Consider the following 71,670-nt stretch of genomic DNA (forward strand, 5'->3'; position numbering starts at 1 on the left):
AGATCCTTATGCTCCCAAGAGGTTAACGGACATTCTAGCTAAATCATGTTTTACTTTTGTTAAACCAATGAGGTCACTTAAGAAGTGTTGTCTCGCCTGTCGGCGTTTCGAGACAGGGGGGTCCCTAAGCCGACGAGTGAGTGTGCTGCGTGCCCCAGCCCAGATGGGTCGAGCGCGTGGGCGAGCGCGGAGGGGGGAGAGGCGAGGCGGCCGGAGCCGAGCGTGAGAGAGGTGGAAGTCCCGCGGCCTTCGTGTTCGTCCCGCGCCCAGGTCAGGTGCGCTTGCAGTAGGGGGGTTACAAGCGTCCACGCGGGTGAGGGAAGCGAGCGGCCCCAAGAGAGCGCCTGTCCCGTCCTCGGTCCCGCGCGGCCAACCTCCTCTGAGAAGGCCCTGGTCCTTCCTTTTATAGTCGTAAGGAGAGGACCCAGGTGTACAATGGGGATGTAGCAGAGTGCTACGTGTCTAGCGGAGGGAGAGCTAGTGCCCTAGGTACATGCCGATGTGGCAGCCGGAGAGATCTGGGCATCCTGCTGGCGTGATGTCGTGGCTATCGGAGGTGCGGCGGGGCCTGATGGAGGGACAGCTGTTGGAGCGGTCGAGTCCCTGCTGACGTTGTCCTGCTGCCGTAAGAGAGCTGGGGGCCGCCGTCGTCATAGAGCTCGTGGAGCGCCATCATTGCCCCTCTGGCGGAGCTGGCCGGACGAGACGCCGGTCTTGTTCTCCGTGACCCGAGTCGATTCGGGGTAGGGTGATGATGACGTTTCCTGTTGACGTGGCGGTCTGTGCTCTAGGCAGGGCGACGTGGGGTTTCCTCCGAAGCCGAGGTTGAGTCTTGCCTTCAGTTGCCGTGGCCGAGCCCGAGCCAGGGGGTCGGGCGAGGCGGAAGTCGTCCGGCCGAGGCCAGGGCGGAGTCCGAGCCCTGGGGTCGGGCGAGGCGGAGTTTCGTCGTCTTCCGGGTCTTAGCCTGAGTCCGAGCCCTGGGGTCGGGTGGAGCGGAGTTCGCCGTCTTCCGGGTCTTAGCCCGAGTCCGAGCCCTGGGGTCGGGCGGAGCGGAGTTCGCCGTCTTCCGGGTCTTAGCCTGAGTCCGAGCCCTGGGGTCGGGCGGAGCGGAGTTCGCCGTCTTCCGGGTCTTAGCCCGAGTCCGAGCCCTGGGGTCGGGCGGAGCGGAGTTCGCCGTCTTCCGGGTCTTAGCCCGAGTCCGAGCCCTGGGGTCGGGCGGAGCGGAGTTCGCCGTCTTCCGGGTCTTAGCCCGAGTCCGAGCCCTGGGGTCGGGCGGAGCGGAGTTCGCCGTCTTTCGGGTCTTAGCCCGAGTCCGAGCCCTGGGGTCGGGCGGAGCGGAGTTCGCCGTCTTCCGGGTCTTAGCCCGAGTCCGAGCCCTGGGGTCGGGCGGAGCGGAGTTCGCCGTCTTCCGGGTCTTAGCCCGAGTCCGAGCCCTGGGGTCGGGCGGAGCGGAGTTCGCCGTGGCGCCTTTGGCAAGGCCTAATTACCTGTCAGACTCACTCTGTCGAGTGGCACTGCAGTCGGAGTGGCGCAGGCGGCGCTGTCCTTCTGTCAGACTGGCCAGTGGAGCGGTGGAGTGACGGCGGTCACCTCGGCTCTGCCGGGGGCGCGTGTCAGGATAGAGGTGTCAGGCCACCTTTGCGTTAAATGCCCCTGCAATTTGGTCAGTCGGTGTGGTGATTTAGTCAAGGTTGCTTCTGAGCGAAGCCAAGGCCTTGGGCAAGCCGGTGATGTGTCCGCCATAAAAAGGGGGCCTCGGGCGAGACGGAAGTCTCTCGAGGTCGGCTGCCTTCGGCCGAGGCTAGGCTCGGGTGAAGCGTGATCGAGTCACTCGTGTGGACTGATCCCTGACTTAATCGTGCCCATCAGGCCTTTGCAGCTTTATGCTGATGGGGGTTACCAGCTGAGAATTAGGCGTCTTGAGGGTACCCCTAATTATGGTCCCCGACAGTAGCCCCCGAGCCTCGAAGGGAGTGTTAGCACTCGCTTGGAGGCTTTCGTCGCACTTTTTTGCAAGGGGACCAGCCTTTCTCGGTTGCATTTCGTTCCGGTGGGTGCGCGCGAGCGCACCCGCCGGGTGTAGCCCCCGAGGCCTCGGAGGAGTGGTTACACTCCTTCGAGGTCTTAATACTTCGCTTAACGCTTCGGCTGGTCTGGTCGTTCCCTCATGCGAACTGGCCGTAGCCCGGGTGCACGGTCGGGGCCCAAGCTCTCGGGCTGGTATGTTGACGCTGTCAACGATTTGGCCGGAGCCGGTTTTTGCGAGAGCAGCCCCCGAGCCTCTGCACAGGGCGAGAGGACGATCAGGGACAGACTCGGCTTTTTACATACGCCCCTTCGTCGCCTTTCCGCAAGGAGGAGGGGGGGAGTGCGCCATGTTACCCTCGATGGGCACCGAACATGGTGTCTCCGGTGAGCTGCAAGCGGGTAATCCGAGTGGACGTCCGTGCCCCGTTCGTTGGGGGTCGGCTAGGGGCCCAGAGGCACGCCCAAAAGTACCTGCGGGTGACTTGCCGGACCCGGTCCCCTAGCGACGGGGTCCGAGGGCTCGATGCCTCCCTCCGATGGGATTCCGTTACAAGATCGTTCCCGCTGGTCTCGGATATGTCCTAGGGTACCTCGGGAGCGCAGCCCGAGCCTCGGTTATGTATCGAACGTACCCCTGGTCATCCCTCGCTCGGTGTCTGAGGCGACTGTGAACCCTTCGGGGGCCAGCCTTCGAACCCCTGATCAGTAATGGGCGCGGAGCCCGAGTAGCCTGAGGCGGCCATGGAGCCCTTCGGGGGGCTGGCCTTCGAACCCCTGACCAGTAGTGGGTGTCGGGCCCACGCGATCTGAGGCGGCTGTTGAACCCTCGGGGGGCCAGCCTTCGAACCCCTGATTAGTAATGGGGGGCGCGGAGCCCGGTTCCTTCGCGGAGAAGGATCCCTCTCGGGGTATCCCCCTTCCCCGGTCCCTGTTGCAAGAGATAGAGAAAGAGGAAAACGGAAAAGGATACGAAATCAGACGACGTGGCGTACCTTTTCTGACGCGGTTATTAAGGCGAAGGTGAAGCGTCGCGCGCTCCTCCCGCCAGAAGCGCCGCGTGTCCCGCCGCGGAGTTAATGCGACGGGGCGAGTGGTTGGCGGGGCGGCCGTTGCGCGCAGGTGATCCGTTCGAGGAACGGGTCACGGGTGCACCGTCTTCACGCCGTGAGAGGAGGCTCTCTTGCTGTCTCAGGATGGGACGTGAGCCTGGCTGACGACGTGACCGCTGCGCCCGCCCGCCTGCCACCGCTATTACTGCCGGCCCACTTTCGGTCGCTTTGACCGACGCGCCAGTCTGGCGCTGTTGGGTCGCCTCGAGTCGTGGCATAGGCTTCGCAACCGAAGAGGCGCGATGGTGGCACAAGTGGCGGTGCGGTTGCTTGCATGCAGCAACTGGCGTGCCGGTTGCTCGACGCGTGGGCCTGGGTTCCAAGCTGGCGTGTCAGAAATCGGAGAAGCGCGTCCATCTGGCGCGGTTGCATGCCGCCTGCATGGCTGCCCGCCCCTTCTGCCCGTTGGTCTGGGCGAAAATGGGGGGTCGCCTGTAACCGCTGGACGGTCGTGCGCACCATGCGCGGCGGTTTGGCTTCTTCTGCCCTGAGCCGGCTTGCATGACATGCGGGACCCAGCCCCCGAGTCGCAGGGGAGGGCCTTGGAGCGTGTTGGAGAAGACTCGGCCCGCGGCGCCTGGGGGCGCACGTAGGGGGAGTCGCCTTTAAAAGGAGGGAGGCTCCTTTCGTAAGGCGACCATGTCTTCTTCCTCCCTTAAGCGCCGGGTCTTCCCGTCTTCCAAGCCCCCGGATGGGGGATATCCGCCGCCTTTCCGCCTCCTCGTTGGAGGAACGCAACTCCATGGGAGTTGGTACCTCTCAGCCATCGTTCGGCTTCAAGGATTTTCATCATGCTGCCCGGCTGCTCCCCTCCACCGGCGGTCACCTGAGATGGCGACCTCCGACTTGATGGTGAGGGAAAGCGAGCCGGGCCGCGGCCTCTTCCTCTCCCTCAGCCTCAAGGATTTTCATCGCCAGGGCTGGGGAGGGGAGTGCGCCGAGTTGAGGTCGGCCCCCGCGTGGGCGGCAGCCCGCTCCTTCACTCAGTGATCGGAGGGAAAGGCGGCCGTCGCCCGTGGCGCTGGCAGCTGCAGCGTGCCTAGCCTTCAGGCGTGAGTGGCTTCGGAGCCACTCGCGGCGCCGGCATCCGCCGCGGCAGCTTGAAGAAGTTCTCCCGCCGGCGAGATGGCCGGGGCCGACCGCGGGCTGACCTCCGACTCTATGGCCTTCTGCCCGTCCTTGCCTCCCAAGTTTTGGCATGGGCGGGGGCTTCCTGGCAGCGGCATCGAGCCCGAGGCTGGCGCTGCCGCTGCTTGGTCCCTCGGAGCAGAAGGCGTTGTCGTCGCTGCTGCTGGAGCGGGCGACGGCGCACCACTCGTCGGCCTTCCGTTGCTCCGCAGGCCTTCCCCCTCGGAGTGGGGTTGTCTGTACCTGCGGAGGGGGAACCGGAGTTCCGTTTGTAATGGCACTTCGAATGCCAGTGAGTTCGTTCATTGTGGCTGTCGAGGCCTGAACGTGTATGTAATTTTGGCACGGAGCCGTGTTTTTTCCTCATTTCCGAGCACTAAGTCTCGCCTGTTTTATTATCTAAACCGCTTTACCAAGCATGAGTTGCCCCGTGTCAAGGTGACGGGTGAGGTATCCGTATCCCGGAGGCGTAGGAATCCCTCGGCCCGTTCGGCCTTGTTACGTGAGGCTCTTCTAGCTTAGTTGAAGGGACCCCTCGGCCGCCCTTTGGTGGATCGAGGCTGGGGGTAGCGATATCAGTATGAACAGAGGCGGAGTTGGCTCGAGAATAGGGAACCTGGTCGGCCGGAGCCTAGCCGTGTCGCCCGTCAGCGGTGCCGACGCCCAAGTCGGTCAGTCGAGGCCTCGGATCGGGCTAGCGCCCTTGGAAGCCGGTTGCCCGAGGCCCCAGGGGTAACCGGTTGAGCCGCCTGCTCGGGCCGGATTCCCGGAGGTGCCCCTGGACCTCGGCGCCGCCCGAGGCTGGGTCGGGCTTTGTTGTAGACGTCGTCGATGCCGAGGGTGCTACGGCTCCCCTCGGCGTGAAGACCCGAGCTGTTTGATGTTCCAAGCGTTGCCGTAGATCTCGCCTTGACTGTTGGCCAGCTTGTATGTTCCGGGCTTCAGAACTTTGGCGATGACGAACGGCCCTTCCCAGGGGGGCGTGAGCTTGTGCCTCCCTCGGGCGTCTTGTCGCAGCCGAAGCACCAGGTCGCCCACCTGGAGTTCTCGGGACCGGACCCCTCGGGCGTGGTAACGTCGCAGGGACTGTTGGTACCGCGCCGAGTGTAGTAAGGCCCTGTCCCGAGCTTCCTCCAACTGGTCCAGCGATTCCTCTCGGCTGGCTTGGTTGCTTTGCTCGGTGTAGGCCCTCGCCCTTGGGGAGCCGTATTCCAGGTCAGTGGGCAGGATAGCTTCAGCCCCGTAGACCAGGAAAAACGGCGTGAAGCCCGTGGCACGACTCGGCGTCGTCCTTAGGCTCCAGACCACCGAGGGGAGTTCCTTCATCCATCGCCTGCCGAACTGGTTGAGGTCGTTGTAGATCCGAGGCTTGAGCCCTTGTAGAATCATGCCGTTGGCACGCTCTACTTGCCCATTCGACATGGGATGAGCCACGGCGGCCCAGTCCACCCGGATATGGTGATCCTCGCAAAAATCCAAGAATTTTTTGCCGGTGAACTGGGTGCCATTGTCGGTGATGATGGAGTTCGGGACCCCGAAGCGATGGATGATGTTGGTGAAGAATGCCACCGCCTGCTCGGACCTGATGCTGTTCAGAGGTCGGACCTCGATCCACTTGGAGAATTTGTCGATGGCGACCAGCAGGTGCGTGTAGCCCCCGGGCGCCTTTTGCAAGGGACCGACGAGGTCCAGACCCCATACAGCGAAGGGCCAGGTGATGGGTATTGTCTGCAGAGCCTGAGCGGGCAGGTGTGTCCGCTTCGCATAGAATTGGCACCCTTCGCAGGTGCGGACAATTCTAGTGGCGTCAGCCACCGCCGTTGGCCAGTAGAAGCCTTGCCGGAAAGCATTTCCAACAAGGGCTCGGGGTGCTGCGTGGTGGCCGCAAGCCCCCGAGTGTACTTCTTGCAGCAGTTCCCGACCTTCGGCGATGGAGATGCATCGCTGGAGGATGCCCGAGGGGCTGCGATGGTAGAGCTCCTCTTCGTCGCCCAGCAAGACGAATGACTTGGCGCGTCGCGCTACCCGCCGAGCCTCGACTTGGTCGAGGGGTAGCTCTCCTCGACGGAGATATTGCAGGTACGGGGCCTGCCAATCCTGGTCTGGCGTGGCCCCGCTCTGCCCTTCCTCGACGTTCAATGCCCCGCCCTCGGGGGCCGAGAGTACCTCGGGCTGGGCCGAGGGTGCCTCGGGCTGAACCGAGGGTACCTCGGGCTGAGCCGAGGGTACCTCGGGCTGAGCCGAGGGTACCTCGGGCTGAGCCGAGGATACCTCGGGCTCGGGCGCGTCGTCGAGCTTGACGGAGGGTTGATGCAGATCCCGGGAGAAGACGTCCAGGGGGACTGTCGTTCGCCCCGAGGCTATCTTCGCCAGCTCGTCTGCGGTTTCGTTGTAGCGCCGAGCGATATGGTTGAGCTCGAGCCCGAAGAACTTGTCTTCCAGGCGCCGAACCTCGTCGCAGTAGGCCTCCATCTTCGGGTCGCGGCAGTGGGAGTTCTTCATGACTTGGTCGATGACGAGCTGCGAATCACCGCGGGCGTCGAGGCGTCTGACCCCTAGCTCGATGGCGATCCGCAATCCGTTGACCAAAGCTTCGTACTCGGCCACATTGTTGGACGCCGGGAAGTGGAGGCGCAGCACGTAGCGCAAGTGCTTTCCGAGGGGCGAGATGAAGAGCAGGCCCGCACCGGCCCCCGTCTTCATCAGCGACCCGTCGAAAAACATGGTCCAGAGCTCCGGTTGGATCGGAGTCGTTGGTAGTTGGGTGTCGACCCATTCAGCCACGAAATCCGCCAACACTTGGGACTTGATGGCCTTCCGAGGGGCGAACGAGATCGTTTCGCCCATGATCTCCACTGCCCACTTTGCGATCCTGCCCGAGGCCTCTCGGCACTGGATGATCTCCCCCAGGGGGAAGGATGACACCACAGTCACCGGATGGGACTCGAAGTAGTGTCGTAGCTTCCGCCTCGTCAGGATCACAGCATACAGCAGCTTTTGAACTTGTGGGTAGCGGATCTTAGTCTCGGACAGCACTTCGCTGATGAAGTAAACCGGCCTCTGAACGGGCAATGTATGCCCTTCCTCCTGCCTTTCGACCACAATCGCGGCGCTAACCACCTGAGTGGTCGCGGCGACGTAGACCAAGAGGGTTTCTCCGTCCGCCGGCGGCACCAAGACTGGCGCCTTTGTAAGGAGCGCCTTTAGGTTGCCGAGGGCTTCCTCGGCCTCAGGGGTCCAAACGAAACACTCGGCTTTCCTTAAAAGGCGGTACAGGGGCAGACCTCTTTCGCCGAGGCGTGAGATGAAGCGGCTCAGGGCCGCGAGGCATCCCATGACCCTCTGTACCCCTTTTAAGTCCTTGATGGGCCCCATGCTGGTGATGGCCGCGATCTTCTCCGGGTTGGCCTCGATGCCTCGCTCAGAGACGATGAACCCTAGGAGCATGCCTCGGGGCACCCCGAAGACACACTTCTCAGGATTAAGCTTGACTCCTTTCGCCTTGAGACACCGGAATGTCACTTCAAGGTCGGAGAGGAGGTTGGGAGCCTTCCGTGTCTTGACTACGATGTCATCGACGTAGGCCTCGACTGTGCGACCGATGTGTTCGCCGAACACATGGTTCATGCACCGCTGGTACGTCGCGCCTGCATTCCTCAGGCCGAACGGCATGGTGACGTAGCAGTACATGCCGAACGGCGTGATGAAAGAAGTCGCGAGCTGGTCGGACTCTTTCATCCGGATCTGGTGATACCCCGAGTAGGCATCGAGGAAGGACAGGGTTTCGCACCCAGCAGTGGAATCCACGATTTGGTCGATGCGAGGCAGAGGGTAGGGAACCTTCGGACATGCTTTGTTGAGACCAGTGTAGTCTACACACATCCGCCATTTCCCCCCTTTCTTCCTCACAAGCACAGGGTTGGCAAGCCATTCGGGATGGAATACCTCTTTGATGAACCCTGCCGCCATTAGCTTGTGGATCTCTTCGCCAATCGCTCTGCGCTTCTCCTCGTCGAATCGGCGCAGAGGCTGTCTGACGGGTCGGGCTCCGGCCCGAATATCCAGCGAGTGCTCGGCGACATCCCTCGGTATGCCGGGCATGTCCGAGGGACTCCACGCAAAGACGTCGGCGTTTGCGCGGAGAAAGTCGACGAGCACTGCTTCCTATTTGGGGTCGAGCCCGGAACCGATCCGGATCTGCTTGGTGGTGTCGCCGCTGGGGTCGAGGGGGACGGCCTTGACCGTCTCCGCTGGCTCGAAGTTGCCGGCATGGCGCTTCACGTCTGGGACCTCCTTGGAGAGGTTCTCCAGGTCGGCGATGAGGGCCTCGGACTCGGCGAGGGCCTCGGCGTACTCCACGCACTCCACGTCGCATTCGAACGCGTGTTTGTACGTGGGGCCGACGGTGATGACCCCGTTGGGGCCCGGCATCTTGAGCTTCAGGTAGGTGTAGTTGGGGACGGCCATGAACTTCGCGTAGCATGGCCTCCCTAACACGGCGTGGTAGGTTCCTCGGAACCCGACCACTTCGAACGTCAGGGTCCCCCTTCGGAAGTTGGAGGGTGTCCCGAAGCAGACTGGGAGGTCGAGTCGCCCGAGGGGCTGGACGCGCTTCCCAGGGATGATCCCGTGGAAGGGCGCAGCGCCTGCTCGGACGGTGGACGGATCGACGCGCAGGAGCTTGAGGGTCTCGGCGTAGATGATGTTGAGGCAGCTGCCCCCGTCCATCAGGACCTTGGTGAGCCTGACATCGCCGACAACGGGGTCGACGACGAGCGGGTATTTCCCCGGGCTCGGCACATGGTCGGGGTGGTCGGCTCGGTCGAAAGTGATGGGCTTGTCAGACCAGTCTAGGTAGACTGGCGCCGCCACCTTCATCGAGCAGACCTCCCGGCGCTCTTGCTTGCGGTGCCGAGCCGAGGCATTCGCCGCATGCCCTCCGTAGATCATGAAGCAGTCGCGGACCTCGGGGAATTCTCCTGCTTGGTGATCTTCGTTCTTGTCGTCGTCGCGGGCCCTGCCACCCTCGGCGGGTGGCCCGGCCCTGTGGAAATGACGCCGAAGCATAACACACTCCTCGAGGGTGTGCTTGACGGGCCCCTGATGGTAGGGGCACGGCTCCTTGAGCATCTTGTCGAAGAGGTTTGCACCTCCGGGGGGCTTCCGAGGGTTCTTATACTCGGCGGCGGCGACAAGGTCCGCGTCTGCGGCGTCACGTTTCGATTGCGACTTCTTCTTGCCTTTCTTCTTGGCGCCGCGCGGAGCAGACGTCTCGGGAGCTTCTTCCGACGGGCGGCCCTGGGGCTGCTTGTCCTTTCGGAAGATAGCCTCGACCGCCTCCTGGCCGGAGGCGAACTTGGTGGCGATGTCCATCAGCTCGCTCGCCCTGGTGGGGGTTTTGCGACCCAGCTTGCTCACCAGGTCGCGGCAAGTGGTGCCGGCGAGGAACGCGCCGATGACATCCGAGTCGGTGATGTTGGGCAGCTCGGTGCGCTGCTTCGAGAATCGCCGGATGTAGTCCCGGAGCGACTCCCCCGGCTGTTGCCGGCAGCTTCGAAGGTCCCAGGAATTCCCGGGGCGCACGTATGTGCCCTGGAAATTGCCAGCGAAGGCTTGGACCAAGTCGTCCCAGTTGGAAATCTGCCCCGGAGGCAGGTGCTCCAACCAGGCACGAGCAGTGTCGGAGAGGAACAGGGGGAGGTTGCGGATGATGAGGTTGTCGTCGTCCGTTCCACCCAGTTGGCAGGCAAGGCGGTAGTCCGCGAGCCACAGCTCCGGTCTCGTTTCCCCCGAGTACTTTACGATAGTAGTCGGGGGTCGGAACCGGGTCGGGAATGGCGCCCGTCGGATGGCCCGACTGAAAGCCTGCGGACCGGGTGGTTCGGGCGAAGGACTCCGATCCTCCCCGCTGTCGTGACGTCCCCCACGCCTGGGGTGATAGCCTCGGCGCACCCTTTCGTCGAGGTGAGCCCGACGGTCGCGTCGATGGTGCTCGTTGCCGAGGTGGCCCGGGGCCGCAGGCGCGGTGTTGCGCGTGCGCCCGGTGTAGACCGAGGCTTCCCGCATGAATCGGGAAGTCGCGGCATGAGGTTCCGAGGGATATCCTTGCCTTCGGGATGCAGTGCTCTCGGCCCGCCGGGCCGCGGCGCCTTCCAGGAGATTCTTGAGTTCTCCCTGGATCCGCCGACCCTCGGTGGTTGACGGCTCCGGCATCGCGCGGATGAGCATTGCTGCGGTTGCCAGGTTCTGACCGACCCCGCTGGATGCGGGCGGCGGCCTGATCCTGACGTCGTTGGCGACGCGGTGCTGGGGACCTTGGGGCAGATGACGTATTTCCCCGGCCAGGGGTTGGCCCACCCATGCCTGTCCGACGTCCCGACGGATCGGCTCAAGCGCTCCTGTTCCCTCGTTGAGCCTGGCCTGCGCCTCGCGGACTCGCTCGAGTTGTGGGTCGTAACCCCCCGCCGGAGCGGGGACCACAGCTAGCTCCCGTGGGATGTCGGCGCGAGGCACCGGCCTAGGGAGATCACCATCCTCCGGCATGCCAAGATGGTTGCCTTCGGTGGGATTCCCTAGCTCGATGTGGAAACATTCGCAGCTTGGGCCGCAGCTCTCGTCGCCAAGGCTGCGGCTTCCATCGGAACAGTCGGACAGACAGTAGTCACATGCGGCCATGAAGTCCCGCACGGCACTGGGGTTGCCAAGTCCGGAGAAATCCCAACCGACGCTGGGGTCGTCATCTTCCTCGGACCCAGAGGGCCCGTAGGTCGAGACGTCCGTCAGTCGGTCCCAAGGCGATCGCATACAGAACCTCAGTGGGGTTGCACTCGCCTCAATGAGAGCGCCCGCCAAATCGAGGTCGTTTGGCGGGTGGAGGCCGAGTCGAAATGACGCAAGATGGGAGTTAGTCGTTACCTTTTGGTCGACGAGGAGCGACGTAGTCACATCGGGGACTGGTTGCGCCGTCATCTCTGGTTCGAGGGCGACGTCCTGCAGGCTTTCCGCGAGCGCGCCGGCGTCGTCTTCTTGCTCGGGGTCGTCGTGCCGCGGGGGGACGGCGCTTGCCTCCGTCTTGAACGCGAGGTCGATGTCCGGCGTGCCTTCCGTCGGGGCGTCGGGGGCGTCGATTCGCTCGACGGCCGGCGAAGCGCGGCCTCCCGTCTGGCCTTGACGGCCCCGCCTCCTCCTCCGTTGGCGGGGGAGAGAACGGAGCGAGCCCGAATATAGCTCTTCCACCATGCGGGGAAGACGTCGTCGATTCCGCCGCCGGCGGGTGGGTTGTCGGCCGCCATTGTCGTGGTCGCACGGCGGTGGAAGAAGTATCATGTCGTAGCTGCCGTCGAAGGACATGAACTCGAGAGCCCCGAAACGAAGCACCGTCCCGGGCCGGAGAGGTTGCTGGAGACTGCCCATCTGGAGCTTGACGGGGAGCTATTCGTCAGCACGCAGCAGGCCCCTACCTGGCGCGCCAACTGTCGGCGTTTCGAGACAGGGGGGTCCCTAAGCCGACGAGTGAGTGTGCTGCGTGCCCCAGCCCAGATGGGTCGAGCGCGTGGGCGAGCGCGGAGGGGGGAGAGGCGAGGCGGCCGGAGCCGAGCGTGAGAGAGGTGGAAGTCCCGCGGCCTTCGTGTTCGTCCCGCGCCCAGGTCAGGTGCGCTTGCAGTAGGGGGGTTACAAGCGTCCACGCGGGTGAGGGAAGCGAGCGGCCCCAAGAGAGCGCCTGTCCCGTCCTCGGTCCCGCGCGGCCAACCTCCTCTGAGAAGGCCCTGGTCCTTCCTTTTATAGTCGTAAGGAGAGGACCCAGGTGTACAATGGGGATGTAGCAGAGTGCTACGTGCCTAGCGGAGGGAGAGCTAGTGCCCTAGGTACATGCCGATGTGGCAGCCGGAGAGATCTGGGCATCCTGCTGGCGTGATGTCGTGGCTATCGGAGGTGCGGCGGGGCCTGATGGAGGGACAGCTGTTGGAGCGGTCGAGTCCCTGCTGACGTTGTCCTGCTGCCGTAAGAGAGCTGGGGGCCGCCGTCGTCATAGAGCTCGTGGAGCGCCATCATTGCCCCTCTGGCGGAGCTGGCCGGACGAGACGCTGGTCTTGTTCTCCGTGACCCGAGTCGATTCGGGGTAGGGTGATGATGACGTTTCCTGTTGACATGGCGGTCTGTGCTCTAGGCAGGGCGACGTGGGGTTTCCTCCGAAGCCGAGGTTGAGTCTTGCCTTCAGTTGCCGTGGCCGAGCCCGAGCCAGGGGGTCGGGCGAGGCGGAAGTCGTCCGGCCGAGGCCAGGGCGGAGTCCGAGCCCTGGGGTCGGGCGAGGCGGAGTTTCGTCGTCTTCCGGGTCTTAGCCTGAGTCCGAGCCCTGGGGTCGGGCGGAGCGGAGTTCGCCGTCTTCCGGGTCTTAGCCCGAGTCCGAGCCCTGGGGTCGGGCGGAGCGGAGTTCGCCGTCTTCCGGGTCTTAGCCTGAGTCCGAGCCCTGGGGTCGGGCGGAGCGGAGTTCGCCGTCTTCCGGGTCTTAGCCCGAGTCTGAGCCCTGGGGTCGGGCGGAGCGGAGTTCGCCGTCTTCCGGGTCTTAGCCCGAGTCCGAGCCCTGGGGTCGGGCGGAGCGGAGTTCGCCGTCTTCCGGGTCTTAGCCCGAGTCCGAGCCCTGGGGTCGGGCGGAGCGGAGTTCGCCGTCTTCCGGGTCTTAGCCCGAGTCCGAGCCCTGGGGTCGGGCGGAGCGGAGTTCGCCGTCTTCCGGGTCTTAGCCCGAGTCCGAGCCCTGGGGTCGGGCGGAGCGGAGTTCGCCGTGGCGCCTTTGGCAAGGCCTAATTACCTGTCAGACTCACTCTGTCGAGTGGCACTGCAGTCGGAGTGGCGCAGGCGGCGCTGTCCTTCTGTCAGACTGGCCAGTGGAGCGGTGGAGTGACGGCGGTCACCTCGGCTCTGCCGGGGGCGCGTGTCAGGATAGAGGTGTCAGGCCACCTTTGCGTTAAATGCCCCTGCAATTTGGTCAGTCGGTGTGGTGATTTAGTCAAGGTTGCTTCTGAGCAAAGCCAAGGCCTTGGGCAAGCCGGTGATGTGTCCGCCATAAAAAGGGGGCCTCGGGCGAGACGGAAGTCTCTCGAGGTCGGCTGCCTTCGGCCGAGGCTAGGCTCGGGTGAAGCGTGATCGAGTCACTCGTGTGGACTGATCCCTGACTTAATCGTGCCCATCAGGCCTTTGCAGCTTTATGCTGATGGGGGTTACCAGCTGAGAATTAGGCGTCTTGAGGGTACCCCTAATTATGGTCCCCGACACGCCATACTTAGAAGCTTCTCCTTTTAATCATCGATGCATATCTTTGAACACTAATATCTTCTCGAATTATATTTCTAAAGTCCTTCAAAATTATGATAGTTATTTTCCCTTATAAATCTAAACATCTATCTTGCATGCCCCAAACTAAAAGATTTAGGGTCTATTTGTTTGGGATTATAATCCAACATATTTTGTGTAAGGAAAATAGACCCCGAGCCATTTGGCTAAATAGATTTTAGTGTTTGATGATCAACGCAACCTGTGGACTAATATGTTTGCTAGTGTTTGTGTGTGTAGTTTACAGGATGCTAAAGTACCTTGGACCAAGACATTGAGGAAAGCAACACCTCAAAAGAAGATATTATAAAGATCAAGAGGAGTCCAAGAGAAGAAAGAAGTGTTGCCTGCGGACTGTCTGTGCATGGAGCACCGGACTGTTTGGTGCCACACGCCGAACTGTTCGGTGCACCAGGGAACCACAGCCCAACGGCTAGTTCCAGGTGGCACTGAGCAGAAAAGACCACCGAACTGTCCGGTGTGGAGTCCGGACTGTCCGGTGTGAAAAGCCTACGGCGCCAGCGATCACCTGCTGTGGCAGGGCAACGACTAGGCGCGCCGGACACTGAACAGTGCGCTGTCTGGTGCACCACCGGACTGTCCGGTGTGCCGCAGAGAGCAGCAGCTTTTCTCCAACGACTACAATTGTGTTGGGGGCTATAAATACACCCCCAACCGGCCATTTCAAGGTGTGGGAGCCCAAGCAACATACCAAGGCATATAGTGCACATTTCCAAGAGCTCAAACACACAAGTGCTTAAGAGAACCACTCGGTGATTAGCGTAGGTGCTTTGCGAAGTGCTTAGGTTAGTTAGATCGCTTTAGCGCTTGCTCTAGGTGAACCCTAGTTAGTTGAGTGAGTTTTGTAAAACCACACAACCCCTCGGCTCTTGCGCGAGTCGTTTTAATTGTACCGAGTGGGGCGAGAGTCTTGCGAGACCGTGACAACCGCGTTTGTGTTAGGGCCGCCACCGTGAACCGGAGGGAACGAGGCCTGCGACGTTTTCGGCCGGAAGCTCGATAGTGGAGACAGCGGGGAGCGTTCGAGAGGAGCCGAAAGTGGAGCACCACTTGCACGAGGAGAAGGCCCGCGACTCTCTACAGAGTTACTTGACTGAGGTGCTTGGCCCTCGCGTGGGCTTGCCTTTGTGTAGGGGCACCAACGAGGATTAGTCGGGACCTTGCGTGGTTCCGGATACCTCGATAAAAATACCATCGTCATCCACGAGAGTTTGTATCTCTACCTTGCTCTTTAAGCTTCCACATTTATATCAAGAATTTAAGTTTCAATCTTGTCTTCATACTTATATAGTGTAGATTGAAACTTAGTCATTGAGGTAGAGATAGCAACACTTAGACAAAACCTAGTTTGCACATTCTAGTTTGATTATTTGCATAGGTTTTGCTCTAGAGATTTATTCGTGGCCTAGCTTAGTGAAAGTTTTAGAAGTCCTAATTCACCCCCCCTCTTAGGTGTCTCCCGTTTCCTACAAGTGGTATCGAAGCCTGGTTTGGCTCATTTGAAACGCTTTAGCTTCATCGCTAAAAGAGCCGACACTTTTTAGAGGAAGGGATGGATACCCATAGGCCACCACACTTCGACGACACTAACTTCCCATATTATAGTGCTAGAATGGCTTGTTACCTAGAGGCCGTTGATCTAGGTGTTTGGAGAGTCACTCGTGATGGGATGAAACGCCCCAAAAATCCCAAGAAACCCACCACGAGTGAGGAAAAAGAAATTCATTTAAATGCTAGAGCAAAAAATTGCTTGTATGAATCTCTTAGCATGGATATTTTCAATCAAGTTTTTACTTTGAAAACTGCTAATGAGATTTGGCTAAAATTACATGAGCTCCATGATGGCACATCCAATGTCCGTGAGAAAAAACATTACCTAGTCTTAAATGGGTATAATTCTTTTGCTATGAAAGAAAATGAGCTTGTTAGAGATGTGTATTCTCATTTGAATATAATTATCAATGAGCTCAATTCTATTGGCATTAATAAGCTAGGTGATGCGGACATTGTGAGGAAGATTATCTCCCTACTACCACAACAAAGATATGGGAGAATCATCACTATTCTTCACAACATGGAGGACTTAGATACAATGACCCTGACCATCGTGATTGGAAAAATCACGGCCTTCGAGATGTCGCGAAAAATGTGTCGGGGAGAGGAGCCAACTTCTTCAAGACCATATGCTTTTGCATGTGATGAAAGGAAGGGTAAAAAGAAGGCTTCCACTACAAGTTCCTCAAGTGAAGAAGAGAAAGCAGAAGAAGAAAGTGATGATGAGGAAGATAATCAACCATCAAAATCATCCTCCAAGGGCGAAGAAACAATCCGACGCGTCGGAAAGGTAATGGGGATGATCCGTAAGAAAGAGAGGATGCTTCGCATGTGGGGAGAAGGGCCACTTCAGGGACAACTGTCCAACTATGGCCGAACCCAAAAAGGAGAGGAGCAAAGGCAAGGCGCTAACAAGTGTCAAAACTTGGGATGATTCTTCAAGCGAAGATGAACCTCCAAGGACGCGCAGCCACCGGTTCTCATCACGCTGATCACGATCATCACGCAAATGCCTTATGGTAAGAGGTAAAATGAGCATTCCATCCTCTAGTGATGAAAGTAGTAGTGATGATGAAGGTTAGGGAAAGCCCTCCGTAGATGAGCTTACGGAAGCCGTTAAATTTTTTCAGGATGTTTGCACTAAGCAAAAGGCTCAACTTAAAATCTTAAAAAACAAGTTGATTAGCTCTCAAAATGACTACAAAGGTTTGCTAGAAAAATTTGAAGCATTTTCAAATTTAAATTGTGAGCTATCAACTAAAATTGAGCAATTAGAGTCTAGTGCTCAATCCACTGCTACCGATGATGGCCTTATTAAAAAGAATGAAAAACTTAAGGCTAAGTTAGCTAGCTCCCAAGAAGCTATTGAAAATTTGCTAGGGAAAATGGAAATTCTTAGCATACACAATAATGAGCTAACTACTAAGCTAGAAAACATTGGTACCACCCCAGGGGCATCTTTAATTGAAATTCCTAAAATTATTTAAAAAGATGCTTCTACTTTTTGCTTTGATTTAATTGATGATTCTAACTCTTGCAACCAAGTTCTTGTTGAGAATATTGTTGTAGAAACATGTTCGGATGAGGTTGCAAAGGAAAATGAGCAATTAAGGCAAGAAGTGGCTCGCCTTGGCAAGGCTCTGTATGACAAGAAAGGCAAAGCCAAACAAATCCGACCTCCACAGGATAACACCACTGCGGGAGTGAACAAGCCTTTGGAGGGCGAAACCGTGATTTGTAGGTTATGAAAGGGAAATGTGCCCTTGGGCCATTTCTAAGTATTTTGGTGATTGGGTGCCAACACAAGTGCTTAAGTGAAAATCTATGCCAATTGATGGACAAAGTGCAAATCAAGTCTAAAGGTATGTTTCTAGACTTAGTATATTGTTTTGAGAACTAATGTATTGTGTCTAAGTGCTGGAAACAGGAGAAATCAATTTGGAGATGACTTGGCTCGTTCAGCCAAAGTCTGCTCAGTCTGGGTGCACCGAACTGTCCGGTGCGCCAGGCTAGCTCTAGCGAACTTGCTGTTCTCGGGACTTCGACGGCGGTGTACGGCTATAAATCATCGGACTGTCCGGTGATGCACCAGACTGTCCGGTGAGCCATTCACCGGCGAACTCGTCGCTCTCGGGAAGCGATTAACGGCGTACGACTATAAATCACCGGACTGTCCGGTGGTGCACCGGACTGTCCGGTGAGCCAACAGTCAGCCGGGCCAACGGTCGGCCGTGCGATCCGCGCGGGACACGTGGCCGAGCCAACGGCTAGAAGGGGGAACCGGACTGTCCGATGTGCACCGGACAGTGTCCGGTGCGCCAACGGCTCTGAATCTTCAACGGTCGGCTTCGCCAAATAAGGAAAGAGATCCACACCGGACAGTGTCCGGTGGTGCACCGGACTGTCCGGTGCGCCAGGCGACAGAAGGCAAGAATTGCCTTCCTGGAATGCTCTCAACGGCTCCTAGCTGCCTTGGGGCTATAAAAGGGACCCCTAGGCGCATGGAGGAGCAACACCAAGCATCCTTTGAGCATTGTTGATCACTCACACTTCATTCTTGCGCACTTGTTCGACATTCTTAGTGATTTGAGCTCCGTTCTAGTGAGAACCTCGCGATATTCTTTTGAGCTCAAGTCTGGGTCTTGTGTGTGCGTATTTGCTGTGATTTTGTGTCTCGTGATCTTTGCTCATCCCTCCCTTACTCTGTGCTTCTTTGTGAACATCAAAGTGTAAGGGCGAGAGGCTCCAAGTTGTGGAGATTCCTCACGAGCGGGATATAGTAAACAAAGCAAAACACCATGGTATTCAAGTGGGCTTTGGACCGCTTGAGAGGGGTTGATTGCAACCCTCGTCCGTTGGGACGCCACAACGTGGAGTAGGCAAGTTTTGTACTTGGCCGAACCACGGGATAAACCACTGTGTCTATCTGTGTTGATCCTCTTGTGGTTATTGTGTTTTGCAAGAACTCCTCTCTTGCCACTTGGCCTTATTGTGCTAACGCTTAATCAAGTTTTTGTGGCTTTAAGTTTAAGTTTTCACAGAATCACCTATTCACCCCCCCCCTCTAGGTGCTCTCAATTGGTATCGGAGCCGTTCTCTTCACGAAGGGACTAATCGCCCGAAGAGATGGATCCTAAGGGCAAGGGGATTGTGATCAATGATAAGGAGAAGGAGTCCTTCGTCAACGAGCCGAAAGATGACAAGCCTACTGACTCGGGCTCGAGCCACAAAAGAAAAGACGGAAAGAAGAAGAAAACTAGGCGCATCAAGGAGATAGTCTACTACGACAGCGACGAATCTTCCTCTTTCCAAAAGGACGACGACAACGACTACGAGAAAAAGAAAACGGTCAATTCGAACTTTTCTTTCGATTACTCTCGTATTCCGCAAAGTACAAATGCTCATTTGCTCTCCATTCCACTTGGTAAACCTCCTCACTTTGATGGAGAGGACTACGGATTTTGGAGCCACAAAATGCGTAGTCACTTGTTCTCTCTCCATCCAAGCATATGGGAGATAGTCGAAAGTGGAATGAAATTTGATAGTACTGATAGTCCCATGTTTATAAATGAGCAAATTCACAAAAATGCACAAGCTACTACTGTTCTTCTAGCCTCATTGTGCAGGGATGAATATCATAAAGTGAGCGGCTTGGACAACGCCAAGCAGATTTGGGACACCCTCAAGATCTCACATGAGGGAAATGACGTCACCATGCTCACCAAGATGGAGTTGGTAGAGGGCGAACTTGGGAGATTCACGATGATCAGGGGCGAGGAGCCAACCCAAACATACAACCGGCTCAAGACCCTCATCAACAAAATAAGGAGCTATGGAAGCACGCGATGGACGGACCATGACGTCGTCCGCCTAATGCTAAGGTCTTTTACCGTCCTTGATCCACATCTTGTGAACAATATTCGTGATAATCCTAGGTACACCAAGATGACGCCCGAGGAGATACTTGGAAAGTTTGTAAGCGGGCGAATGATGATCAAGGAGGCAAGATACGTCGATGATGCTTTAAATGGCCCAATCCAAGAGCCTCAAACTATTGCTCTCAAGGCAACGAGGAGCAAGGAGGCGCTACCTAGCAAGGTGGCACAAGTAGAGGCGGTCGGGCTTAATGATGAAGAGATGGCCCTCATCATCAAGCGCTTCAAGACGGCGCTAAAGGGTCGCAAGGGGCAGCCTAACAAGACCAAGACGAAGGGGAAGCGATCATGCTTCAAATGTGGTATGATTGGTCATTTTATCGCTAATTCTCCCGATAATGATAGTGACCAGGAACAAGGGAACAAGAGGGAAAAGAAGAAAGCTTACAAGAAGGCTAAGGGTGAGGCACATCTTGGCAAGGAGTGGGACTCGGATTGTTCGTCGTCCGACTCCGACAACGAAGGACTCGCCGCCACCGCCTTCAACAAATCGGCCCTCTTCCCCAACGAGCGTCACACATGCCTCATGGCGAAAGAGAAGAAGGTATGTACTCGGAATACTACTTATGCTTCTTCAAGTGATGATGAGTCTAGTGATGATGATGAAATAGATTATTCATGTTTATTCAAGGGCCTAGATAGAACCAAGGTTGATAAAATTAATGAATTAATTGATGCCTTGAATGATAAGAATAGGTTATTAGAAAAGCAAGAGGATCTTTTGTATGAAGAACATGATAAGTTTGTAGAGGCACAAAAATCCCTTGCTTTAGAAATTAAACGGAATGAAATGCTTTCTTGTGAATTGTCTACATGCCATGACTCTATTTCTAGCTTAAGGAGCATAAATGATGATTTGAATGCTAAGTTAGAAATAGCTAGTAAATCAACATCTTGTGTAGAAAATGTTGTAATTTGCAATAGGTGTAAAGATTTTAATATTGATGCTTGTAGCGAACACCTAGCTTCAATTTCTAAATTGAATGATGAAGTGGCTAGTCTTAATGCCCAACTTAAGACTAGCAAAAGTGAATTTGATAAGCTAAAATTTGCAAGGAATGCCTACACAATTGGTAGACACCCCTCAATTAAGGATAGACTTGGCTTCAAGAGGGAAGTCAAGAACTTAACAAGCCATAAGGCTTCCATCTCCGCCAAGGAGAAAGGGAAGGCCCCTATGGCTAGTAGTGCTCAAAATAACCATGCTTTCATGTATCATGATAGGAGACATTCTAGAAATGCTTATAGAAGCTATGATGCTTTTGATTCTCATGCCATGTTTGCTTCTAGTTCTTCTATTATGCATGATAGAAATTTAGCTAGGAAAAATGCTATGCCTAGAAGAAATATTGTTCATGTTCCTAGGAAAGTAAACAATGAACCTTCTACAATTTTTAATACTTGCAATGCTTCCTTTGCTATTTGTAGAAAGGATAAGAAGGTAATTGCTAGGAAGTTAGGGGCAAGATGCAAGGGAGATAAAACTTGCATCTGGGTCCCTAAGACCATTGTGACTAACCTTGTAGGACCCAACAAGAGTTGGGTACCTAAAACCCAAGCCTAAATTTGCCTTGCAGGTTTATGCATCCGGGGGTACAAGCTGGATCATCAACAGCGGATGCACAAACCACATGACGGGGGAGAAGAAGATGTTCACCTCCTACGTCAAGAACAAGGATTCCCAAGATTCAATCATTTTCGGTGGTGGGAACCAAGGCAAGGTGAAAGGGTTAGGAAAGATTGCTATTTCATCCGAGCACTCCATTTCTAATGTGTTTTTAGTTGAGTCGCTTGGATATAATTTGTTATCTGTAAGTCAACTTTGTAATATGGGATATAATTGCTTATTCACAAATGTAGATGTGTCTGTCTTTAGAAGATGTGATGGTTCACTAGCCTTTAAGGGTGTACTAGACGGCAAACTTTATTTAGTTGATTTTGCAAAAGAGGAGGCCGGTCTAGATGCATACTTAATTGCTAAGACTTGCATGGGCTGGCTGTGGCATCGCCGTCTAGCACATGTGGGGATGAAGAACCTTCACAAACTTCTAAAGGGAGAACACGTGATAGGTCTAACTAATGTGCATTTCGAAAAAGATAGACCTTGTGCAGCTTGTCAAGCAGGTAAACAAGTGGGAAGTGCTCATCACATCAAGAACGTGATGACTACATCAAGACCTCCGGAGCTGCTGCATATGGACCTCTTCGGACCCGTCGCCTACCTAAGCATCGGGGGAAGTAAGTATGGTTTAGTAATTGTTGATGATTTTTCTCGCTTCACTTGGGTATTATTTTTGTAGGATAAATCTGAAACCCAAGGGACCCTCAAACGCTTCCTAAGGAGAGCTCAAAATGAGTTTGAGCTCAAGGTGAAGAAGATAAGGAGCGACAACGGGTCCGAGTTCAAGAACCTTCAAGTGGAGGAGTACCTTAAGGAGGAAGGGATCAAGCACGAGTTCTCCGCTCCCTACACACCACAGCAAAATGGTGTGGTAGAGAGGAAGAACAAGACGCTCATAGACATGACGAGGACGATGCTTGGAGAGTTCAAGAACCCCGAGCAGTTTTGGTCGGAAGCCGTGAACACGGCTTGCCACGCCATCAACCGGGTCTACCTTCATCGCCTCCTTAAGAAGACGTCATATGAGCTTCTAACCGGTAACAAACCCAATGTGTCTTACTTTCGTGTATTTGGGAGCAAATGCTATATTCTAGTGAAGAAAGGTAGAAATTCTAAGTTTGCTCCCAAAGCTGTAGAAGGGTTTTTATTAGGTTATGACTCAAATACAAAGGCGTATAGAGTCTTCAACAAATCATTGGGTTTGGTTGAAGTCTCTAGCGACGTTGTATTTGATGAGACTAATGGCTCTCCAAGAGAGCAAGCTGTTGATCTTGATGATGTAGATGAAAAAGACGTTCCAACGGCCGCAATACGCACCATGGCGATTGGAGATGTGCGTCCACAGGAACAAAAGGAGCAAGATCAACCTTCTTTCTCAACAATGGTGCATCCCCCAACTCAAGATGATGAACAGGTTCGTCAAGCAGAGGCGTGTGATCAAGGGGGAGCACAAGATGATCATGTGATGGAGGAAGAAGCACAACCGGCACCTCCAACCCAAGTTCGAGCGACGATTCAAAGGAATCATCCCGTCGACCAAATTTTGGGTGACATTAGCAAGGGAGTAACTACTCGTTCTAGATTAGTTAATTTTTGTGAGCATTACTCCTTTGTCTCTTCTATTGAGCCTTTCAGGGTAGAAGAGGCCTTGCTAGATCCGGACTGGGTGTTGGCCATGCAAGAGGAGCTCAATAATTTCAAGAGAAATGAAGTTTGGACGCTGGTGCCTCGTCCCAAGCAAAATGTTGTGGGAACCAAGTGGGTGTTCCGCAACAAACAAGACGAGCACGGGGTGGTGACAAGGAACAAGGCTCAACTTGTGGCAAAAGGTTATGCCCAAGTCGCAGGTTTGGACTTTGAGGAGACTTTTGCTCCTGTGGCTAGGCTAGAGTCCATTCGTATTTTGCTAGCATATGCGGCTCACCATTCTTTCAGGTTGTTCCAAATGGATGTGAAGAGCGCTTTCCTCAACGGGCCAATCAAGGAGGAGGTGTACGTGGAGCAACCCCCTGGCTTCGAGGATGAACGGTACCCCGACCACGTATGTAAGCTCTCTAAGGCGCTCTATGGACTTAAGCAAGCCCCAAGAGCATGGTATGAATGCCTTAGAGACTTTCTAATTGCTAATGCGTTCAAGGTTGGGAAAGCCGATCCAACTTTATTTACTAAGACTTGTGACGGTGACTTATTTGTGTGCCAGATTTATGTCGATGACATAATATTTGGTTCTACTAACCAAAAGTCTTGTGAAGAGTTTAGCAGGGTGATGACTCAAAAGTTTGAGATGTCGATGATGGGCGAGTTGAACTACTTCCTTGGGTTCCAAGTGAAGCAACTCAAGGACGGTACCTTCATCTCCCAAACGAAGTACACGCACGACTTGCTAAAGCGGGTTGGGATGAAGGACGCCAAGCCCGCAAAGACGCCGATGGGAACTGACGGACACGTCGACCTCAACAAAGGAGGTAAGTCCGTTGATCAAAGAGCATACCGGTCCATGATAGGTTCTTTGCTTTATTTATGCGCTAGTAGACCGGATATTATGCTTAGTGTATGCATGTGTGCTAGATTTCAATCCGATCCAAGGGAGTGTCACTTAGTGGCCGTGAAGCGAATTCTTAGATATTTAGTCGCTACGCCTTGCTTCGGGATCTGGTATCAAAAGGGGTCTACCTTTGACTTAATTGGATATTCAGACTCCGATTATGCTGGATGTAAGGTCGATAGGAAGAGTACATCAGGGACGTGCCAATTCTTAGGAAGGTCCCTGGTGTCATGGAATTCTAAGAAACAAACTTCTGTTGCCCTATCCACCGCTGAGGCCGAGTACGTTGCCACAGGACAGTGTTGCGCGCAACTACTTTGGATGAGGCAAACCCTCCGGGACTTTGGCTACAATATGAGCAAAGTCCCACTCCTATGTGACAATGAGAGTGCTATCCGTATAGCGGATAATCCTGTTGAGCACAGCCGCACAAAGCACATTGACATCCGGTATCACTTTTTGAGAGACCACCAGCAAAAGGGAGATATCGAAGTGTTTTATATTAGCACCGAGAACCAGCTAGCCGATATCTTTACCAAGCCTCTAGATGAGAAGACATTTTGCAGGCTGCGTAGTGAGCTAAATGTCTTAGATTCGCGGAACTTAGATTGATTTATAGCATACATGTGTTTATGCCTTTGATCATGTTCCTTATGCATTTTGTTGTTTATTTATGGTGCTCAAGTTGTACAAACACTCCCCGGACCTCAAAAGTCCATGTGTGAGTGATGCACATATTTAGGGGGAGATGTGCTATAACTTGACCCTTTGAGACTAACCGTGCGCTTGAGTTTGCTTGATTTAGTCTCAAAGGTGGATTGAAAGGGAAAGGTGGACTTGGACCATGAAAGACTTCCACTGCACTCCGATGAGAGGGTAACTCACTCCAAGTTCATCCCCATCTTCGTATTGCCTTTGTACTCTTATGTGAAGATTTTGGTGAGGCAATGAGGTTTAAGGGCCAAGATTGATCCCGTTTTGGTGCTTGATGCCAAAGGGGGAGAAAATAAGGCCAAAGCAATAAATGGATCAGCTACCACTTGAGAAATTTTGAAAATAGTAGAATAGAGCTTTTGGTTTGTCAAAACTCTCTTATTGTCTCTCTTGTCAAAAGTTGGCCTCATGTGGGGAGAATGGTTGATTATGGGAAAAAGGGGGAGTTTTTGAAATCTTTGATCAATTTCTCTTGGAACAACTCTCTTTATGTCTCTACAATTGTGTTTAAATTAGAGATAGGAGATTGAGGTTGATTTGCAAAAACAAAACCAAGTGGTGGCAAAGAATGATCCATATATGCCAATTTTGAATCAAAACAATTTTGAGTTCTCATTTGTATTGATGTTGCACTTCTTTTAGTTGCTTTTTGTTGGGTTGGCATAAATCACCAAAAAGGGGGAGATTGAAAGGGAAATGTGCCCTTGGGCCATTTCTAAGTATTTTGGTGATTGGGTGCCAACACAAGTGCTTAAGTGAAAATCTATGCCAATTGATGGACAAAGTGCAAATCAAGTCTAAAGGTATGTTTCTAGACTTAGTACATTGTTTTGAGAACTAATGTATTGTGTCTAAGTGCTGGAAACAGGATAAATCAATTTGGAGATGACTTGGCTTGTTCAGCCAAAGTCTGCTCAGTCTGGGTGCACCGGACAGTGTCCGGTGCGCCAGGCTGGCTCTGGCGAACTTGTTGTTCTCGGGACTTCGACGACGGTGTACGACTATAAATCACCGGACTGTCCGGTGGTGCACCGGACTGTCCGGTGAGCCATTCACCGGCGAACTCGTCGCTCTCGGGAAGCGATTAACGGCGTACAACTATAAATCACCGGACTGTCCGGTGGTGCACCGGACTGTCCGGTGAGCCAACAGTCAGCCTGGCCAACGGTCGACCGCGCGATCCGCGCGGGACACGTGGCCGAGCCAACGGCTAGAAGGGGCAACGGACTGTCCGGTGTGCCAACGGCTCTGAATCTTCAACGGTTGGCTTCGCCAAATAAGGAAAGAGATCCACACCGGACAGTGTCCGGTGGTGCACCGGACTGTCCGGTGCGCCAGGCGACAGAAGGCAAGAATTGCCTTCCTGGAATGCTCTCAACGGCTCCTAGCTGCCTTGGGGCTATAAAAGGGACCCCTAGGCGCATGGAGGAGCAACACCAAGCATCCTTTGAGCATTGTTGATCACTCACACTTCATTCTTGCGCACTTGTTCGACATTCTTAGTGATTTGAGCTCCGTTCTAGTGAGAACCTCGCGATATTCTTTTGAGCTCAAGTCTGGGTCTTGTGTGTGCGTATTTGCTGTGATTTTGTGTCTCGTGTGCTTTGCTCATCCCTCCCTTACTCTGTGGTTCTTTGTGAACATCAAAGTGTAAGGGCGAGAGGCTCCAAGTTGTGGAGATTCCTCGCGAGCGGGATATAGTAAACAAAGCAAAACACCGTGGTATTCAAGTGGGTCTTTGGACCGTTTGAGAGGGGTTGATTGCAACCCTCGTCCGTTGGGACGCCACAACGTGGAGTAGGCAAGTTTTGTACTTGGTCGAACCACGGGATAAACCACCGTGTCTATCTGTGTTGATCCTCTTGTGGTTATTGTGTTTTGCAAGAACTCCTCTCTTGCCACTTGGCCTTATTGTGCTAACGCTTAATCAAGTTTTTGTGGCTTTAAGTTTAAGTTTTCACAGGATCACCTATTCACCCCCCCCCCTCTAGGTGCTCTCAGGTTATGCCACAAGGAAGGTGAAAGTCGCCTAGAGGGGGGTGAATATGTGTAATCTGAAATTTACAACTTTAAACACACACTACAAGCTGGGTTAGCGTTAGAACTAAAATCAAGTCTAGGAGAGAGGGCAAAAACAAATCAAATGAGAATCAAGCGGATGAACACGATGATTTGTTTTACCGAGGTTCGGTTCCAAAGAACCTAGTTGTGGCGGAACCGCCCGAATTATTCCAGCGTAAGTGCCCAAGTCTCGCCTTAGGGGCAACGACGCACTTAAATTGGAATAACCCGTCAGTCCCTCGGATCTAGTCCGATAAAGCCACTCATCTAGGATCGAATACCACTAGCTCACTCGAAGGTGAGGCACAGAGAAATACAATAAAGCATAATACCACAAATTTAATAAGTATTAATAGTGATTACATTATCGAAGTTTCAAAAGCATTAACAATAGTTTTTAGTGCAGCGGAAATAACTAACGGAGAAAACCGAGTATCATGGCGAAGCCTGGCCACGCTACTCCTCCTGGTCCTCTCCTGCGGAAGCAGTAACCCACTCGACCGTCTATCCCGGTGGCAGGGATGAAGGCTAAGTCACACCATCAACCAAATCAAGGAGGTACCTGCAAAAATTATGCCACAAGCAAGGCTGAGTATACTAATACTCAGCTAGAGTTACCCGGTGTGAGGAGTCTACTCCTCTATCTCTAGACCATGAAGCTGTTTGGCTGAGGGGTTTGGTTTGCCAAAAGCACTAGCTGAGTCTAAAAACAAGTTTTAGCTTTTCAAGTTCTAGAATAATAATTTAAACTAGATGAGAGCATATCTATTCATACATGGTATCAAACATTATATCAATCAACATCTTTTGCCAGTAATCTCATTTTCACTTATTACTCAATGCAGTACAATGGATCAAGCAGTCTCATTAGCTGCGAGAAGCAGACGATTCGAATCGAGTTTTAAAACCTTGCAAGGTAAACCTAAACACACGACATGTCAGGGCACTCCGTCCCCACACATGTCAACCGTCCCCATCGATTCCCCGTTCGCGTCCAGGCCTCACCGCCTTGGCATACAATGCTCCACTGACCCCGGCTGCCGCCGTGCAGTGACCGCACTTGTACCCACCATATCTAGAATGGGAGACCCAGTCTCAGGTCGCATGAGGGATAAAGTCCGCGCCCGGCTTCACTCAGGTACTAGGTTTACCGGTTACCATATTTCCCGACATGTGTTTAGTACATTCAAACGCTTGACACAGGTATCCGCACGTTAATCCTTGTTCCAATTTTGTCTCATAGACAACGCATCCCCATGGATCTGTGTCCATAGACCATCATCATTCTGTTATCAAAATGGATACAACCAATTCCTGACCTCGCGCGAGTGCTAGAAAAATCACTCGACTTCTACCGAGATCCTGATTTAGCATAGCAGCTACTCGACCTAGCATACTAGTATCCATCTCAAAAGGAATCCTGAGTTCATGCAACTAGGGTTTCAGGCAACTCCTACACTTAAGTGCACAGTACAAGCCTACAAGCATTAAGTGTAGTAAAATAACATATATAAACGGTTATGCATAAAACCGGGGCTTGCCTTTAATTTAACACTTAGATAGTGTTTGCTGGGGGGGTACTCGCTTGGCGAGCATCCACTGGTTAAGTCCATCCTTCCTTGGGTCGTCCACCGACTGCACCTTTTGGTTGGCACCACATCACTTGCACGATCATCCTCTCTCGGTCATAAATGAGATGCAAGATGCATATGTATGATTATGATGAAAAATACCACAAGATATACAAAGACACAATAGCGAGCTAACATTAATTTAGAAGACACCGTAAACCACCACACGTTAGCGTTAGTTATCTACACGTCATCGGGCATACGTAGTCGCTACCACTGGAAAGAAGACGGCGCTTACTTTACTTAACCAATACAAACATGACCACACAAGCATGAGCACAAGTGTTTACCACGTTTACTTTAATCATCCATTAGTTACTTAATCGTTAAGTTAGTTATGTACCTAAGTTCGCTACTACTGATATATAGATAGACTTGGTTGAAAAGGAACTAGACGCTTAATTGGGCTTTAAAATTATTCACTAGGCAAACACTTATCAGACCCTCACTAATTAGGTTCACTAACTTAGCGAGACATATACTTGTTACTTATATAATTAGGCCCAATTGTATTAGTTATACTATCATTACTGCGGGTTCAACCAATCATCAAACAAGAAAAACAGCCAACTCGAGCCAAACACAACATAGCAGAGCAGCCACCAAACATAACAAAATCAGGACAGCAGCATAGCAGTCACTCATTTTAATCATAACTCTTCAAATATGAATCTAAAAATAGCAAACTAGAACTTTCTGGAAAGCTTAAAAAGTGTTCTACAATTTTGGTATTTTCATCTCAACCTGACTCAATACTTAACAGGGTCAAAACGTGCTAATACAACAACTCTGTCCAGATTTGGACAGATTCAGACTTGCAACTTCAAAAATTCACAACTAAAGATTCAGACATCCAAACAAAGTGATTTTAGACTTTCTGGAAAGATAATTAAATGTTCTACAATTTATTTATAAACATCACTGACTATTTTAACATGTATTAAGGGTAAAATACACTATGAAGGTTGTGCTGTCCAAAACTGGACAGATTCAGTCTTCACACTTTAAACATCCATAACTTAATCTTCAGACCACCAAAAAGAGTGATCCAAGACTTTTTGGAAAGCTTAGCAAAAGTACTACACAACTTTTATAATCACCAAGAAGTGATTCTATGTTGAACTGAATCAAACAATTCAGTTTTCGAAATCTGTTCTGACAGTGGACAGAACACAGCAACTAGTTTGTAAAATTCATAACTCTTAAACTGTCAAGCCTATGTTTATGAAATTTTAACACAAGCAAGATAAGAAAAGCATCTACAACTTTACTATAATGACCATAAACATATTGTAACATTAAATTAGGCAAACAATGCAGTTTCTGAAATCTGTACAGAAGTTGGACAGATTCAGTTACTGAATTTGTAAAAAGCATAGCTCCTAAACGATCAGACTTATGCCTGTCAAATTTTAACACCAGTAAGATAATAAAGTTATCTACCACTTTTCTATAGCACATATCTACAGAAAACACCATTTGGTTCATCAAACATACAGCACGGGGAAATCACTGTGTGCAGTCCAAAACAGCAATTAATAATTTCAGCTCCTATTTACTTTAAGAATTGCCGCGTTCTAGAGACTCAAACCAATTTAACACTTTACCATTTGTTAGCGTTAAATTAATCGAATGATGACTAATAAGTAGACTTACTAATTTTATACAAGTTATTTCGTGCGCCAGAATTACCATACACAATCAGCAAACACATTCACCATAATAATCAACCCTGGTATAAATGTGTATATCAATTGCGCCCTTCACACACTAATTTGTATTTTCACTTAGACATCACATGAGCACCACTAATTTTACCCGCGACCATAACCATGCGCATTTGGACTACAACAAGCAATTTACCGTGATTACGAGCTTAACCAAGTCATCTAACAATTCGGCTAACTAGAGCAACGACATAGCCGCTAAATAACATACACGTCAGCTTGCCTATTATCGCCGCAATCCGAGACACAACATATACTACAACATTTTTATAAACGCACAGATTCACAAGTATATTCGCACACCGACCAAATCATATAAATCGTAAACTACCAGTCTCCAACTCGCAATCACCATGCATTTACTTCCCAATCATGAACATATATATGTTTATCATACGAACAGAGCATTTCAATAATTATTCTAAAACAATTAACTCCATTACACAACTTGTACCACAAACCTACTTGACTTACTTGAAGTGTCTACTCGAATTTGTGAGCACAATCACACACTATATGCGAAGCATAATTTAACGAACGCATAATACGCATCGACTCGACTCGACTTATAAATATAGTGAAAGTGACGACTACTTTGGCATGTCACCACCTCTCTATATAAGCCAAAATAATTTCTACTCTCGACTAAGAGTTCTAAGTATTAAACATATTATTACTTTCCACGCGCAAATAAACCTCAACTTAACACTAGTGACACCGATGGATTTTTACTAAACTCATCACGCGCGTAACCTCGTCTCACATACAACCATATAGTGGCGTGCACTCAAGACATACCGATTAACTTAACGGCATTAGAGTGCTCCGACAAACCCACACTTCAAATCTACTTGTCACATAATTTATTTTTCGACCCACTCTAACCTACACCACGATGAATACATAAAATATATTTAACATAGACTAACTCATTAGCCGCTGCGGAAATTACCAAGCATGCTTTACGCTTTATTAAATTTACCACAACTAGCGCACTACTTTACGACGAATTATTTTAACAAACAATTAATAGTTCCGCAAACTACCCTCGCGACACGTAAATGAACCATCGCAGTCACACATGTTCAACACCAATATACACCATATCATATGCATGCCATCAACTGAATCATATTAATAGTAAATTGTAAATCCGTCAACCTGTCAAACTTGGATTCGAGTCACGCATGCCGTTCACGGTTTAGGCGCTTCACCGAACCATGCGTCGCGCGAGGCGCCGCGGCATCATCTAGCTGCGATTAACATCACTCAACGGTTCAAACATTTTTATCAAGCACTTGAGATAAAAAACAATGGGATACGAGTGAGGGGCTCACCAAGGATTTTGACGATACGCAAGCGCTGCGCAAATCCGGCGAAGCGAGACGCGCAGACGTCGTGGCTGCATGGATCGATGACACGGCTGCTCTCGACGAACACTCGCGCAGGTGACACGACATGGGGGCAGCAGCGTGCACTGAGGGGCATTTCGTCGAGCAGACCGAGCGAAGAGGAGAGTGGCTTGGGGCTTGCTGTTGTGGTTAGCATGGTAAGTAGAGCACCACCATGGCTACGTATGGGGGAACTGATGCACGAGCTGCTGCTCGGATTCAGATGGGGCGGACAGCGAGGTAGAGCATGTCGGCAACGGTGCGCAGGGCACGCCATGGAGAAGAGGAAGGCGCGCTGGCGAGCTGGGGAATCGCGGGGGCGCCCTGAGCTTGCGCTCGCGCGCGGTCCCGGCAGACAGCGCCCGGAGCTTGAATGGGTGCCGGCATTGAGGAGCAGTGGCTGGAGCAGAAGAGAAGGTGCTCAAGGAGAGGAGCCACGGACGGACATGGAAGGGAGCAGAGAGTTGTGCTCGAGCTCTGCGTTTTCTGGACAAAGGGGACAGAGTTCCCATGCGCCAGCACTTGGGGAAAATGGCGGCCAGGTGGGGCTGCCGAGGGGGAAGACCGAGCTCGCAGGGGGAAATGCGGCAGGGGCGCGCGCCGGCCATGGGGACCTCCTGCTCGGCAAATCCCGCGCATGAGCAGAGAGAGTCGCGGCGCGCTGCTGAGGACGAGCTGCTGCTCCTACGGCATGGGACACAGGAAGAAGGCCAGCGTCGAGCTCCTGGCCATGGGAGGCGCTGCTCCTTGCTTGGGGAAGAAGGGCGCCGCCGAGGGAGGTGAAGCCAAGGGTAAGGGGTTGCGCGCCCATGGAGGAGAGGAGGAGCTGCTGCTCGCCTGCACTTGGAGACTCCCTGCTGCTGGCGAGGTGCGCCTGGGAGGCGGCCATGGGAGGAGCCCTTGCAGGACTGGCCGATATCTCCACCAACGACGAGAACTTCGGCCACCAATGCAGCCAGGGCAGAGGCGAGCTCGGTCTCCAGCCTGGGCGTCAACCGCTTGAGGTCGTACCTGGGAGAGGGAGTGCATGACCAAGGGGCTGGAGTCGGCTGGGAGGTGGAAGGAGAGAGGGAGATGGCTGCAGGGAGCCTCTGCGCGCGGGGAAGAAGAATGCACTGCCTGGCATGCGTGAGGAGTCTGGCGCCTGGCGTCTGGCTGATTTAACAGGACGCTGCTGGCATTCCATTGGTCGGGATGGGCGGCATTTCTTACTGGCCGGCTGCAGCCATTGGTGCAGGATTTGGTGGCCAGCCACTGGCCGGGGGCTGGCAGTGGCAGACTGTCTACGCCACGCGGTGGCGCTGCCGGCAGTGGCATGCGGGCACGAGAAAGAAAACAGATGCTGATGAAATTTGTAAGGAGCTAACTAATCTTTATTTTATTTCTCTGAAACAAGAGCTCCCGTATGAGTTGTTTATCGGGATGGTGACGATTATTGGTTGGAGAGGAGTGGTCATCAGTCGACCGATTTGCACAGCGCTCACTCGTTGGCTGAGACCGACGCAGGGAACAGAACGAACTGACGTACAGATGAACGAGAGGCCACAGAATAAAATAGACCCAGACATTTTATTTGAGTGTTGCTTAGAAATTAAATTCTCGCTCATAAGTAGAATAAAATGAATCGAGATCGATCGGCTTCGGATTCGGCATCGAAATAAAACGAGTCGGATTAATAAAAATCATTGCCGATGTTGATTTTCGAATTTAGATGGGACACCGAGATTTTAAGCCGAGTTGGATAAAAATTTATTAGAGGACAACACATTGAAGATTCCACTTGAGAGTACGGACTCAGATTAATTTTTGGACATAGATCTAACATCGAGAATTTGGATTCGGACACAGCTCGACTAGAAATTGTCGAGCGCTTGATTAAATGAACTTTGAACGAGATTTATAAATCGAGAATGATTTTCGAGTTCGCATTCGTGCCGAGAAATAAAAGTTTTAACAGGCTCCAAATTCGGCCTTCTGTGAGACTGAATAACTCTGAATTCGGTGAAATGAGAATAAATAGTCTGGATAGTCAGAGACATACGCGAGCGAGAAATAGAAATTTTCACTGAGCATCAGAGATTAGGATAAATCTCCCGACATAACACGAAACTGACACCTGGGGTGTCACAGCCTTCCCCCCTTAAAAGAATCTCGTCCCGAGATTCGAATGAGGATCTTTAAGGGTGGAGAAGCATGTAACTCCCAGATTGAAAATAGATGCAATTTCATGAGAGGGTATCTGACAAGATACTGAAAATAGATTTGGATAGAATATCGCGACATATTGAGACAAAATGCAGCGATCACTTTGAGAGAATCTCCACAAAAGATAGCACATTAGTATAGTCTCATAATGGATCACAACCATTAACCGTATACCAGCGCGTGCCGAGCAGCTCAACCATGTGTGCACCATAGTAGGCTCTCGGTTTCGTCGCGGCACCATCAGTTGTTTAGTCACAACACCATTACTAAACATAACCAATAAAAAATTCACATAGCACAGATAGATGGAGCCTCTGATAGTATGGCTAAGAAAATGAGAATGTGGCCAGAGTTGAAGTAGAGGTTATTAGCAAAAGAGCATCACATGAGAATTTTCTTCAACTCAGAGAACTATTTTATGATCAACACGGGGATTATCAGTCCAAGATTGATACGACATTTGGTATGAGGAGGAACCAACCATGAGATCAAGATCGTTGAGTTTTTAGAGACATGAGAGAACTAAAGACAACAGCAACACCCATTGAGCCAAATGGGTACACTGTCGATAGATAAAATCGATAAAACAGCGTCATGATCCTCAGAGAAGAGTATGAGAACGATCATAATGAGATATTAGACTGATCCACATTTGATACATGAGAACAAGTTATAGCAGATAACCATATAATAGGGCAGGATCAATAGGGGATCCAGAGATTCGGATGATAAAGTCGCAACATGATTCACAAGGAAAATATTACAAGATCCATGTGAAAGGAGAGGTAATCGAATGAGATCGATTAGGATGAGCACTAGAAAGGTTATGAAGATTCGGGACAGGATCTATGGAAGAAACATGGCCTTGATAGGGTTTGTGCAACTAGACACCAAACGATGTTTTTTTTTGACATAACCACATGCATAAGGAAGTTTTAGGTCGAACTAGCGGTCTAGCTACAGGGTTCTACAAGCTGTGCAGGTGTAAATTCAAGTGTAAAACACACAAGGGCTAGAAACACCAAAACAAGCACATGATAATTTTTTAAAGGTTTTACTTGCTAACCACAAGGTTGTTTGGAGGGGGGGGTCTTTTCATGAGCAGAACAGACAACACTTTTTTGCAAAAAGGTTTGAATAGCTAGAACATCTCCTAGATAGCAAGGCAAGAGAAACACTTAACACGACCTAACAAGACTTACCAATCTGACGCGAGGTAAGACATTTCTTATAGTTCCTAACATAGAAGTACAACACATTATTCACAAGTTCTTATTATTGGAATAAAGGTGAGAGAAGCATGTTGATGCACAAGAGACAATTATGCGACAATCATGATGCATGCTCATTCTAGACGTCTTCTCAGACCTAACTACTTTTTCGGATGTTTCTACAACATCCTTATAATAGTAGTAGTAGTAGCCTTTATGGCCTTTATAAATAGCCACCTAGCTACCCATCTATTTCCTAAGGCTTCACGTCCTAGGTCTATCCTTATCGTCCTGATATCTATCCAACTTTGGTTTCTAAGCAAGTTTTACTTTAGAAAAGGTTGGAAATCATGACTTATTGACTTCTCTGTACTGGTATTCGCTCCGATACCAGCTGTGGCGGAACCGCCCGAATTATTCCAGCGTAAGTGCCCAAGTCTCGCCTTAGGGGCAACGACGCACTTAAATTGGAATAACCCGTCAGTCCCTCGGATCTAGTCCGATAAAGCCACTCATCCAGGATCGAATACCACTAGCTCACTCGAAGGTGAGGCACAGAGAAATACAATAAAGCATAATACCACAAATTTAATAAGTATTAATAGTGATTACATTATCGGAGTTTCAAAAGCATTAACAATAGTTTTTAGTGCAGCGGAAATAACTAACGGAGAAAACCGAGTATCATGGCGAAACCTGGCCACGCTACTCCTCCTGGTCCTCTCCTGCGGAAGCAGTAACCCACTCGACCGTCTATCCCGGTGGCAGGGATGAAGGCTAAGTCACACCATCAACCAAATCAAGGAGGTACCTGCAAAAATTATGCCACAAGAAAGGCTGAGTATACTAATACTCAGCTAGAGTTACCCGGTGTGAGGAGTCTACTCCTCTACCTCTAGACCATGAAGCTGTTTGGCTGAGGGGTTTGGTTTGCCAAAAGCACTAGCTGAGTCTAAAAACAAGTTTTAGCTTTTCAAGTTCTAGAATAATAATTTAAACTAGATGAGAACATATCTATTCATACATGGTATCAAACATTATATCAATCAACATCTTTTGCCAGTAATCTCATTTTCACTTATTACTCAATGCAGTACAATGGATCAAGCAGTCTCATTAGCTGCGAGAAGCAGACGATTCGAATCGAGTTTTAAAACCTTGCAAGGTAAACCTAAACACACGACATGTCAGGGCACTCCGTCCCCACACATGTCAACCGTCCCCATCGATTCCCCGTTCGCGTCCAGGCCTCACCGCCTTGGCATACAATGCTCCACTGACCCCGGCTGCCGCCGTGCAGTGACCGCACTTGTACCCACCATATCTAGAATGGGAGACCCAGTCTCAGGTCGCATGAGGGATAAAGTCCGCGCCCGGCTTCACTCAGGTACTAGGTTTACCGGTTACCATATTTCCCGACATGTGTTTAGTACATTCAAACGCTTGACACAGGTATCCGCACGTTAATCCTTGTTCCAATTTTGTCTCATAGACAACGCATCCCCATGGATCCGTGTCCATAGACCATCATCATTCTGTTATCAAAATGGATACAACCAATTCCTGACCTCGCGCGAGTGCTAGAAAAATCACTCGACTTCTACCGAGATCCTGATTTAGCATAGCAGCTACTCGACCTAGCATACTAGTATCCATCTCAAAAGGAATCCTGAGTTCATGCAACTAGGGTTTCAGGCAACTCCTACACTTAAGTGCACAGTACAAGCCTACAAGCATTAAGTGTAGTAAAATAACATATATAAACGGTTATGCATAAAACCGGGGCTTGCCTTTAATTTAACACTTAGATAGTGTTTGCTGGGGGGGGTACTCGCTTGGCGAGCATCCACTGGTTAAGTCCATCCTTCCTTGGGTCGTCCACCGACTGCACCTTTTGGTTGGCACCACATCACTTGCACGATCATCCTCTCTCGGTCATAAATGAGATGCAAGATGCATATGTATGATTATGATGAAAAATACCACAAGATATACAAAGACACAATAGCGAGCTAACATTAATTTAGAAGACACCGTAAACCACCACACGTTAGCGTTAGTTATCTACACGTCATCGGGCATACGTAGTCGCTACCACTGGAAAGAAGACGGCGCTTACTTTACTTAACCAATACAAACATGACCACACAAGCATGAGCACAAGTGTTTACCACGTTTACTTTAATCATCCATTAGTTACTTAATCGTCAAGTTAGTTATGTACCTAAGTTCGCTACTACTGATATATAGATAGACTTGGTTGAAAAGGAACTAGACGCTTAATTGGGCTTTAAAATTATTCACTAGGCAAACACTTATCAGACCCTCACTAATTAGGTTCACTAACTTAGCGAGACATATACTTGTTACTTATATAATTAGGCCCAATTGTATTAGTTATACTATCATTACTGCGGGTTCAACCAATCATCAAACAAGAAAAACAGCCAACTCGAGCCAAACACAACATAGCAGAGCAGCCACCAAACATAACAAAATCAGGACAGCAGCATAGCAGTCACTCATTTTAATCATAACTCTTCAAATATGAATCTAAAAATAGCAAACTAGGACTTTCTGGAAAGCTTAAAAAGTGTTCTACAATTTTGGTATTTTCATCTCAACCTGACTCAATACTTAACAGGGTCAAAACGTGCTAATACAACAACTCTGTCCAGATTTGGACAGATTCAGACTTGCAACTTCAAAAATTCACAACTAAAGATTCAGACATCCAAACAAAGTGATTTTAGACTTTCTGGAAAGATAATTAAATGTTCTACAATTTATTTATAAACATCACTGACTAGTTTAACATGTATTAAGGGTAAAATACACTATGAAGGTTGTGCTGTCCAAAACTGGACAGATTCAGTCTTCACACTTTAAACATCCATAACTTAATCTTCAGACCACCAAAAAGAGTGATCCAAGACTTTTTGGAAAGCTTAGCAAAAGTACTACACAACTTTTATAATCACCAAGAAGTGATTCTATGTTGAACTGAATCAAACAATTCAGTTTTCGAAATCTGTTCTAACAGTGGACAGAACACAGCAACTAGTTTGTAAAATTCATAACTCTTAAACTGTCAAGCCTATGTTTATGAAATTTTAACACAAGCAAGATAAGAAAAGCATCTACAACTTTACTATAATGACCATAAACATATTGTAACATTAAATTAGGCAAACAATGCAGTTTCTGAAATCTGTACAGAACTTGGACAGATTCAGTTACTGAATTTGTAAAAAGCATAGCTCCTAAACGATCAGACTTATGCCTGTCAAATTTTAACACCAGTAAGATAATAAAGTTATCTACCACTTTTCTATAGCACATATCTACAGAAAACACCATTTGGTTCATCAAACATACAGCACGGGGAAATCACTGTGTGCAGTCCAAAACAGCAATTAATAATTTCAGCTCCTATTTACTTTAAGAATTGCCGCGTTCTAGAGACTCAAACCAATTTAACACTTTACCATTTGTTAGCGTTAAATTAATCGAATGATGACTAATAAGTAGATTTACTAATTTTATACAAGTTATTTCGTGCGCCAGAATTACCATACACAATCAGCAAACACATTCACCATAATAATCAACCCTGGTATAAATGTGTATATCAATTGCGCCCTTCACACACTAATTTGTATTTTCACTTAGACATCACATGAGCACCACTAATTTTACCCGCGACCATAACCATGCGCATTTGGACTACAACAAGCAATTTACCGTGATTACGAGCTTAACCAAGTCATCTAACAATTCGGCTAACTAGAGCAACGACATAGCCGCTAAATAACATACACGTCAGCTTGCCTATTATCGCCGCAATCCGAGACACAACATATACTACAACATTTTTATAAACGCACAGATTCACAAGTATATTCGCACACCGACCAAATCATATAAATCGTAAACTACCAGTCTCCAACTCGCAATCACCATGCATTTACTTCCCAATCATGAACATATATATGTTTATCATACGAACAGAGCATTTCAATAATTATTCTAAAACAATTAACTCCATTACACAACTTGTACCACAAACCTACTTGACTTACTTGAAGTGTCTACTCGAATTTGTGAGCACAATCACACACTATATGCGAAGCATAATTTAACGAACGCATAATACGCATCGACTCGACTCGACTTATAAATATAGTGAAAGTGACGACTACTTTGGCATGTCACCACCTCTCTATATAAGCCAAAATAATTTCTACTCTCGACTAAGAGTTCTAAGTATTAAACATATTATTACTTTCCACGCGCAAATAAACCTCAACTTAACACTAGTGACACCGATGGATTTTTACTAAACTCATCACGCGCGTAACCTCGTCTCACATACAACCATATAGTGGCGTGCACTCAAGACATACCGATTAACTTAACGGCATTAGAGTGCTCCGACAAACCCACACTTCAAATCTACTTGTCACATAATTTATTTTTCGACCCACTCTAACCTACACCACGATGAATACATAAAATATATTTAACATAGACTAACTCATTAGCCGCTGCGGAAATTACCAAGCATGCTTTACGCTTTATTAAATTTACCACAACTAACGCACTACTTTACGACGAATTATTTTAACAAACAATTAATAGTTCCGCAAACCACCCTCGCGACACGTAAATGAACCATCGCAGTCACACATGTTCAACACCAATATACACCATATCATATGCATGCCATCAACTGAATCATATTAATAGTAAATTGTAAATCCGTCAACCTGTCAAACTTGGATTCGAGTCACGCATGCCGTTCACGGTTTAGGCGCTTCACCGAACCATGCGTCGCGCGAGGCGCCGCGGCATCATCTAGCTGCGATTAACATCACTCAACGGTTCAAACATTTTTATCAAGCACTTGAGATAAAAAACAATGGGATACGAGTGAGGGGCTCACCAAGGATTTTGACGATACGCAAGCGCTGCGCAAATCCGGCGAAGCGAGACGCGCAGACGTCGTGGCTGCATGGATCGATGACACGGCTGCTCTCGACGAACACTCGCGCAGGTGACACGACATGGGGGCAGCAGCGTGCACTGAGGGGCATTTCGTCGAGCAGACCGAGCGAAGAGGAGAGTGGCTTGGGGCTTGCTGTTGTGGTTAGCATGGTAAGTAGAGCACCACCATGGCTACGTATGGGGGAACTGATGCACGAGCTGCTGCTCGGATTCAGATGGGGCGGACAGCGAGGTAGAGCATGTCGGCAACGGTGCGCAGGGCACGCCATGGAGAAGAGGAAGGCGCGCTGGCGAGCTGGGGAATCGCGGGGGCGCCCTGAGCTTGCGCTCGCGCGCGGTCCCGGCAGACAGCGCCCGGAGCTTGAATGGGTGCCGGCATTGAGGAGCAGTGGCTGGAGCAGAAGAGAAGGTGCTCAAGGAGAGGAGCCACGGACGGACATGGAAGGGAGCAGAGAGTTGTGCTCGAGCTCTGCGTTTTCTGGACAAAGGGGACAGAGTTCCCATGCGCCAGCACTTGGGGAAAATGGCGGCCAGGTGGGGCTGCCGAGGGGGAAGACCGAGCTCGCAGGGGGAAATGCGGCAGGGGCGCGCGCCGGCCATGGGGACCTCCTGCTCGGCAAATCCCGCGCATGAGCAGAGAGAGTCGCGGCGCGCTGCTGAGGACGAGCTGCTGCTCCTACGGCATGGGACACAGGAAGAAGGCCAGCGTCGAGCTCCTGGCCATGGGAGGCGCTGCTCCTTGCTTGGGGAAGAAGGGCGCCGCCGAGGGAGGTGAAGCCAAGGGTAAGGGGTTGCGCGCCCATGGAGGAGAGGAGGAGCTGCTGCTCGCCTGCACTTGGAGACTCCCTGCTGCTGGCGAGGTGCGCCTGGGAGGCGGCCATGGGAGGAGCCCTTGCAGGACTGGCCGATATCTCCACCAACGACGAGAACTTCGGCCACCAATGCAGCCAGGGCAGAGGCGAGCTCGGTCTCCAGCCTGGGCGTCAACCGCTTGAGGTCGTACCTGGGAGAGGGAGTGCATGACCAAGGGGCTGGAGTCGGCTGGGAGGTGGAAGGAGAGAGGGAGATGGCTGCAGGGAGCCTCTGCGCGCGGGGAAGAAGAATGCACTGCCTGGCATGCGTGAGGAGTCTGGCGCCTGGCGTCTGGCTGATTTAACAGGACGCTGCTGGCATTCCATTGGTCGGGATGGGCGGCATTTCTTACTGGCCGGCTGCAGCCATTGGTGCAGGATTTGGTGGCCAGCCACTGGCCGGGGGCTGGCAGTGGCAGACTGTCTACGCCACGCGGTGGCGCTGCCGGCAGTGGCATGCGGGCACGAGAAAGAAAACAGATGCTGATGAAATTTGTAAGGAGCTAACTAATCTTTATTTTATTTCTCTGAAACAAGAGCTCCCGTATGAGTTGTTTATCGGGATGGTGACGATTATTGGTTGGAGAGGAGTGGTCATCAGTCGACCGATTTGCACAGCGCTCACTCGTTGGCTGAGACCGACGCAGGGAACAGAACGAACTGACGTACAGATGAACGAGAGGCCACAGAATAAAATAGACCCAGACATTTTATTTGAGTGTTGCTTAGAAATTAAATTCTCGCTCATAAGTAGAATAAAATGAATCGAGATCGATCGGCTTCGGATTCGGCATCGAAATAAAACGAGTCGGATTAATAAAAATCATTGCCGATGTTGATTTTCGAATTTAGATGGGACACCGAGATTTTAAGCCGAGTTGGATAAAAATTTATTAGAGGACAACACATTGAAGATTCCACTTGAGAGTACGGACTCAGATTAATTTTTGGACATAGATCTAACATCGAGAATTTGGATTCGGACACAGCTCGACTAGAAATTGTCGAGCGCTTGATTAAATGAACTTTGAACGAGATTTATAAATCGAGAATGATTTTCGAGTTCGCATTCGTGCCGAGAAATAAAAGTTTTAACAGGCTCCAAATTCGGCCTTCTGTGAGACTGAATAACTCTGAATTCGGTGAAATGAGAATAAATAGTCTGGATAGTCAGAGACATACGCGAGCGAGAAATAGAAATTTTCACTGAGCATCAGAGATTAGGATAAATCTCCCGACATAACACGAAACTGACACCTGGGGTGTCACACTAGTCCCCATTGAGGAGGTCATAAAGGCCGGGTCTATTTCAACCCTTTCCCTCTCTCAAACGGTCACCTATACCGAGTGAGCCTTCTTCCTTAATCTCATGGGTCACTAAGACCCCGCAAGGACCACCACACACTTAGTGTCTCTTTCCTTGCTTACAAAGCACTTGAGAGTAAGAATGGGAAAAGAAGAAAGCCAATCCAAGCGACAAGAACTCAAATAAACACAAAAATCTCTCTCTCACAAGCCACTAAGTGTTTGGAGTGAATTTGGGACTCAGAGAGGATTTGATCTTTTGTATTGTGTCTTGGAGTGGATGTTAGAGCTCTTGTATTGAATGTGATGTTTAGAAAACTTGGATGCTTGGAGTTGTGGTGGTTGGAGGGTATTTATAGCCCCCAACCACCAAGGTAGCCGTTGCGGAGGCTGCTGTCGATGTGCACACCGGACAGTCCGGTGTGCCACCGGACACTCACTATTCAGTGTCCGGTGCGCCGCCACGTCACCCAACCGTTAGGGTTCTGGAGCAGTTGACCGTTGGCGCCTTTGTCTTCTTGTGGCACCGGACAATCTAGTGGTGCACCGGACAGTCCGATGCCCCTCTGACTCGCTGCTCTGACTTCTGCTACGTACTGTGCTGCACTGTTCCTGCTGTCAGAGTCGATCGTTGTGCGCTGGAGAGCCGTTGCCCGCTGGCTCACCGAACAGTCCGGTAAATTATAGCGGAGCGCGCCTGTGTTTTCCCGAGAGTGGCTGGTTGGCTCCTGTACGGCCCTGGTGCACCGGACACTGTCCGGTGGTACACCGGACAGTCCGGTGTGCCAGACCACAGCACACTCAAGTTCTTTGCTCCGGTTCAATTTAGTCCCTAACTTAAATCTTTTATTAGTTTGTGTTGAACCTTATGCACCTGTAATACATGAGTTCTAGAGCAAACTAGTTAGTCCATATGTTTGTGTTGGACATTCAACCACCAAAATTAATTGTAGGAAAAGGTTAACCCTATTTCCCTTTCAGAAGGCCATAAGTCTTTCCAATGCAAGGCGATGACCGGGGATAAGCAAAAGCAAAAGCCAACAAACAAAATCTCCAACACCTACATCAAAAAGGTGAACAAAAAGGATGCTACACCATATTTGATCAAGAAAAAAAAGAATGGAAAGGTGATAGCAATCAAGGCCAACAAGCAAGCCAACAAAGGGAAAGAAGCCAAACGCATCTTGGTGCCAAAGGAAATAATTTCAACCATGAAAAGCACCAAGAAGGTTTGGATCCCGAAGGGGAAGTGAGTAGTCCGAAGGACTATCGGGGAATTTGGAGACTTGACAAAGTTGGGATGTATATCATGGGATACATCACATTGGATCAAGTTTATTGCCAAGTGGGTTAGTAAATATTTTGGACCCAAATTTCCCCTCCCATGACTAAGGTAACTAGATTTATTGTGATATGCGTATCTATTTTCTTGTATCTAGTTTTACCTTTCATGCCTAGTATTACATTTAGTATTTACTTTTGTTTAAATGCATGCAGACTAGGTAAATCACATGGTAGGATTGCTTGCTTTCAATTCATATTTATGAGCAAACCTACATGGTCTAAATTGTTTAGTTAAGCACGACACATAGCTTATTGAACATTCCTAAGTAAATGACACCGATTCTTTAAAAATCCTACATCCTACATTTGGTATCATTTAACTTATATGTGCCAAAGCTCGGATTATGAATAATTTGCCCCTCTTGATATCAAATCAAAGTGTATGTCTCCTACAAGTATTCAAAACTTGTATGCACACTTTCAGGGGGAAGTTACTTTATAATCTAAGACTTTGAGACTAATACCTTTTTCAAGTCTATTTCATGTAATAGTCTCATTGTAAGAAAAATGAAGTCCCTGGAGAAAGACAACAAGCTTCCACTGCAAATCTACAAGAACTCCTACGTCTCACAAGTCTACCACTTGTCTTCAAATGGTTCGCCATTGGTTTCAATTGGTAACCTTGAGACTACATTTAGTATTACTTACATGTCTTATCCAGCATTTGGTTAGACTATATTTCATATCTTATACTTCCATATTGCTATGCATGCATAAGTGGTTAAATCATATTCCGTTACCTATGCATAGGGAAATTGGTCTAATCAAATCATGTATTGCACCTCTATTTTCACATGCTTTTTCCTAAGTAGAAGATCTCTGTCAGGGGAGTATTTCTTCGTCTCTAAAAAGGGGGAGAAAATTCTTTCTAAAGAGAACACTCATTTAGGGGGAGTATCTATTTGGTGTTTCAATTAGTATCCTACAATTGGTATTAATTGACAAATCCTTTTTGAGGGCAAGTCTTATTTGCTTCCTTCATGTTTTAATGTCTTCCTTTTCGGTGGTTGATGCCAAAGGGGGAGAAGTTGTAAGGACCAAAGCAATGAAAACTGTATCAAACACCAAACACCACCAATTTAAAATTATATTTCTTTAAGTGGTTTTTCAAGTGATTTTGGTTCTTTGATCTAAATAGAAAGTAAGTGAATTATAGAGTTAGGGGGAGGCTTAAGTCCATAATATAACATTGTGGGGACAATCATGCATCCTAGCAAGTAGATTGCATATTTTCAATTAAATGTTTGTAATATCTGCTTGCTTTGGTTGTGTTGTCATCAATCACCAAAAAGGGGGAGATTGTAAGGAAAATGGACCCTGGGCCATTTGGCTAAATAGATTTTAGTGTTTGATGATCAACGCAACCTGTGGACTAATATGTTTGCTAGTGTTTGTGTGTGTAGTTTACAGGATGCTAAAGTACCTTGGACCAAGACATTGAGGAAAGCAACACCTCAAAAGAAGATATAATAAAGATTAAGAGGAGTCCAAGAGAAGAAAGAAGTGTTGCCTGCGGACTGTCTGTGCGTGGAGCACCGGACTGTCCGGTGCCACACGCCAGACTGTCCGGTGCACCAGGGAACCACAGTCCAATGACTAGTTCCAGGTGGCATTGAGCAGAAAAGACCACCGGACTATCTGGTGTGGAGTCCGGACTGTCCGGTGTGAAAAGCCTGCAGCGCCAACGGTCACCTGCTGTGGCAGGGCAACGGCTAGGCGCACCAGACACTAAACAGTGCGCTGTCTGGTGCACCACCGGACTGTCCGGTGTGCCGCAGAGAGCAGCAGCTTTTCTCCAACGGCTACAACTGTGTTGGGGGCTATAAATACATCCCCAACCGGCCATTTCAAGGTGTGGGAGCCCAAGCAACATACCAAGGCATATAGTGCACATTTCCAAGAGCTCAAACACCCAAGTGCTTAAGAGAATCACTCGGTGATTAGCGTAGGTGCTTTGCGAAGTGCTTAGGTTAGTTAGACCGCTTTAGCGCTTGCTCTAGGTGAACCCTAGTTAGTTGAGTGAGTTTTGTAAAAGCACACAGCCCCTCGGCTCTTGTGCGAGTCGTTGTAATTGTATCGAGTGGGGGCGAGAGTCTTGTGAGACCGTGACAACCGTGTTTGTGTCACGACCGCCACCGTGTACCAGAGGGAACGAGGCCCGCGGCGTTTTCGGCCGGAAGCTCGATAGTGGAGACGGCGGGGAGCGTCCGAGAGGAGCCGGAAGCGAAGCACCACTTGCGCGTGGAGAAGGCCCGCGGCTCTCTACATAGTTACTCGACCGAGGTGCTTGGCCCTCATGTGGGCTTCCCTTTGCGTAGGGGCACCAACGAGGATTTGTCGGGACCTTGCGTGGTTCCGGATATCTCGGTAAAAATACCAGCGTCATCCACGAGAGTTTGTATCTCTACCTTGCTCTTTAAGCTTTCGCATTTATATCAAGCATTTAAGTTTCAATCTTGTCTTCATACTTATATAGTGTAGATTGAAACTTAGTCATTGTGGTAGAGATAGCAACACTTAGACAAAAACTAGTTTGCACATTCTAGTTTGATTATTTGCATAGGTTTTGCTCTGTGGATTTATTTGTGGCCTAGCTTAGTGAAAATTTTAGAAGTCGTAATTTACCCCCTCTTAGGCGTCACCCGTTTCCTATATTTTGAACTAACACTTAGTTCAAAATATATTTGATTATATAATCTAGAAAGATTATAATCTCAAACAAGCAGGCACATACTCTCGAAGCTAATGATGTTTGTAGTTCAAAATGTTTGCCTAAATCGTATCCTTAATAAACATTGTTGTGGTTGCTGGAAATGCCAATTTGTTAGAGCATTTCCACCGTATCCCTTTCTTGTTTGCCTTAGAAGTTTCTAAAGAAGATTGAGAAAACAGGTATTCTAAACTTTCTTCCGTGCAGGACCCACATATAAATAATTCACTTTAGACCGTCTTCAACGGATCCTGCCACCGCTCCCCCACGCCAAATGTAGCGGCTACAGTACGCACGCCATGCGTTCAACGGTGCACGCTACCAGGCACCCTACGCGGATGATCCCCCTAGCCATCTTCTCTCTTCCCCTTGTTCTGTGGTGCGTCTCTCACCCCCCCTAACACTGTTCATGTGGGTCCACTTCCAATTATTAATAGATGAAAAATTGATAGAAGGTGAAAAGTAGGTATAGAAAATAATATTTTATGGTTGTAGTGGGGTATAGAGAATGGATTTAGGGGGAACCGCTGTACAGGGTGGAGATATAGGGGGAAAGAGAACGCTGACGTGACACGTGAGTGTGATATAGGGGGAAAAATTTAGGGGTAACCGCTGAAGACAGTGTTAGTTCTCTATTTCCTCCTCTGTCGATCTCTCTAGTAAGGACGGACCCACGTTGAGCTCAACGGAGGTACCGTTCATTTGTTTTGGTTTTAGTAGAAATTTTATCTTATTTACCAATCATAGTTATATGTATATCACTAGCAAACAAAAAATAATGGAGCGTTGTCTTTTTTATCTATTTGTTTAATGTTATTACTTGCTAATCAGTCACTAGTAATCATCAATATTATGCGTGTTTGTATTAAATTACTGTTTTTTTTTTTTTGTTTTCGTATCCCTGTTTATCTCGCTCCCAATTATATTTCCGGTTATTTCGAATCGGTTCCATTTCCCGGCGGAAACCCTAGGCATTGGCTCCACAAACCCATGTGTGATGTGACTGACCAAAGGAGAAAGAAAAAAAGATTGCAAAATTGTGGCGGATTTCTTCAGGTTCCGGGTAAGGAATTGAGATGGGATTTTAAGGGATTGGGAAAAAGATTAGGTCATATTTGACGCCTAGCAATTAAAAAACTAGAAATTAATTGAATAATAAAATGGAAAACACTTTTTAGATATTGGTTTTAGATCACGATCCAAATAGACCCTAAGGAAAAATGATTAAAAGGAGAATATGCTAGATATGTTTTTGTTTTATTAATCATATTTACTGATTATAGGAAAAGAAAATTGGTTTTCTTCAATATGAGATGCTCTTACATTGCAAACGAACACGTAATATTGGATAGTAAAGTTCGGCCATAGACACACGGTGTACGATTATGCATACAGGAGCTGTCTCAGTCACCTTTTACACTCTGAGATCATAAACGTACTTGCATGTGCATCCATATTAACGGTTTCCTCGAATCTGAAGCTTATTGCTGCTTGGCAAATTTGCATGTTTTGCAGTTTTTACATGATTATTGCATCACACCATGGTTTACGAGCCAATTTACAGTGACAAAGATCATTCACCAAGTGCCTGGAGCATGTTTTTTATGCTGTAGCATATGTATTGCTATGAACCGCAGTGCACTTGTTAATTCTTCCTAGGCCGCAGTGGAGCACGTAGAGAACCTATGGGGGCGGATACACCCAGTCACGATACAAACTTGCTGTTTCATGAGATAATTTGAGTGCTCAGAAGGCATCCAAATAGAATAGTTGTTAATCTCGTTTTTGTAACAGATGAGTCTCTGACATCATAATATACTTTGCATTAACATAATAGTGATAGGACAATCAATGTGCAACAACTAAGAGCAAAGAATTTGAATTTTAACCTGTGTATGTCCTTATTGACAGAAGGACAAAGCAAGAGGGGTCAAAAAATCAACGAAGAAAAGAATTAACCTGCATCCATGAGGTGGAAGGCACCAATTTCAATTAAGGCGCCTCAATCCATCAATGATCATTCCTGTTACGTGAGTGTGATGCTCTCTCTTACTTGGAACCTCACCACCACACGTGACCAACGTTGTCTACTGCATTATCCTTCGAACTTAACTAAACCCCGCTAACTGCAGAAAAACCCATCCATCGAGCTCACAAGTTCAATGAACAGATGGTGCTGGATCTACTCTGTCAAAATTGATGGCTAGTGACTGCTTCCCAGTTCCCAGGTTTTTCTCAAGTGTTGGTCCTCTTAGTATATAGTACAGCAGTAGACTGAAATCTACTGTCAAAAATGATTCGGCTCCCAAGCTCAAGCACACTATGGACTTACATTGCACTCGTCCATGAATCTCTCGTCTCGTGTAAGAAACCTCTTCCAGTACTTCCTATAATCTGGTATACCCAACTCAAGCCAAGGTTTCATATTTCCATTATAATGCAACGATGCAGAATTCTGAACAAGTTCTTCTTTAATTCCATAGTCATATCCAAGTCCAGATAAAATCAATCTCTCATCAAGTGGATATAGAAGATGCTGGAACGACAACAAACTTATAGGCAAAGCTGAAGCTCGTAGTGAGGCCTCGTCATCATTGTTCCCAAACTACAACATTAGAGTGGAAGAATATTAGTTGATCAGTCCCATACAATCCCGTAAGTATACAAGTCATATATTGTTTTCCAGAAGCTGGAGTCCAAAATTAACTGAGAACCACTCAAGAACTCAAGTACCATAAATAGGTTGTGGTTCCATGGTAGTCAACAGATTTGCTAGCTACAAATTAGGGAACAAAGCAACTATAATTTAAGCTCAAATGAGTGAAATGAGGAAGAAACCAACCTTTCTCAGGAGTTGCAGGTAATTCTCTGTAACATTATGTTCTCTCCATTTGTCCAAATCAATCACATTAACCCCAGACATCCATGCACATGACTGTTGATCATACATTGTCCTACCCAAAAGGTTCCTCAGTTGACCAAGTTTCAAACCACAAAAACTGATAGCACCATTGACCTTCTCTCCCATATCAAGATTCCACAAGAAAGAAATATCACGTTGAACAACCACATCATCATCCAACACAATTACCTTCTTTAAATCTTTGAATATTTCGGCAAGAAAGAAATGTGAGTGACTGAACACTGACAAATATTCCATTCTACTCTTCTCAGTAGGCCTCTCAAGGCTACTGATGAGAACACGAAATTCCTCAGGCAAATATAACTGCTGGGTTCCAAACTCAGGGAAATTCTCAAAAATAATTTGTTCATAATTTATGACATTGACAGCTGATTCCCTGTAGGAGTTTCTTGCAAACCAGTGCTTCATGGCATAAAAATTTTGAGAGTCAGTCAGTACATGAAATACTACATTTTCAGTATCCTGCCATAAGAAAAGGGGATGTTAGCAATGCTGAGCCCAGAAGATGCACTAACAACTTTAAAGGAGAAAGAAAAAACTTACTGCATACCTCAGAGCTACTAACAGTTGAGTTGATGACAACAGAAGCAGCAAGGACATTTTTAGATAATATAACATAGTGCCTATTGTCTGGAAGGTTAAACTTATGGGCAGAAGAGTCATTTGGATCCAATGGCATGGATTTAAAGTACTCTACTGTCAACCTCATATTAAGACAATGATGACTTTTAGGCATGGTGTGAACACCAAGGTTGTATAGGTATGCACTCTGCTTCATATGAAAATGAGCTTCATCCTCTGTCATATGAAGAATTTGACGAAGCTTTCTGTCAACATTGTTACAATCCACAGTGCATGATTTGGCTCTTGCTATTGATTGGTCCATCCTCTCTAGCTTCGTTTTTATACTGAAAGAGCACGTCAAATTTTAACATCAGAAGAGCCTTGTGGTACAAAATTTTACTTCCTTTTAAGAGCATGAATCTAAAATTACATCATAAAGCATGTACGGTTGAATGAACAACTTGAAAGTAGGGTACTCAAATATATGATAAATATAAGACTTTTCAAACTATTTTTGTCTGTAAGAGAATCCATGTAAGGTAGACTATAATACTTGCAATTAACAAGATCAATCAGGACAAGCATTAAAGACATGAACTGCCAATTACACAGGCTAAATACTCACAAGGATGGTAGATCAGCATCAACAATGGATTCACTAAGTACCCTCTCGTGTTCTTGAATATTTTGCTTCAGCTCGCGAGTCAATGTCTCCTTTCCTTTAAGTTTTGCAATGCTAGGGTAGTAAGATCGGGCTACAAATAGCTGATCTTTCAGCCTTTTCACAATGGTATCTATCATAACTTCTTTGTGCTCTATAGACCAGAGACAGTAACTCCCAAACTCAAGTTGACAAGCCTTAGCCTTTTCCACCTCATCAGCACTTTGAACTCTGGGAGGCCTAATCTTGTCAAGGTTAATCTGGAAGGAATATGTGTTTGAAAAAAGAACTAAGAACATATTAATACACTTCTCATCCAAAACAGAAAGATTGCACCCTGAGATAAGGTATGACAAAGCAACTGTACAGAACTACATATGATGCTAAAGTGAAGTCAAACTTAAAATATAATTTTCTAAAAATCAAATAGCTGAGAAGCATCCATACTTTTTTGTTTTGATGAACTGGAACTGGTACAAGTACTGGCTTCACTTCTGGATTGGGTTCAACTTTTGGAGGGGGGAGGACCTGTTCAATTTTTGGAGGCCGTAGAACTGCATATAGAGCCAATTGTCATGTCATCACACATGCCAAGATGAAGGTTCAGTATATCATAAGAAAAAAGAAATATGAAATTGATGGAATGCAAGTTAATACAAACGATCAATTATGGTTAATGACCATTATATCCTAGGTAACTACACTAACATTCATTTAAAATTTACTGTTTACGTTAAATTGTTTTTTTTTGGCGAAATGTATAATACTGCTGCATTTACTGTAAATATGCAACAAGTACGAAGCAGATACTGAGATATTGAAAACAAAGTAGAGTTAATCCCAACAAAACATATAAAGTTCACAAAGGCCAAATTATTGTTTTCCTACATTGTTTTTTATTTTGTATATAACAAGGGTTATATTGCACATTTTAATGTTGATTGAATTGAAATTATTCGATGGTCTCCTTTGTACCAACCTATAGCTTTTGGTTTAGTGCTAACTATGGAAGGGTCACTATCAATACCACGGTGCGACACACTAGTGCTCCTGGAAGTCTTCTTGGACACATCCTGAAAAACAGGAAGAGAAGAAAGGATTAAGGACTTCAATATAAACATGAGAGATGTTAAGTAATGTAGTAAATACTTAAAAACGGAAATAATGTTTTAACAATATATATGTATTTTTCCTATCATAGTTCACGACAAGACTAGCGAAAGGGTCTCTAGTTGAGTTGGTTAGGTGGTTTGAGTAGCACTCATCAGGTCCTGAGTTTGAATCCCAGTGAGAGCGAATTTCAGGCTGGGGTTAAAAAAGGTCACTCGTTGATTTCTCTGGTTGTGTGCGCACGAAATGGACTAACCTATAGGGGTGGATCCTCGTGTAGGGGCTAGGAGGACTCAAGCATGGGTACAGATCTGACCTATAGGGGGCAGACCCTTATGCTGCACGGGGAGGGGGGAGAGAGAGCTTTCGTGATCTTTCTAGGGGCTCCAACTGTGAGGGTGGTCTTTCCCCTACCGGCCGAGTTTTTTTTAAATCTAGGATACGTGACTAGTGAAGCGGATATATCAAATGTATATTTCTGTGGGATGGTTTCTAGCGGTTGGATTTAGTGAACAAATTTGTTTTTTGTGAACATTCAATTGTACAACTTGGCTCTAATAGCCAACAAACATAATAATTGATGAATTCCCAATGATTTCTTGAAGCTCGTTGAATTCCATGTTTTTCAACTAAAATGTGCTCACCTCCAGTAAAAACCAAAAACCAATAAGCTACAGAGAACTTTCTGGTTTTCTTTTTCCCACCACTTATTTGAGAGTTATGCACAATTAAACAACAACCAATTGGATGTAAATACATAACCCTGAACCACATTTTTTTAAATGGTATACGCAATGGCTCAACACTGCTGACAACCAATACGATGGCACTATGTTAAGAAGTGGAGAAAAAATGGAACAATAATTGCACAAGTGACCCCGCACTCAATGCAATTAGTTTCTAAGCTGTGTTGTCAGAATTTTCTGAGCTGTAGAGGTGCTAAGTAATATGAAGAACAGAATGTTGCCCTACAATAGTTGCACAAGTGACCCCGCACTCAATGCAGTTCAAAGCTAAAATTTGAAGTCCTTTCTCTGAAAATTTAGTCAAGGTTAGGATAGTTTGACTAAGAACAATCCTAGAACATCGTTTTTTGGACTGAAGGACAATCTGCTGGTGCTAGACTGCTAGTAGGCCTCTCTAATTATGAGTTTATGACTAGTGTTGGCAAAAGGGAGCAAATAAGAACAACAGCTAAAAACAGATACAAGCGGAAGAACAAATACAATCCTACGGCACATGATCATGTCTACAACCACCAAGCTACTGACAGATGCATGGTTTAAAAAGCTAATCACTGACAACACTAACACAAGCACTGTCGCGCCTTACTTCATTTACAGAGCCACCATTTTCAAATACCACACGATCGAACGAAGGCAAGTCAATCTCCTGCATTAAACACAAACAAGGCAAACACAAAGTAACACATCCATGCATATTTTCTTTGAAACGTCATAAAAATAAACGAAAATTTGCATACAGTATTTTAAGAGAAAAAAATGCAGGTACCTGCTGAGGGCGCTCATCTGTCACATATACTGCACAACAAAAGACGGTCGAGCTAATCAGAAATCGAACCGACGAAAAATCCCAATAAACAAGAGCGCAACAACAAAATTGCTAAAACGACACGCTACACAGGGAACAAAGCTCCGAGGAACAGATCCGTGTGGCACGGCACTGATCCGATCTGCGCCGAAGCCTGCATTCCCCCCAAATCAGGGGGTCATGACGGGGACACAACAGAGGACTCACCGGCGGGGAAGCGGTTGAAGAGGAAGGCGATCGGCACGAGCAGCGAACAGAACACGAGCGCCAGCACCGCCAGCCGCGGGCCCCTCCGCCGCTTCGCCGGCGGCGCCGTCGCCTTCATGGGCTACGCCTCCTCCTCCTCCCGGCACCAGCAGTGCCGCCGCCTAATCCCCACCACTAATGCCGCCTCCTCCTCTCCTTCTAGCGGTCGTACATACCGCCAACGCCACCGCCACGGCGCGGGGCAGCAGCGCGGGCGGACGAATGCCTCCCGATTCGAGCAATGGCGCGGGCGGGCCCCAGGCGGGCGGCTCCGGTGGATTCGATCGGGGCCGCGGCGTCGGGTGCTCGAATTGGTTAGTGTGCGCGAGAAGCAAGGGGAGAGCGTCGAACGGTGGAGGGGAGATTGGAGACGGAGGGGAAGGCAAGGGACGAGTGTGTGTGTGCGGGCTTGTGAATGAAGGAATAATAAAACGTTTTTCCGGAATGCGTCTCTTTTCTTTTCGCTTTAGCAAATTTATCACTTACTACTGTTTTTTTTTATTTGGTTCAGCTTTCACCCATTTTCACGCATTTGGATTTGCTCTTTGCTGGTTATTCACTTACCGCTGCAGACTCAAATTAAAATTTAAGATCATCGATAGTGGGGTCAACACGGATATCCTGCGGTAGCTCCTCTAATAAAGTGTGATAAGCGTTTATAGCATGAGAACATATTTGGGTCATATAAGACTATAGTGCATATAGATGGTATATAATTAACAAAGTTCACAATTTTTTTAAAAAAACCATACATATTCTTTCCACCTTTCCACCGTACTCCAATTATATATAAAATTTCAAATTTCAAATTGTTATATTTTAGCTGTAGTAAAAAAGAACATTTTAGCCGATTTTCTAATTTAATTTAAACTTGTTAGAAATTTTACCTTTTTATTAAATTTTATGTAATATAAATTGAACTTGAAATTTTGTATATAATTAGAGTAGAGTGGAAAGAATATGTACGTTTTTATTTTTTAAAAAAACTTTGTTAGTTTGTACAACCTATGTAGGGTTGAAAACGGACGGAAAAATCCCGTCTCGACCCGTACCGTTTTCTACATTTGACACAACCGTTTCCGTATTTAAGGAAAAATATGGAAACGAGACAGCAACGGGAGAGGGCTTATTCTGTCCGTTTTTGCGGGATCCCCTTTTTTTCCAGATTTAACCTGTATTTGTTCCGTATTTGACAAATATGGGACGAGCCTAATATGTATTAGTAACTAAATCCTCGTGTATTTAGGTGACAAATTATAGCACATTGGCCATTGTAACCACCGGCTCTTTTCAAATGACAAGTGATCTAAAGTCTTAAACAACATCGGATGTAGCTAAATATACACATTTAGCAACCAAACAACAATAGAATGTTGCCTCTCTATATCTATTTGTTTTATGTTATTGTTCTGCCAATCAATCACTAGTCAAACATCAATAACATTTTTATTTGTATTAAATTATGAGTTTTCGATAGTATTTCCATTTCCGTTCGTTTTCGCAATTCCGTTTATCCCGCTCCCGTTTCCATTGCCGACTATTCGGATCTGATCCCATTTCCGATGATAAAATGCGGATATGGAAACGGGAGAGGGGTTTTTCCGTCCGTTTTCATCCCTAAACCTATGTGCATCAAAAGCTTATTTACATCGGATTCTTTATTTGATTTTATTGATATATTTCATTTCCTAATGTATGTGTGGGTTAAGAAACATATATTATATAAGGACATAACATCAATTACGAACATATATTTCATTTCCTAATGTATGTGTGGCAGCGTCCTGCAGTTGAAACGGTCCAATGACGTCGTAACGTGCGGTCACGACGTTCTCCTCCCCCTCGTCCTCAACGTCGTCGTCACGGTTACCGTCGTCGTCGTCATCGTCCACGTCTGCAAACGTATCCAGCGTCGAACGCGAGGAGCTCTGTGCAGCTGCGGAAGATCCAGCTACGGGCGCGGGAATTTCAACGGGCGGCTGCAAAGGAGGCACAGAAAGCTACACGTTAACTCCTGCGAGGAACCTGCACCCACAACAAGTCGCAGCACAACGAAGACGATGTGACATCCTTGTAATTGAAAGGTTAGTTAGACACATAGTTTAAAACATACAAATAAACGAATTCGCTTTGCTTCTAAACGTTCATACTCACTGAGAGTAAAGAAAGCATCGTGGTGTTTGAAGTTCTCCATGAGATAAGTTCAAGCTCAACCACATATACCAACATAAAGTTTCTATATGCACAAGTTAAACATGAGGATACTGAAAGGAAAATAGGGTCAAACCTTTCCCTAAATGATTTTGGTGGTTGAATTGCCCAACACAAAATATTGAACTAACTAGTTTGCTCTAGAATATATGTTCTACAGGTGCCAAAGGTTCACAACAAACCAATATAAAGTTAAAAGAAAGGGTTCAAAACAAACGAGCAAAGTAAACCGAAGGCAGCCATGGTCTGGCGCACCGGACAGTGTCCGGTGCACCAGGGAAAAACGACTTTGAACTGCTCAGCTTCGGGAATTCGGGGAGCCGCTCCGCTATAATTCACCGGACTGTCCAGTGTGCCAGCGGAGCAACGGCTATCTACGCCAACGGTCGTCTACAAAGGAACAGTGAAATGCTACAGCGCGCGCTTGCGCGCGCAGAAGTCAGAGCAGGCGTCAGAAGGCGCACCGGACAGTGAACAGTGACTGTCCGGTGGCCCCACATGTTAGAGCTCCAACGGTCGAACTTCGACCCTAATGGTTGGGTGACGTGGCTGGCGCACCGGACAGTGTCCGGTGGTGCACTAGACTGTCCGGTGCGCCATACGACAGCAGCCCCTCCCAACGGCCACTTTGGTGGTTGGGGCTATAAATACCCCCCAACCACCACACTTCAAGGCATCCAAGTTTTTAGCCATTGCATTCAATATAAGAGCTCTAGACTTCACTCCAAGACACAAACAAGAGATCAAATCCTCTCCCAAGTCCAAAGATCATTCCAATCAAATAGTGACTAGTGAGAGAGACATTTGTGTTCATTTGAGTTCTTGCGCTTGGATCGCTTTTCTTCTTATTTCTTTCTTGTTCCCAACTCAATTGTAATCAAGGCAAGAGACACCAATTGTGTGGTGGTCCTTGTGGGGATTTAGTGTCCCGATTGATTGAGAAGAGAAGCTCACTCGGTCTAGGTGACTGTTTGAGAGAGGAAAAGGGTTGAAAGAGACCCGGTCTTTGTGACCACCTCAACGGGGAGTAGGTTTGCAAGAACTGAACCTCGGTAAAACAAATCACCGTGTCACACTCTTCATTTGCTTGTTATTTGTTTTCTCCCTCTCTTTCGGACTCGATTATATTTCTAACGCTAACCCCGACTTGTAGTTGTGCTTAAGTTTATAATTTTCAGATTCTGCCTATTCACCCCCCCCCCTCTAGGCGACTTTCAATTGGTATCAGAGTCCGGTACTTCATTAGAGCCTAACCGCTCGAAGTGATGTCAGGAGAACACGCCAAGAAGGAGATGGTGACCGGCGAGAAGCCCGCCACAAGCCACGGGAAGGCTCCATCAGGAGAGTCCCGCAACAAGAAGAAGGAGGAATCACCTCCTCACAAGTCACATTGGAGTGGCGACAAGAAAAAGAAGATGAAGAAGGTGGTCTACTACGAGACCGATTCTTCGTCGCCATCCACCTTCGGCTCCGACGCACCGTTCGACACTTCTAAGCGTCATGAGCGCAAGAAGTTTAGTAAGATCCCCCTACGCTATCCTCGCATTTCAAAACGCACTCCTTTACTTTCCGTTCCTCTAGGCAAACCACCCGTTTTTTAGGGTGAAGATTATAACATGTGGAGTGACAAAATGAGGCATCACCTAACTGAAAGGGAATTAGGCTTACACCTACATTCCTAAATTGATTTTGGTGGTTGAATTGCCCAACACAAATAATTGGACTAACTAGTTTGCCCAAGTTTATAAGTTCTACAGATACCAAAGGTTCACAATAAGCCAATAAAAAGTTCAAGAGAAATGGTTCAAACAAAGGAGCAAAGGGACAACCGAAGGCACCCTGGTCGGGCGCACCGGACTGTCCGGTGTGCCACCGTACAGTGTCCGGTGCACCAGGGAACTCCAAGCTGAACTTCGCACCTTCAGGAATTCTCAGAGCCGCCGCGCTATAATTCACCGGACTGTCCGGTGTACACCGGACAGTGTCCGGTGCTCCAAGGGGACGCGACTCTGAACTCGCCAGCTTCGGGAATCCGCAACGGCTCGTCCGCTATAATTCATCGGACATGTCCGGTGTACACCGGACTGTCCGGTGTAACGGCGGGCCAACGGCTACTCCGGCGCCAACGGTCACCTGCAGGCGCATTAAATGCGCGCCAGAACGCGCAGAAGTCAGGCACGCGCAAAGTGGCGCACCGGACACTCTACAGTGCATGTCCGGTGCGCCACCGGACATCCAGGCGGGCCCAGCAGTCAGAGCTCCATCGGTCGGAACCCTAACGTTCGGGTGACGTGGCTGGCACACCAGACATGTCCGGTGTGCACCGGACTGTCCGGTGCACCATGCGACAGACAGCCTCCACCCAAACGGCTAGTTTGGTGGTTGGGGCTATAAATACCCCCAACCACCCCACATTCAAGTCATTCAAGTTTTCCACCTCTCAACCACTTACAAGAGCTAGGCATTCAATAGAAGACACACCCAAGTAATCAAATCCTCTCCAATTCCACACAAGGCTTTAGTGATTAGCGAGAGAGATTTGCCGTGTTCTTTTGAGCTCTTGCGCTTGGATTGCTTCTTTCTTTCTCACTTGTTCTTGTGATCAAAACTCCATTGTAACCGAGGCAAGAGACACCAATTGTGTGGTGGTCCTTGTGGGAAAGTTTTGTTCCCGGTTTGATTTGAGAAGAGAAGCTCACTCGGTCCGAGGGACCGTTTGAGAGAGGGAAAGGGTTGAAAGAGACCCGGTCTTTGTGACCACCTCAACGGGGAGTAGGTTTGCGAGAACCGAACCTCGGTAAAACAAATCCGCGTGTCACACTCTTCATTCGCTTGCGATTTGTTTTGCGCACTCTCTCTCGGACTCATTATTATTTCTAACGTTAACCCGGCTTGTAGTTGTCTTTAAGTTGTTAAATTTCAGATTCACCCTATTCACCCCCCCCTCTAGGCAACTTTCAATTGGTATCAGAGCCCGGTGCTTCATTAGAGCCTAACCGCTCGAAGTGATGTCGGGAGATCACGCCAAGAAGGAGATGGATACCGGCGACAAGCCCACTACAAGCCACGGGTCGACTTCATCGGAAGAGTCCCGCAACAAGAGGAAGGAGAAGAAAAACTCCTCCAACAAAGGGAAAGGGAAGGAGAAGAAATCCTCTTCCCACAAGTCGCATCGGAGAGGCGACAAGCACAAGAGGATGAGGAAAGTGGTCTACTACGAGACCGACACTTCATCACCGTCGACCTCCGGCTCTGACGCACTGTCCGTCACTTCTAAGCGCCAAGAGCGCAAGAAGTATAGTAAGATCTCCCTACGCTACCCTTGCACTCCTAAACATACACCTTTACTTTCCGTCCCATTAGGCAAACCACCAACATTTGATGGTGAAGATTATGCTAGGTGGAGTGATATGATGCGATATCACCTAACCTCACTCCACAAAAGTATATGGGATGTTGTTGAGTTTGGTGTACAGGTACCATCCGTAGGGGATGAAGATTATGATGAGGACGAAGTGGCCCAAATCGAGCACTTCAACTCCCAAGCCACCACTATACTCCTCACCTCTCTAAGTCGAGAGGAGTATAACAAGGTGCAAGGGTTGAAGAGTGCCAAGGAAATTTGGGACGTGCTAAAGACCGCGCACGAAGGAGATGAGGTGACCAAGATCACCAAACGGGAAACAATCGAGGGGGAGCTCGGTCGCTTCCGTCTTCGCCAAGGGGAGGAGCCACAAGACATGTACAACCGGCTCAAAACCTTGGTGAACCAAGTGCGCAACCTCGGGAGCAAAAAATGGGATGACCACGAAGTGGTTAAGGTTATTCTAAGATCACTTGTTTTCCTTAACCCTACTCAAGTTCAATTAATTCGTGGCAATCCTAGATATACTCAAATGACCCCCGAGGAAGTTATAGGTAATTTTGTGAGCTTTGAGTTGATGATCAAAGGCTCAAAGAAGATCAACGAGCTTGACGGCCCCTCGACGTCCGAAGCACAACCAGTCGCATTCAAGGCGACGGAAGAAAAGAAGGAGGAATCTACTCCAAGTCGAACACCCATCGACGCCTCCAAGCTCGACAACGAGGAGATGACGCTCATCATCAAGAGCTTCCGTCAAATCCTCAAGCAAAGGAGGGGGAAAGATTACAAGCCCCACTCCAAGAGAGTTTGCTACAAGTGTGGTAAGCCCGGTCACTTTATTGTTAAATGTCCATTATCAAGTGATAGTGACAGGGACAATGACAAGAAGGGGAGAAGAAAGGACAAGAAGAGATACCACAAGAAGAAGGGCGGCGATGCCCATGTTTGCCGGGAGTGGGACTCGGACGAGAGCTCCACCGACTCCTCCTCGGACGAGGACGCCGCCAACATCGCCGTCACCAAGGGACTTCTCTTCCCCAACGTCGGCCACAAATGCCTCATGGCCAAGGACGGCAAAAGGAAGAAGGTAAAATCAAGATCCTCCACCAAATATGAAACATCTAGCGATGAGGATAATGCTGGCAATGAGGAGGATAACTTGCGAACCCTTTTTGCCGACCTAAACATGCAACAAAAGGAAAAACTAAATGAGCTAATTAGTGCCATCCATGAAAAGGATGATCTCTTGGACTCCCAAGAGGACTTCCTAATCAAGGAAAATAAAAAGCATGTTAAGGTTAAGAATGCTTATGCTCTAGATGTAGAAAAATGTGAGAAACTATCTAGTGAGCTAAGCACATGCCATGACACTATTGCCAACCTCAGAAATGAAAATGCCAAATTAATTGCTAAGGTTGATTCTAATGTTTCAATTCCCAATCTTAGAGATGATAATGTTGATTTACATGCTAAGATTAAAGAATTGAATGATTCTCTTGCTAGCCTTAGGATTGAAAATGAAAAATTGCTTGCTAAGGCTAAAGATTTTGATGTGTGCAATGTTACTATTTCTAACCTTAGAAGTGAAAATGATATATTACATGCTAAGGTTGTAGAATTAAAATCTTGCAAACCCTCTACATCTACCATTGAGCATGTGTCTATTTGTACTAGATGTAGAGATGTTGATATTGATGCTATTCATAATCATATGACTTTAATTAAACAACAAAATGATCATATAGCTAAATTAGGTGCTAAAATTGCCGAGCATAACTTGGAGAATGAAAAGTTTAAATTTGCTAGAAGTATGCTCTATAATGGGAGACGCCCTGGCATCAAGGATGGCATTGGCTTCCAAAGGGGAGACAATGTCAAACTTAGTGCCCCTCCTAAGAAACTGTCTAACTTTGTTAAGGGCAAGGCTCCCATGCCTCAGGATAACGAGGGCTACATTTTGTACCCTGCCGGCTATCCTGAGAGCAAAATTAGGAGAATTCATTCTAGAAAGTCTCACTCTGGCTCTAACCATGCTTTTATGTATAAGGGTGAGACATCTAGCTCTAGGCAACCAACCCGTGCTAAGTTGCCTAAGAAGAAAACTCCTAATGCATCAAGTGTTCATGACATTTCATTCAAAACTTTTGATGCATCATATGTTTTAACTAACAAATCCGGCAAGGTAGTTGCCAAGTTTGTTGGGGGCAAACACAAGGGGTCAAAGACTTGTGTTTGGGTACCCAAAGTTCTTGTTTCTAATGCCAAAGGACCCAAAACCGTTTGGGTACCTAAAGTCAAGAACTAAAATTGTTTTGTAGGTTTATGCATCCGGGGCTCAAGTTGGATCATCGATAGCGGGTGCACAAACCACATGACAGGGGAGAAGAAGATGTTCTCCTCCTACGAGAAAAACCAAGATCCCCAACGAGTTATCACATTCGGGGATGAAAACCAAGGTTTGGTCAAAGGTTTGGGTAAAATTGCTATATCTCCTGACCATTCCATTTCTAATGTTTTTCTTGTTGATTCATTAGATTACAATTTGCTTTCCGTATCCCAATTATGTCAAATGGGCTACAACTGTCTATTTACTGATGTAGGTGTCACTGTCTTTAGAAGAAGTGATGATTCAATAGCATTTAAGGGAGTGTTAGAGGGTCAGCTATACTTGGTAGATTTTGATAGAGCTGAACTCGACACTTGCTTAATTGCTAAGACTAACATGGGTTGGCTCTGGCACCGTCGACTAGCCCATGTTGGGATGAAGAATCTTCATAAGCTTCTAAAGGGAGAACACATTTTAGGATTAACAAATGTTCATTTTGAGAAAGACAGGATTTGTAGCGCATGTCAAGCCGGGAAGCAAGTTGGTGTTCATCATCCACACAAGAACATCATGACGACTGACAGACCATTGGAGCTCCTTCACATGGACCTATTTGGCCCGATCGCTTACATAAGCATCGACGGGAGTAAGTACTGTCTAGTTATTGTGGATGATTATTCTCGCTTCACTTGGGTGTTCTTTTTGCAGGAAAAATCTCAAACCCAAGAAACCTTAAAGGGATTCTTGAGACGGGCTCAAAATGAGTTCGGCTTAAGGATCAAGAAAATTAGAAGCGACAACGGGACGGAGTTCAAGAACTCTCAAATTGAAGGCTTCCTTGAGGAGGAGGGCATCAAGCATGAGTTCTCTTCTCCCTACACCCCACAACAAAATGGTGTAGTGGAGAGGAAGAATCGAACTCTATTGGACATGGCAAGAACCATGCTTGATGAGTACAAGACACCGGATCGGTTTTGGGCCGAGGCAGTCAACACTGCCTGCTACGCCATCAACCGGTTATATCTAATCCTCAAGAAGACATCCTATGAACTCCTAACCAGTAAAAAGCCCAATATTTCATATTTTAGAGTTTTTGGTAGCAAATGCTTTATTCTTGTTAAAAGAGGTAGAAAATCTAAATTTGCTCCTAAAACTGTAGAAGGCTTTTTACTAGGATATGACTCAAACACAAGGGCATATAGAGTCTTTAACAAGTCCTCAGGACTAGTTGAAGTTTCTTGTGACGTTGTGTTTGATGAGACTAACGGCTCTCAAGTAGAGCAAGTTGATCTTGATGAGATAGGTAATGAAGAGGCTCTGTGCATCGCACTAAGGAACATGTCCATTGGGGATGTGTGTCCTAAGGAATCCGAAGAGCCTCCAAATGCACAAGATCAACCATCCTCCTCCACGCAAGCATCTCCACCAACTCAAAATGAGGACGAGGCTCAAGTTGATGAAGGAGAAAATCAAAATGATGAGCCACCTCAAGAGGACGACAACGATCAAGGGGGAGATACAAATGATCAAGACAAGGAGGATGAAGAACCAAGGCCGCCACACCCAAGAGTCCACCAAGCAATTCAACAAGATCACCCCGTCGACACCATCCTCGGCGACATTCATAAGGGGGTAACCACTAGATCTCGTGTTGCACATTTTTGTGAGCATTACTCGTTTGTTTCCTCTATTGAGCCACACAGGGTAGAGGAAGCACTCCAAGATTCGGATTAGGTGATGGCGATGCAAGAGGAGCTCAACAATTTCACTAGGAACGAGGTATGGCATTTAGTTCCACGTCCTAACCAAAATGTTGTAGGAACCAAGTGGGTCTTCCGCAACAAACAAGATGAGCATGGTGTGGTGAAGGAACAAAGCCCAACTTGTGGCCAAGGGATACTCCCAAGTCGAAGGTTTGGATTTCGGTGAAACCTATGCACCCGTAGCTAGGCTTGAGTCAATTCGCATATTATTAGCCTATGCTACTTACCATGGCTTCAAGCTTTATCAAATGGACGTGAAGAGTGCCTTCCTCAATGGACCAATCAAGGAAGAGGTCTATGTTGAGCAACCTCCCGGCTTTGAAGACAGTGAGTACCCTAACCATGTCTATAGACTCTCTAAGGCGCTTTATGGGCTCAAGCAAGCCCCAAGAGCATGGTATGAATGCCTTAAAGATTTCCTTATTGCTAATGGCTTCAAAGTCGGCAAGGCCGATCCTACTTTATTCACTAAAACTCTTGACAATGATTTGTTTGTACGCCAAATTTATGTTGATGATATTATATTTGGGTCTACTAACCAATCTACATGTGAAGAATTTAGTAGGATCATGACACAAAAATTCGAGATGTCGATGATGGGGGAGTTGAAGTATTTCTTGGGTTTTCAAGTAAAGCAACTCCAAGAGGGCACCTTCATTTCCCAAACAAAGTACACTCAAGACATTCTAAACAAGTTTGGGATGAAGGATGCCAAGCCCATCAAGACTCCCATGGGAACAAATGGGCATCTCGACCTCGACACGGAAGGTAAGTCCGTGGATCAAAAGGTATACCGTCGATGATAGGTTCATTACTCTATTTATGTGCATCTCGACCGGACATTATGCTTTCCGTATGCATGTGTGCAAGATTCCAATCCGACCCTAAGGAATCTCACCTTACGGCCGTAAAACGAATCTTGAGATATTTGGCTTATACTCCTAAGTTTGGGCTTTGGTACCCTCGGGGATCCACATTTGATTTACTTGGTTATTCGGATGCCGATTGGGCGGGGTGCAAAATCAATAGGAAGAGCACATCGGGGACTTGCCAGTTCTTGGGAAGATCCTTGGTGTCTTGGGCTTCAAAGAAGCAAAATTCTGTCGCTCTTTCTACCGCCGAAGCCGAGTACATTGCCGCAGGCCATTGTTGCGCGCAATTACTTTGGATGAGGCAAACCTTGCGGGACTATGGTTACAAATTAACCAAAGTTCCTCTTCTATGTGATAATGAGAGTGCAATCCGCATGGCGGATAATCCCGTTGAGCATAGCCGCACTAAACACATAGCCATATGGTATCATTTTCTTAAGGATCACCAACAAAATGGGGATATCGAGATTGCATACATTAATACTAAAGATCAATTAGCTGATATCTTTACCAAGCCACTTGATGAACAAACTTTTACCAAACTTAGGCATGAGCTCAATATTCTTGATTCTAGGAATTTCTTTTGATGTCTTGCACACATAGCTCATAATATACCTTTGATCATGTCTCTTTTATATATGCTGTGACTAATGTGTTTTTCAAGTGTATTTCAAACCAAGTCATAGGTATATTGAAAGGGAATTGGAGTCTTCGACGAAGACAAGGTTTCCACTCCACTCTATTACTCATCCTTCGCCGTCGCTCCAAGCAATTCTCCGTCTTTGGTATAATCTTCACTCATATGTTTTATTTGCCAAAGGGGAGTAAGTAGTTAGTTAAGGGCTTATATCTCACTGAAAGTATCCGTTTTTGGCGATTCATGCCAAAGGGGGAGAAAGTATGAGCCCAAAGCAAAAGGACCGCACCACCACCCTAATTTTAAAACTAATGATTTTCAATTGGTGAATTTCAAATTGGTATCTTAATGTGTTCAAAAGGGGGAGCAAGTAGTATTTTCAAAATTGATATCTTAAAACCCTCTTGAACACTAAGAGGAGAATTTATTGAGGGGGAGTTTTGTTTAGTCAAAGGAAAAGCATTTGAAAAAGGGGAGAAAATTTTAAAACTTGAAAATGCTTCTCAAAATTTTATTCATTTACCTTTGACTATTTGCAAAAGGACTTTGAAAAGGATTTACAAAAAGAATTTGCAAAAACAAAACATGTGGTGCAAGCGTGGTCTAAAATGTTAAAAATAAAGAAACAATCCATGCATATCTAGTAAGTAATATTTATTGGCTCAATTCTAAGTAACCTTTGCACTTGCATATGCAAACTAGTTCAAATTCTGCACTTCTATATTTGCTTTGGTTTGTGTTGGCATCAATCACCAAAAAGGGGGAGATTGAAAGGGAATTAGGCTTACACCTACATTCCTAAATTGATTTTGGTGGTTAAATTGCCAAACACAAATAATTGGACTAACTAGTTTGCCCAAGTTTATAAGTTCTACAGATACCAAAGGTTCACAATAAGCCAATAAAAAGTTCAAGAGAAAGGGTTCAAACAAAGGAGCAAAGGGACAACCGAAGGCACCCTGGTCGGGCGCACCGGACTGTCCGGTGTGCCACCGGATAGTGTCCGGTGCACCAGGGAACTCCAAGCTGAACTTCGCACCTTCGGGAATTCTCAGAGCCGCCGCGCTATAATTCACCGGACTGTTCGGTGTACACCGGACAGTGTCTAGTGCTCCAAGGGGATGCGACTCTGAACTCGCCAGTTTCGGGAATCCGCAACGGCTCGTCCGCTATAATTCACCGGACATGTCCGGTGTACACCGGACTGTCCAGTGTAACGGCGGGCCAACGGCTACTTCGGCGCCAACGGTCACCTGCAGGCGCATTAAATGCGCGCCAGAACGCGCAGAAGTCAGGCACGCGCGAAGTGGCGCACCGGACACTCTACAGTGCATGTCCGGTGCGCCACCGGACATCCAGGCGGGCCCAGCAGTCAGAGCTCCATCGGTCGGAACCCTAACGTTCGGGTGACGTGGGTGCACCGGACTGTCTGGTGCACCATGCGACAAACAGCCTCCACCCAAACGACTAGTTTGGTGGTTGGGGCTATAAATACCCCCAACCACCCCACATTCAAGCCATCCAAGTTTTCCACCTCTCAACCACTTACAAGAGCTAGGCATTCAATACAAGACACACCCAAGTGATCAAATCCTCTCCAATTCCACACAAGGCTTTAGTGATTAGCGAGAGAGATTTGCCGTGTTCTTTTGAGCTCTTGCGCTTGGATTGCTTCTTTCTTTCTCACTTGTTCTTATGATCAAAACTCCATTGTAACCGAAGCAAGAGACACCAATTGTGTGGTGGTCCTTGCGGGGAAGTTTTGTTCTCAGTTTGATTTGAGAAGAGAAGCTCACTCGGTCCGAGGGACCGTTTGAGAGAGGAAAAGGGTTGAAAGAGACCCGGTCTTTGTGACCACCTCAACGGGGAGTAGGTTTGCGAGAACCGAACCTCGGTAAAACAAATCTGCGTGTCACACTCTTCATTCGCTTGCGATTTGTTTTGCGCCCTCTCTCTCGGACTCATTATTATTTCTAACGTTAACCCGGCTTGTAGTTGTGTTTAAGTTGTTAAATTTCAGATTCACCCTATTCACCCCCCTCTAGGCGACTTTCACTAACCTCACTCCACGCAAGTATTTGGGACGTTGTTGAGTTTGGAGTGCAGGTACCATCGTCAGGGGATGAAGACTATGACTCGGACGAGGTTGCCCAAATCCAGCACTTCAACTCCCAAGCCACTATTATACTCCTCGCCTCTCTAAGTCGAGAGGAGTATAATAAGGTGCAAGGGTTGAAGAGTGTCAAAGAGATTTGGGACGTGCTAAAGACCACACACGAGGGAGATGAGGTGACCAAGATCACCAAGCGGGAAATGATCGAGGGGGAGCTCGATCTGTTCATGCTCAACCAAGGAGAAGACCCGCAAGCCATGTACAACCGATTAAAGACCTTGGTGAACCAAGTGCGCAACCTCGGGAGCACCAAGTGGGATGACCATGAAATGGTCAAGGTTATTCTTAGATCACTTGTTTTTTAACCCTACTCAAGTTCAATTAATTCGTGGTGATCCAAGATATAAACTAATGTCTCCCAAGGAAGTGATAGGAAAATTTGTGAGCTTTGAATTAATGATCAAAGGCTCCAAGAAAATCATCGAGCAAGACGCCTCCTCCACACCCTATGTGCAACCCGTTGCCTTCAAAGCAACGGAGGAGAAGAAAGAAGAGTCTACAACAAGTAGGCTTCCCATTGACGCCTCCAAGCTCGACAACAAGGAAATGGCGCTCATCTTCAAGAGCTTTCGCCAAATCCTCAAGCAAAGGAAGGGGAAAGATTACAAGCCCCGTTCCAAGAAGGTTTGCTACAAGTGTGGTAAGCCCGGTCACTTTATAGCAAAATGTCCTATTTCTAGTGACAGTGACAGGGGCGATGACAAGAAGGGAAGGAGGAAGGAAAAGAAGAAGTACTACAAGAGGAAGGGTGGCGAGGCCCATGTTTGCCGGGAGTGGGACTCCGACGAGAGCTCCACCGACTCCTCCGACGACGAGGACGCCGCCAACATCGCCATCAACAAGGGCCTCCTTTTCCCCAACATCGGCCACAAGTGCTTCATGGCAAAGGGCGGCAAGAAGAAGAAGGTAAAATCTGGATCCTCCACTAAGTATGCAACTTCTAGTGATGAGGATAATTCTAGTGATGATGAGGATAACTTGCTTACTCTTTTTGCCAATCTTAACATGCAACAAAAAGAGAAATTGAATGAATTGATTAGTGCTATTCATGAAAAGGATGAACTCTTGGATAGCCAAGAGGACCTCCTTATTAAGGAAAACAAAAAGCATGTTAAGGTTAAAAATGCTTATGCTCTAGAGGTAGAAAATGTGAAAAATTAACTAGTGAGCTAAGCACTTGCCATGACACTATTTCTAGCCTTAGAAGTGAAAATGCCCAATTAATTGCTAAGGTTGAGAAATCAAATGTTTGTGATGATTCAATTGTTAGTCTTAGAAATAAGAATGCCAAATTAATTGCTAAGATTGACAAATTGAATGAATCACTTGCTAGCCTTAAGTTTGAGAATGATAAATTAATTGCTAAGGCTAAGGAATTAGATGTTTGCAATGTTTCTATTTCCAATCTTAGAGATGAGAATGCTATTTTACATGCTAAGATTGTTGAATTAAATGATTGCAAACCCTCTAAATCTACGGTTGATCATGTTTCTATTTGCACTAGACGTAGAGATATTAATGTTGATGCTATTCATGATCATCTTGCTATGATTAAACAACAAAATGATCATATAGCTAAATTAGATGCTAAAATTACCGAGCATGAACTAGAAAATGAGAAATTTAAATTTGCTCGTAGCATGCTTTATAGTGGGAGATGCCTTGGCATTAAGGATGGCATTGGCTTCTAACAGGGAGACAATGTCAAGCTTAATGCTCCTCCTAAAAGATTGTCTAATTTTGTTAAGGGCAAGGCTCCCAAGCTCAGGATAACGAGGGCTATATTTTATATCCTACTGGTTATCCTGAGGATAAGATTAGGAGAATTCATGCAAAGAAGACTCATTCTGCTTCTCACCATGCTTTTATTTATAAGAATGAGGCTTCTAGCTCTAGGCGTTCTACCCATGTTAAAATGCCTAAAAAGAAATCTCCTATTGCATCAAATGATCATAACATTTCATTTAAGACCTTTGATGCTTCATATGTGCTCACTAACAAATCAGGCAAAGTAGTTGCCAAATATGTTGGGGGCAAACACAAGGGCTCGAAGACTTGTGTTTGGGTACCCAAGGTGCTTGTTTCTAATGTCAAAGGACCCAAGACCGTTTGGGTACCTAAGAACAAGGCCTAAATTTGTTTTGTAGGTTTATGCATCCGGGGGCTCAAGTTGGATCATCGATAGCGGGTGCACAAACCACATGACTGGGGAGAAAAAGATGTTCTCCTCCTATGAGAAAAACCAAGATCCCCAAAGAGCTATCACATTCGGGGATGGAAATCGAGGTTTGGTCAAAGGACTTGGTAAAATTGCTATATCTCCTGACCATTCTATTTCCAATGTTTTTCTTGTAGAATCTTTAGATTATAACTTGCTTTCAGTTTCTCAATTATGTAAAATGGGTTACAACTGTCTTTTTACAGATATAGGTGTTACTGTCTTTAGAAGAAGTGATCTTTCAGTAGCATTTAAAGGAGTGTTAGAGGGTCAGCTATACTAGTTGATTTTAATAGAGCTGAACTCGACACTTGCTTAATTGCTAAGACTAATATAGGCTGGCGCTGGCATCGCCGACTAGCTCATGTTGGGATGAAGAATCTTCATAAGCTTCTAAAGGGAGAGCATATTTTGGGACTAACAAATGTTGATTTTGAGAAAGACAGGATTTGTAGCGCATGCCAAGCAGGGAAGCAAGTTGATGTTCATCATCCACACAAGAACATCATGACGACTGACAGGCCACTTGAGCTACTCCACATGGATTTATTCGGCCCGATAGCTTACATAAGCATCGGCGGGAGTAAGTACTGTCTAGTTATTGTGGATGATTATTCTCGCTTCACTTGGGTATTCTTTTTGCAGGAAAAATCTCAAACCCAAGAGACATTAAAAGGATTCTTGAGACGGGCTCAAAATGAGTTTGGCTTAAGGATCAAAAAGATTAGAAGCGACAATGGAACTAAAAGTCGCCTAGAGGGGGGGTGAATAGGCAGAATCTGAAAATTACAAACTTAAGCACAACTACAAGTCGGGGTTAGCGTTAGAAATATAGACGAGTCCGAAAGAGAGGGCGAAACCAAATCACAAGCAAATAAGAAAGGATGGCACGGTGATTTGTTTTACCGAGGTTCGGTTCTTGCAAACCTACTCCCCGTTGAGGTGGTCACAAAGACCGGGTCTCTTTCAACCCTTTCCCTCTCTCAAACGGTCACTTAGACCGAGTGAGCTTCTCTTCTCAATCAAATGGGACACTAAGTCCACTACAAGGACCACCACATAATTGGTGTCTCTTGTTTTGATTAAAAGTGAGTTGAGCACAAGAAATAAGGAAGAAGAAAAGCAATCCAAGCGCAAGAGCTCAAAAGAACACAAATGTCTCTCTCTCTAGTCACTAATTTGTTTGGAGTGATTCCGGACTTTGGGAGAGGATTTGATCTCTTTGGTTGTGTCTTGTATTGAATGCTATAGCTCTTGTATGAGGTTTGAAGTCTGAAAACTTGGATGCAATGAATGGTGGGTGGTTGGGGGTATTTATAGCCCCAACCACCAAAGTAGCCGTTGGTGGAGGCTGCTGTCGCATGGCGCACCAGACAGTCCGGTGCACCACCGGACACTGTCCGGTGCGCCAGCCACGTCACCCGGCCGTTAGGGTTCGACCGTTGGAGCTCTGACTTGTGGGGCCACCGGACAGTCCGGTGGTTCACCAGACAGGTCCTGTAGACTGTCCGGTGCGCCTTCTAGCGCCTGCTCTGACTTCTGCGCGCGCAAGCGCACTGTAGCGCATTTAATGCCTTCGCAGACGACCATTGGCGTGAAGTAGCCGTTGCTCCACTGGCACACCGGACAGTCCGGTGCTACATCGGACAGTCCGGTGAATTATAGTGGAGCGGCTCCCAGAATTCCCGAAGATGGCAAGTTCAGAGTTGGGTTCCCTGGTGCACCGGACACTGTCTGGTGGCACACCGGACAGTCCAGTGCGCCAGACCAGGGCACACTTCGGTTGTCTTTTGCTCCCTTTGTTTGAACCCTTTCTTTTGACTTGTATTGGTTTGTTGTGAACCTTTGGCACCTGTAGAACTCATAATCTAGAGCAAACTAGTTAGTCCAATAATTTGTGTTGGGCAATTCAACCACCAAAATTCATATTGGAAAAGGTTTGACCCTATTTCCCTTTGAATCTCCCCCTTTTTGGTGATTGATGCCAACACAAAACAAAGCAAATATAAAAGTGCAGAATTGAACTAGTTTGCATAATGTAAGTGCAAAGGTTGCTTGGAATTGAAACCAATATACTCATTCAAATAGATGTGCAATGGATAGTTTTTCTTTTTATTAAAATTTTGGACCACATTTGCACCACGAGTTTTGTTTTTGCAAATCCTTTGTAAAATTCTTTTCAAGATCATTTTGCAAATAGTCAAAGGTATATGAATAAGATTGAAGAAAGCATTTTCAAGATTTGAAATTTTCTCCCCCTGTCTCAAATGCTTTTCCTTTGACTAAAACAAAACTCCCCCTAAATAAAATTCTCCTCTTAGTGTTCAAGAGGGTTTTGCAAGTTATGAAGATACTACTTTCTCCCCCTTTTGAACACAATAAGGTATCAATTTGAAAAACTTTATCTTTAAAATTTGGTGGTGGTGTGGTCCTTTTGCTTTAGGTTCATACTTTCTCCCCCTTTGGCATGAATCGCCAAAAACGGATACTTGTGAGATATAAGCCCTTTTCAAACTTTCTCCTCCTTTGGCAAACACAAAAATATGAGTGAAGATTATACCAAGGTGGAGAACTATGCGTAGTATAGGCAAAAACAATTGGAGTTGAGTGGAAGCGCCTTCTTTGCCGAATACTCCATTTCCCTTTCAATATCTATGACTAAGCATAAGATGATACTTGAAAACACATCAGTCATAGACATAAAAAGGTATGATCAAAGGTATAAAAATGAGCTATGTGTGCAAGAATCAATCAAAATTCCTAGAATCAAGAATATTTAGCTCATTCCTAAGTTTGGTAAAGGATTGCTCATCTAAAGGCTTGGTAAAGATATCGGCTAATTGATCTTTGGTGTTTATATAGGCTATCTCAATATCCCCCTTTTGTTGGTGATCTCTCAGAAAGTGATACCGAATGGCTATGTGCTTAGTGCGGCTGTGTTCAACGGGATTATCCGACATGTGGATTGCACTCTCATTGTCACATAGGAGAGGGACTTTGCTAAACTTGTAGCCATAGTCCCTAAGGGTTTGCCTCATCCAAAGCAATTGCGCACAACAATGGCCTGCAGCAATGTACTTGGCTTCGGCGATAGAAAGAGCTACTGAGTTTTGTTTCTTTGAAGCCCAAGACACCAGGGATCTTCCCAGAAACTGATAAGTCCCTGATGTGCTCTTCCTATTGATCTTACACCCTGTCCAATCAGCATCAGAATATCCTAATAAATCAAATGAGGATCCCTTGGGGTACCAAAGACCAAACTTAGGTGTATGAACTAAATATCTCAAGATTCGCTTCATGGCCTTAAGGTGAACTTACTTAGGGTCGGCTTGGAACCTTGCACACATGCATACAGAAAGCATAATGTCCAGTCGAGATGCACATAAATAGAGTAAAGAACCTATCATCGACCGGTATACCTTTTGATCTAAGGATTTACCTCCCGTGTCGAGGTTGAGATGCCCATTGGTTCCCATGGGTGTCTTGATGGGCTTGGCATCCTTCATTCCAAACTTGGTGAGAATATCTTGAATATATTTCGTTTGGCTAATGAAGGTGCCTTCTTGGAGTTGTTTGACTTGAAATCCTAAGAAATACTTCAACTCCCCCATCATAGACATCTCGAA

General features: G+C 47.6%; 3 protein-coding genes across 4 annotated transcripts; 2 read left to right on the top strand and 1 right to left on the bottom strand.

Moving 5' to 3' along the window:
* Positions 1–30,927: 30,927 nt before the first annotated feature.
* On the top strand, positions 30,928–31,867 carry LOC100382824 (uncharacterized). The gene has a single exon (XM_020546361.2). It carries the CDS (start codon positions 31,166–31,168, stop codon positions 31,793–31,795), a length of 630 nt encoding a protein of 209 aa, XP_020401950.1. The 5' UTR covers positions 30,928–31,165; the 3' UTR covers positions 31,796–31,867.
* Positions 31,868–39,342: 7,475 nt separating this feature from the next.
* Positions 39,343–40,282, top strand: LOC109939273 (uncharacterized). The gene has a single exon (XM_020546362.2). It carries the CDS (start codon positions 39,581–39,583, stop codon positions 40,208–40,210), a length of 630 nt encoding a protein of 209 aa, XP_020401951.1. The 5' UTR covers positions 39,343–39,580; the 3' UTR covers positions 40,211–40,282.
* A 6,867-nt stretch (positions 40,283–47,149) lies between these two features.
* Positions 47,150–52,928, bottom strand: LOC100280001 (uncharacterized). Of its 2 annotated transcripts, none has more exons than XM_008674800.3 (9): positions 52,442–52,928; positions 52,196–52,224; positions 52,016–52,075; positions 50,601–50,646; positions 50,021–50,127; positions 49,538–49,833; positions 48,899–49,256; positions 48,268–48,810; positions 47,150–48,030 (listed from the first exon to the last, which is right to left on the bottom strand). In XM_008674800.3, the coding sequence occupies exons 1-9, from the start codon at positions 52,557–52,559 to the stop codon at positions 47,746–47,748; spliced, it is 1,842 nt and encodes a 613-aa protein (XP_008673022.1). In that variant the 5' UTR covers positions 52,560–52,928; the 3' UTR covers positions 47,150–47,745. The 2 variants fall into 2 exon arrangements, with proteins under 2 accessions (XP_008673022.1, NP_001347942.1); NM_001361013.1 differs by having other exon boundaries at positions 47,169–48,030; positions 50,553–50,646; positions 52,442–52,801.
* Between the last annotated feature and the right edge of the window lie 18,742 nt (positions 52,929–71,670).

The sequence above is a fragment of the Zea mays genome, chromosome 1 (genome assembly GCF_902167145.1).
Source record: "Zea mays cultivar B73 chromosome 1, Zm-B73-REFERENCE-NAM-5.0, whole genome shotgun sequence".
NCBI lineage: Eukaryota > Viridiplantae > Streptophyta > Magnoliopsida > Poales > Poaceae > Zea > Zea mays.

Bases quoted from the DNA above. Each gene is read 5' to 3' on its own strand.
- LOC109939273 (XM_020546362.2), top strand. From the start codon at position 39,581: ATGGGTGCCGGCATTGAGGAGCAGTGGCTGGAGCAGAAGAGAAGGTGC.
- LOC100280001 (NM_001361013.1), bottom strand. From the start codon at position 52,559: ATGAAGGCGACGGCGCCGCCGGCGAAGCGGCGGAGGGGCCCGCGGCTG. The intron at 52,076-52,195 runs GTACCTGCATTT...TGTTTAATGCAG, and splicing joins CAGATGAGCGCCCTCAGCAG to GAGATTGACTTGCCTTCGTT. The intron at 49,834-50,020 runs GTATGGATGCTT...TATTCCTTCCAG, and splicing joins CAGTTCATCAAAACAAAAAA to ATTAACCTTGACAAGATTAG.
- LOC100382824 (XM_020546361.2), top strand. From the start codon at position 31,166: ATGGGTGCCGGCATTGAGGAGCAGTGGCTGGAGCAGAAGAGAAGGTGC.